The following is a 52457-nucleotide window of genomic DNA, read 5'->3' as shown; positions in this document are numbered from 1 at the left end:
GGCAGGCGTCGGATAGTTGTCAACAGCAGTCGAAGTTACAGGAGACAAAGGTATTTCACTTGCACTTCCGGTTAGCTTTAATAAACGAATTCTGCTCCTCACCTCGAAATGTGTGGGGTGGTTATAAAATACACCAAGACCTCCAATTCCAGAAGAGAAATCTTCCAGAGAATCTTGATTCACTTAGGCTGTAGATTTGTAAGTTACTCCAAAATTTCTGACATCATTATAAAGTCAAATAAGTCAATTGATTGATATAATTAATCCCTTTCGAAAGGCGAAGAGAGTTACTCGCTGTCTTTCTTCTTTCTGTTTTCAGATAACTTTGATCCACTCTTTCTAGCTACCCTGCCATGGATTTATTTATTTATTTGCCTTGGAATTATTTTCAATACTTTTTCCCGAAAGGCTCCTCTGTTGTTTATATGGCGTATTTCTACGCTATTTCTGTCAAAATCCTTTTTTTTTAGTTCGTTGACCCAGCTTGATGTGGACTTCTTACCCACAAACATTTGCAAACTTTATTAGTTAATCTACTGTCTTGAATTCTGAAATAAATGTCCAAAAAACATTAGTCTTCTTTGTCTCAATAAATTTGAAATATTTTCTAAATTTTGGTATATTCCAGCATTACTTCATATTTCCAACTTTCTGCTGTGTTTTCTGGTGTTAATATTTTCCATATAACTCACCTCTCTACTACTTCTAATTTGTCAGAATTATAGTTCAGGGCCAGGCATTCTCTTGTGGTTAGGCATTCTAGCTTTACTACTGTGATGTAGTGCCTCGTTTTTGCATAGGCAATTTGTATTGCAGAAGTCTTTGGTGATACCATATGTCCTCCCCACTTTGTGCAAACTTTTGTCTACTGCAGATTTTTCCAAAGCATTTTCTTCGTTTATCTCTCCTAGATATTTGAAGTTTGTTACCCCCCCCCCCCCCATTTGGCCAATATCACTTTAAAGAAATTTAGGAGCGCCCTTAACATTTGTTACAACATTTCTTTTTCTGCAGAAATTCTTGAGCCGTTTTTGTTCGCTATTTTTTCCAGGATATTCATTTGTGCTATAGCTCATGCGACATTTTCGGAAAGCATGGCAAAATCATCTGCAAATGCAAGACAGTTGATTTCGGTGATTCTGCTTCCTCTTCATGACCTTATAGGTTCGATGTTGAGTTCAATAAGTTTTTCATTCCAAATCTTTGTTACTTTCTCTAACTCACTATTAAAAAGAAACGGGGATAAGTCGTGAACTTGTCTTATGACAGTTTTTATTTTGAAAGGCTGTGAAATTTATCCCATAAAATTTACTTTACAGACTGTAAGTCTTTCACAGATCAGGATTGCCAGTTTGAGTTTTAGCCCATATATTTCCCTGTACTACAAAAATTTTTTGATAGTTTTCCTGACTTCTGTTAATAAACCCATAACCACTTGTAAGTGGAGCTATATGATCTTGAGGGTATCTCGAGTTCAGAACATCGAAAACATCGTTCACCAGCTCAAAGAAGCTTCCTTCGCGATCTTAATGCCCAAAATATTACACAGCTTGGGCAGTACAACGTGACAGTAGCTGTGCAGCCATTCGGACACTCTGACGATCACCTCCACTAACCTTAGTGTCCACCTTCGATACGAGTGATCGAAAGATATCCTTCGTGACATCGCAGAAGATCTTCTACCACAGTTTTGGCACTCACAGTACCATCAGGAAAAGAGATACCATCATCAGTAACATGATTTCTTAATAATTTCAGCAAATGTAGACCATAAAAAAAAATTCTCTGCTATGATCGAGAGGGTTCAATAAAATGCCTTGGATGTAGACACACCATGTTGGTAAACGTAAATGTCGTGTGACTAGGGCCTCCCGATGGGTAGACCGTTCGCCGGATTCAAGTCTTTCGATTTGGCGCCACTTCAGCGACTTGCGCGTTGATGGGGATCATATGGTGATGATTAGGACAACAAAACACACAGTCCCTGAGTAGAGATAATCTCCGACCCAGAAAGGAATCGAACCCCGCCATTAGCATTGACATTCTGTCGCACTGACCACTCAGCTACCGGGTGCGGACACCAAGTTGGTTCCGCACTGTCATATTTTTGCTCTCATTTCACACACAACAGAACTCCTTTTGTGACATTCTGCAACAAATGACTAGACATTGCAACGTCAGAGTCGTGATACACTCGCTGCTTCCGCTTTGAAAACAAGCTGCGGGGCATGACGATTTGGATTTTGTTGTGCTGTCCGAATACCACATCGTCAGATGACTCGAGACACGACCATCAATGTTCTTTTCGTCAAAGCTTAGAACAGAAGTTGCCTCTAACGACGTGAACATTTTTGATTAACCTTAATTAACTACAAAAGTGGTTTCAAAATACTTGATTGGCACTTTAACTGTTTTGTCCATTTCTGGAGTGTTGACCTGCAGGGAAAAGGACGGTTGTTCCTCCTCAGATACGTAAATTCTTTAGGAGGCAAAGCTCTCAAAGTAAAAGCATTTGCAGTGTCCTCTGAGCTCCACGTTTTATGCTTTCTGTTCTTTCAAAAACAGTGAACATGTCTTGATTTGAAAGACTGAGGAAGTATAGTTCACACATCCAAGCATACACATTTATGCCTCTTAGTGTGAGACATATTACGTTTTATAGACGCAGCCTGCTTTTTAACTTTTTTCATAGACTTAATTTTTATTTCCAGTGGAGCATTTTTAATCCTACAACTAAGCAATTCTCTCTTTAGCTCTTGAATTTCATCGTCTTTAAGTGAAATAATCATATTTGTTCAGCTTACTTTTCTTCGGAGATAGAATTTTCACCTCTTGAGAGAGCTCTTTTGTTTGCTGTTCTAGTCTCACGATGACGTTCTGTCTCTGTAACAACGCCTCCAGTAACATTGGAAATGGCAAAACCTGCAACTTCAAATTTATTTCCGTGCCTGTTTGGCAATTTTTAAAACAGGACAGCACTATCTTGCAGCAGTTTCCGTGTAGGAACACCTAACAACTCATTCTGCAACTTTTATTTGCAATCAGTTTCACAAAAATGTTCAGAAGAAATTCTTAATTTAGTCCTTCCGTTTACAACGAGAAATCTACTTAAGCTGTAGTACAAATTTTTTTTTGGAAAAGATGACAGATTACTCCTTCAATCACATGTCTGTTATTGCTACATTCAGCAGCTGCACAATACGACGTATTTGTAGTCATTATTGCAAGAAACTCACAAAGCCATGTGCTGAATAACTGAACATTCGATAGAGCAAGGAATACAAACTAACACGTAACACGAACTCACACGCACGACACAAGAAAAACACTGAGAGACATTAGTCTTAACTAAACAGCGGTAGATTCCCGGTGACGTCACAGATCGTGATTCAATATGGCGGGCAAAGGCATGGGACGTCGGTGTTACGCCCCCTGCACTGCTATGCATTGCATTTACTTTATACGTTGTTGATAATAACCCCTGATGCAGACATTGCACTATGTATTGTTCCGCGTTTGCTCCTACCTCATTGGCCTGTCGTTCGCTTGGACGTCAAGGCACGCCGTCTCGAGTACGCTCAAGTCAGATTATGATAAGATAAATCGTACTGTAATGTCGCCCATAAGACCGAATAATATCTGACAACCACACAGATATTACCGGCACATTTGCGCTGACTGGCCAGCCACACTAGTTAACTCATAGTTATGTGAACACCTGCAGAAAATTTTGTAGAAACGACGACTGACAGAGAAACAACAAAACAGCAAAGACAGTGAATTGAAATACGGTAAAACCTCGCAAATAGACAGATTACCCGTCGGATGGAAAGCATACGCCAGTCCAGAAAAAGAGCAGGTAAAGAAAGTGAAGGCGCTGAGGGAAGTAGTTATCGTCACTAACTCATCCAGTATTCCTTTAATGCCCTCGATATCTGCATTCGACCGCAAGTTGCCACTCCAGCTGTTGCTTATTACACCGATGACGAACCGATCACTAACACAATCCACTAAACCATCCGAGACCAAGATCCACATATCCGCTTCTTCTTTGATCAAATTCAGAGGGCCACTGTTTACAACACTTTATAGTGATCTATTTTTAAGGATCATTCGCTTAGTGGAATTCAGTACACAAACTGCTGAATCGCAATTCTTAATGTCGTATTATGGCTTCCCCATTACGACGTGGCCACTCGATGCCGCAGAGGGTTCTGGGATTGTGTGGAGCAAAGCCTTCGCAGACGTGGGAAGTAAAGATCGGTGCTCGGCGTGGCCTGCCATTTCGCGCGCAATTTCTGTCGTTTTTGACGATAGAAACGACGCACGGCAGCAACAATGTTCCGTAATAATACACTGTAGGAACTTCAATTCGAACGTGATCACGCACTGTATTGTCAAACACACTGATCGTAATGCTGCGCCACTCACTGTTCGTTCACAAAGATTGGCAGCCACGGCAACTCCGAATTCAATCGACAACACCCGAACGGCGGAAGGGTCCAGTCTTAGCGAACAAGCAATACGGCCTGTTCTGTTTATGTTATGTAGCTGGGAGAAATTGTGTTTTCAGCTGGTGCCTTTCGAGGTTTTGTAATCAGGTTCCAATGAGACAGAAGTCGAAAACTCTTGATTCAGCTAGGACACTATAAAACGTTTTTGAACATCGTTCATGGAGGTGTAGAGGTCCTGTGTGCTTGGGGGGATCCGGGGCACTGGTCTTCACCAGCTGTGCATCTGCTGTTCACCTATGGCGTCATTTAGACTGGTATACAATGGACAAGAGTTAGCAACTGTTGCTTGATAAAAATCTGCCTGTATCTCACAGAATATAACGGGGCGAATAGTAGTAAAACCGAAAAACCCCAGGAGAGCCTAAATATAATCGTGTAGGGCCCCTGTGAACACACAGCCCGCAACACAATGTGGCATCGACTCGACTAATGTCTAAAGTAGTGCTGGAGGGAACAGACACCACTAATCCTGTAGGGCTGTCCATAAATCCATAAGAGTGCGACGGGGTGGGGACCGCTTCTGAATAGCACATTGCAATGCAGCCCACATATTGCCAATAATGTTCATGCCTAGGGAGTACGGTGGCCAACATATGTTTCTAAGCTCAGAAGGTGTTCCTGGACCCAATCAGTAGCAATTCTGAACGTCTCGTGTCTCGCATTGTCCTGCTGGAATTGGCCAAGGCTGTCGGAATGCACAATCGACATGAACGGATGCAGGTGATCAGGCAGGGTGCTAAAGTGGGTGTCACCAGTCAGAGTCGTATCTAGATATATCAGAGGTCCCATATCAATCCAGTTTCAGACACCCTGCACCATTACAGAGCATCCACGAGCTTGAACAAAACCCTGCTGACAAGCAGGGTCCATGGGCTCATGAGGTTGTCTCCATACCCACACACATGCATCTACTCAATACAATTTGAATCGAGACTCGTCCAACCAGGCAACATGCTTCCAGTCATCAACAGTAAATCTCAGTGATCATGGGTACAGGCGGCGTGTAATGCTTTGTGTCATGGTCATCAAGGATACACTACTTGGCCTTCAGCACAGAAAGCCCATATCGATGATGTTTTCTGGAATGGTTCCTGACACTTCTTGATGACCCAGCGTTGAAATCTGCAGCAATTTGCGGACTGGCCGCACCCCTGTCACCTTGAACGATTCTCTTCAGTCGTCATTGGTCCTGTCCTCGCAGGCTCTGTATCTTCCTCCACCGACGTTGCAGATTTGATGTTTTATCGGATTCGAAATATTGAAGGTACACTCGTGAAATTGTCATACGGGAAAATTCCCACTTTATCGATACCACGGAGATTGTCTGTCCCATTAATGGTTCGCCGACTATAACAGTATTTTCAAACCCACTTAAATCTTGATAACCTGCCAGTGCAGCAACAGTAAACGATATAAAAACTGCGCCAGAAACGTGTTCTCTTACATAGATGTGGCCAATCAGAGTGTCGTATTCTGCCTGTTTACATATCTCTGTATTTGAATGGGCATGCTTATAGCCGTTTCTTTGGCGCTTCAGTGTAACATTGTTGCAACTGACATACCAATTGTTGCTTCATATAGGTCTGCTTTGGGTTAACAGAATATGCAGGGTGAACATTAATAAAACGTAAAATCTGCAGGGACGGATTCCTGACTGCAAATGGAGGAAAAAGAAGGTCCTATGAACATGTGTCTGAAAAGCATCATTGCCATGGTGTCTGACGCTGATGACTGTATATTCCTCTTCCATGTGTTCCTTATGTGTTGCAGGCTGTGTGATTGATGCAGCATACTGCAAGCAGCAGAATGATCCGTTATTCGTGTCGGGAACATGCCGAGATGGTATTTGTATACAGGCAAGCGGATGGAAACGGTTGGGAGGCAGCGTGTCTTATAGAACCTGGTCCTCCAAATCTGTTGTACGCACACTTCGCTGCCTCTCTGCATGTTCGTCAATCTGAAAGGACCTGTGAACACACAAACGCCCATATAAGGCCTAAATGTTATATTACGTTGCTGGTGTCTGTGAGGGTACCCGTTTTGATGTAGTTAAGCTGCCTCTCGACCGTTTCGATCTTCATGGCCACAAAAAACAACATATCGGCTTGTTCCTGACGTGAATACTAGACCAGTCTGCTGTTTACAGTACCCTGAGTCAATCACACAGCCTGCAACACAAGAAACACAGGGCTCATGAGCTGAATTTGTTAGCGCCATCTGTCATAGCTGCGATGAATTTCCTGACTCCTATTCACAGCAAGTTTTTTCGTCCATTTCCATCACAGCAGGTTGTCGGTTTCATTTTCTGTACCATGTAGAGAGTGCTGTGTAAGATCAAAGCTCTTCTAAGTTACTCTGTGTTTCAGAATCGTCCACAATGGAAGCAGTGCAGGAGGTGAGCTTGGGCGCCCTGCTGGACGCTGGGGACGGCGCCGTGGTGACTCTGGTGGCCGGCGACACGCGGCTGGTGGCGCACAGGGCCGTCCTGGCCGCCAGGAGCCCCGTGATGGCCGCCATGTTCCTCCACGGCACGCCGGAGGCCAGCAGCGGCCAGCTCGCACTCCCTGACGTGGAGGGCCCGGTACTGCAAGAGCTGCTGGGCTACCTCTACACCCTGCAGGCGCCCCAGCTGCCCGGCATGGCCCACCAGCTGCTGGCCGCCGCTGACAGATACGGAGTGTCCGTCCTGAAGGCAGAGTGGGAGCAGCAGGTGGCCGCACAGCTGTCCGTCGAGACTGCGGCGGCCACCGCTGTCCTCGCGTTTAGGCACTCTGCTGACAGCCTGAAGCAGGCCGCCGTCGCCTACATTAAGGCCCACTTGGTCAGTGTGATGGGGACTCAGGGCTGCGCAGATGCAATGCATAGCCAGCCTGAAGATTTGATCGAGGTTTGTCGGCTGGTATCTGATCCACCAGTGGAAGCCAGGTGAGCACAAGACAAGCCACTCATCTGTGTTGCTCACTTTTAAGTATATGTGTATGTCCGAGTCTTAAATATTTCCCACTCAGAGTGCTTAGCTGTGTCTGTGATGTCAAATATACCGTTACCAATGGCCTTTTCTGATCGTTAATTATATCCTGTTTGACTTCTCATAACAGTTTTATTGAAAGTCTAAAATGAACTATGTTAATTACCAGATAACTTAGCTAAACAAATATTGGGATATACTAATATTTCGTTCATGGTGTGGGTTCCTGTAGTCATGTCCTAGTTCATGAACCACGGGCAACGTATGAGTAGCCAAGTAAGCGGTCCCGACAGTCGGGATACCAGGTACTTTGGAATAAGGCTGGGCATCTCGGACATATTCTGAGTCGTGGTCACATTTGTGCTCATACGGCAAAGACTACCAAATCCACCGGTTAGTCCCTCAGCCATTAGGGGTAAAACCCAATGGGACTCGGGGCAAGTAAGGCTAGCAACCTGCTTCCCTGGTACTTTAAATATGATGCTGGCAACAATCAGAGCAAAATGCCTCGGACCTTTGGAGGTGACGGAGTCCCACCTCTAACTGACAAACCAGGGACTCCTAAGATACGACTTGGCAAAAAAGTGGTAATGAGATGGGGAACTATTAATATCAATGGGGGCTACTCTGGGAAGAAGGTAGAGCTGGCAGAGGCTGCAAGTAAGATGGGGCTGGACGTTTTAGCTGTTAGTGACATTCGGGTAAGGGGTGAGAAAGAAGAGGATGTGGGAGAATACAAGGTCTACCTGTCAGGAATCAAAGCAGGAATAGCACAATGGGGTGTAGCGCTTTACATCAGGAAAGAAATGGAACCCAGCGTAGTTGCAATAAGGTATGTAAACGAACGACTGATGTGGGTAGATTTGACAGTGTCTCGCAAGAAAATTACAATTGTGTCAGTATATTCGCATTGTGAAGGGACAGATCAAGATGGATAGTTTTTATGAGGCACTCAGTGATGTAGTTGTTAGAGTAAAGGACAAGGACAGTGTTCTGCTCATGGGTGATTTTAACGCCAGGATTGGAAATCGAACAGAAGGGTATGAAAAGGTTATGGGTAAATTGGGAGAGGATATGGAGGCCAACAGGAACGGGAAACAACTCTTGGATTTCTGTGCCAGTATGGGCTTAGTAATCACAAACTCCTTTTTTAAACATAAGAACATTCACCGGTATACTTGGGAAGGCAGGGGAACCAGATCTGTCATTGACTATATAATAACAGATAAGGAATTCAGGAAGGCTGTGAGGGACACACGTGTATTCAGGGGATTCTTTGATGACACTGATCATTATTTAATCTGCAGTGAAATTGGGATTGTGAGGCCGAAAATGCAGGAGGTCGGGTCCATATGTAGGAGGATAAGAGTGGAGAAACTTCAGGATAAGGAAATCAGGCACAAGTACATAACAGCGATCTCAGAAAGGTACCACTTAGTTGAACGTAGTCAATTACAGTCACTGGAAAAGGAACACAGTACTAGAAGTGGCTAAAGAATGTCTTGGAACAGTAGTGTGTAAAAGTAGGTTGAAGCAAACAGCTTGGTGGAATGATACAGTCAAGGCAGCCTGTAAAAGGAAAAAGAAGGCCTATCAAAAATGGCTACATACCAGAACCCAGGTAGACAGAGAAAGTTATGTTGAAGAAAGAAACAAAGCCAAACAAATAATTACAGCATCCAAGAAGAAATCGTGGCAAGACTTTGGAAACAGGTTGGAGACTATGGGTCAAGCTGCTAGAAAACCATTCTGGAGTGTCATTAGCAGTCTTCGAAAGGGAGGTAAGAAGGAAATGACAAGTATTTTGGACAGGTCAGGAAAACTGCCTTGGGCAGATGGAGGGAATATTTTGAAGAGTTGCTCAATGTAGGTGAAAATGCGATCAGTAATGTTTCCGATTTCGAGGTAGAATGGGATAAGAATGATAATGGAAATAGGATCACATTTGAGGAAGTGGAAAAAATGGTCAATAGATTGCAGTGAAATAAAGCGGCTGGGGTGGATGAAATTAAGTCGGAACTCATCAAATGCAGTCGAATGTCAGGTCTTAAATGGCTACACAGGATAACTGAAATGGCCTGGGAGTCGGGACAGGTTCCACCAGACTGGACAAAAGCAGTAATCACACCAATCTTTAAACATGGAAACAGAAAAGATAGTAACAACTACAGAGGTATCTCTTTAATCAGCGTTGTGGGTAAAATCTTCTCAGGTATTGTTGAAAGGAAAGTGAGAGTATTAGTTGAGGACCAATTGGATGAAAATCAGTGTGGGGTTAGGCCTCTTAGAGGTTGTCAGGACCAGATATTTAGCTTACGGCAAATAATGGAGATGTGTTATGAGTGGAACAGGGAATTGTATCTATGCTTTATAGATCTAGAAAAGGCATATGACCGGGTTCCTAGGAGGAAGTTATTGTCTGTTCTACAAGATTATGGAACAGGAGGCAAACTTTTGCAAGCAATTAAAGGTCTTCACATGGATAGTCAGGCAGCAGTTAGAGTTGATGGTCAATTGAGTTCATGGTTCAGAGTAGTTTCAGGGGTAAGACAAGGGTGCAACCTTTCTCCACTGTTGTTCATATTATTTATGGATCATATGTTGAAAACAATAGACTGGCTGGGTGAGATTAAGATATGTGAACACAAAATAAGCAGTCTTGCATATGCGGATGACTTAGTTGTGATGGCAGATTCGATTGAAAGTTTGCAAAGTAATATTTCAGAGCTAGATCAGAAATGTAAGGACTATGGTGTGAAGATTAGCATCTCCAAAACGAAAGTAATGTCAGTGGAAAAGAAATATAAACGGATTGAGTGCCAAATAGGAGGAACAAAGTTAGAACAGGTGGACGGTTTCGAGTACTTAGGATGCATAGTCTCACAGGATGGCAACATAGTGAAAGAACTAGAAGCGAGGTGTAGCAAAGCTAATGCAGTGAGCGCTCAGCTACGATCTACTCTCTTCTGCAAGAAGGAAGTCAGTACCAAGACTAAGTTATCTGTGCACCGTTCAATCTTTCGACCAACTGTGTTGTATGGGAGCGAAAGCTGGGTGGATTCAGGTTACCTTATCAACAAGGTTGAGGTTATGGATATGAAAGTAGCTAGGATGATTGCAGGTACTAGTAGATGGGAACATTGGCAGGAGGGTGTCCACAATGAGGAAATCAAAGAAAAACTGGGAATGAACTCTATAGATGTAGCAGTCAGGGCGAACAGGCTTAGATGGTGGGGTCATGTTACACGTATGGGAGAAGCAAGGTTACCCAAGAGACTCATGGATTCAGCTGTAGAGGGTAGAAGGAGTCGGGGCAGACCGAGGAGAAGGTACCTGGATTCGGTTAAGAATGATTTTGAAATAATAGGTTTAATATCAGAAGAGGCACCAATGTTAGCACTGAATAGGGGATCGTGAGGGAACTGTATAAGGGGGGCAATGCTTCAGACTGAACGCTGAAAGGCAAATTTAGTCTTAAATGGTGATGATGATGATGACGATGACTAATATTTTGTAGCTTCATACACTGTTTTTAAATTAATTGCACTCAATTTTTACGTTATTAGGATATGTACAAGGAGCAGTTATGTAGGCTCCTTACATTAATGAACATATTCTATTTTTTATTTCTGCTCGTCCAATTACAGTTAAAGGAACAATTTTCGTATTAGATGCTAACAGGTTTGAAGCACAAATTCGACCATGAAATGGAAAGAGCTGTCAAGCAGGAATAGTGTGTGCTTAAATTTCAAACTTGGTTTGTATCATCCAGAAATTTTAAAGTATGTTACTGGGAAAATTAGAAAAAAATGTTCTTGGTGCATATTTAAATCCTTTCCGAGCCGCTGACAGCTTTAAAATGGATAATGAAAATCAAATTTCCCTCTGGTGTTGTAGCTGTCAACGTCACTCTTCTTCTAAAATTATTGTGGTTTATTTATGCTGAATTTCACAAGCTACTTTATGTGCTTCAATGGTGCAGTTTAAACGCCTATGTCCGTTAAGGATAACCTACAACACGACTGTGGGTGAACACCACAAGACATACTTTCTGATCGCTTTTGTGCACCTAATACTTTCTATGTAGTTGGTGAGTTTACAGCATGCCAGCGGATTTCGTAGTGTGATAATAACATCAGGTTAATGTCTATCCAAAAATAATTCTCAACCCTGAACCACCCTTAAGAACACTACCGAAACTTGTGTGCAAGACTATATGAATGCTTACACTGGCTGCATCAGTGACAGATTGTCGGACATCTGTCGGCAGGGGGCTTTCTCAGATTAAGAGGAGAACATTTCACAATGTTGGCAGAAGCTCTCCTCTTAAATATTAGTTCCTCAGCTGTAACTGCAGATATCTGCAGGTTCCAAAAATTGCTGTTTTACCCAAGAATGATCTCGATGGCACTCTGGCCAGCATAGGGGACAATATGCTGGGCCATGTTAGCACTAGGCCAGTTCCGGTAGCTTGGCAACTCCATGTGGCACCCCCCCCCCCCATCCCTTGCGCAAACTGCCACAACATGATAGCTGCTATGTACTCTCCAACATTCTATCTCTGGCTAAATTCTACCGCATTCCCCGAAATTGACTCGTTAAGGCAGCTGTTGGATAAGACTGCGGTTCTCTCCCCATTGTGCCAGCACAGACAGAACACACAATATTAGTCAACAGAGGAAGAGGCGTGTCACCTCTGATTACCCAGTGGCGCTGGATGCCAAGGCTCTCATTATGCAGTCATGTCATCCAATCTCATTAAACATAAAAATAACAAATGTGAAAATGAGGCTACCCCTTCAGTCCTATTAAGAGTAAAATTTTATGATGGGTGTATCTTAGGTAGTGTGCCATGAGGAAGCACAGATTATAAAGTAATGTAGTATAAATGTTATTGTCAAATTGTTTCCTGTATAGCAGTGATAATTTGAAGTCTGCCTTACCAATCTGAATATGTGCACTACATATTAGATCACCTTCCAATACACAAACATTCTCATGGATACTGTCTTAGCTAGACAGTCGTATACACTGCTGCTGTCTTCTTTATGTTATAGAAATTTAATGTCACAGACTCAGTCTAGACAATCAGAACTCTCAAATGAATTGTAAGCAGAATATTAACATTCAGGCTCTTTTGCTTTTTCCATTGATGAAAGTAAAGATAGTTAAAAACAATGAAGACTCTGAAATGGAACCCCTGTACCTCTTCAACATATGGTTTCCCTGAAAAAGTGAAAAATGTGCACAAATGTTTAGTTTGCGAGGAAATCCTCACAGCCACCATTCACTAAAAGGACTAGTTTAACTGTAGCGCTTTCACTGACAGTCACTCACACTTCAGATGTGTCTGTGTGCGTCTGTGTGTGAGCTGTGTCATTTTGGATATGTCCAAAAGAACAGGCACCACATATATAAAATTACGGCAAGACAGCGAATGATCTCTTCAGTGCAGGTGCACAACAGGCTCGAACTCTTATGGGAATTTGCGAAACGTCGCCAGTAATGACAATAATGCACAAGGGGCAATATATTAGTACTGTGTGGATACGTTGAGAAATAGAGGCCGACAGGAGGCGTATTAGGATAGTCCATATGGTTGCGGATGGCTCAGTGGTCAGAGGAACTGCCCAGTCAGCAGGAGACCTGGGTCTGCATCCCAGTCTGGCACAAATTCTCAACTGTCCACATTCCTTTAAATGAATGCCTACTTGAAGCCAATGTCTGTGATGCTTTTGCGTCTTAAAAAAATGTTTGTTGCGTGATAGCTGTGACATGATATGGAAACTGCGAAAGATTGACACCAGACCAAAACAGCTGTTACATGTGTCAACAGAACAAAGGAACAAATTTAACTGTGTGACAACACAGGTAAACTATGAAATTATTAATGCTCTCCCTATTTATTCTGTTTCAAGATCAACAAGAAAATATGAAGATACTACATAAGTTGGCACCAGTGAGTCGTAAAAGCTGATATTGTTGACTGTTTGTGAACTGGAAAGATAACGGTCATCCAGAAGGTGAGTCCTGGGTACTTCCTATACAAGGCTGTGCGTTCTCTATGACGCTATGAACAGCGTCGCTATTTTCAATGCCTCTCTCCCTTGCAACATACTGTAAACCTCTGTGAAAGAGGAAAATTCTGTACGCTGTGGCGTGTCAAATACCTCCCGTCACCCTCGAATATGTTCCACCAGAACTTTAGTGTGGACCTAACTCAATGGTTCAAGGTGTGTCAAACACACGACAATGGTGTAGACACAGTCCTAACTCGAGAGAGAACATGGATCAACACACCAGAGGTCTGGCCAAACACAGCAGCAGTCAAGAACACCCCCGATGCTACCAATGAATGCAAAGACAACCAAGCCTCAGAATGATAAACCATCCAGATGTCCACAACCTAGAGTAGACACCCAACTTCCCCACATGATAGTCAGCCTGGTACAGAGAAACGTGGGGCACAGTTCTAAGTATGCATACCACAAAAGTTTTATTTCCAATACAGTTCTATAGATTTTGCACCACTCATTACTCTTATCATCGTAATAGGATAAAGGGGTAAGTACAGAGATTGCACATCACGATATGGTCCTTACAAACTGTGTGATTCCACGGATAATTAATACCAACGTCACTATTACTGGAAGGTTACCAGATATTCCTACCCTGACTGAGCCCAGATCAACTCTTTATAAAACATATTGCTTATTGTGACATACGTGATGTACCCTTATTTATTCCTTAGTGTTGACGGATTCCGCTTGCACTGCATTTAACTTCAACTCCCTCTTCTAATGTTAATTGTACAACATCTCCATAGTACAGCGCGTTGATTCAGCATCGATTCGATTCCTATCAAACATGCGTTGTGAGCCTTTCCTGTATCTACATTATGTCAGTTGCAAGAGGTGCTACTAATAAAGTGCTGTTTTGACGGTCGGTGAGTAATCTCAGTTCCACTTCATTTTCTTTCATATCGACGACTGTTGTTTCCCCCATTAAAATTTTCCCAGTTGCCTCTTTATTCTGCTTGCGATCGCACATGACGGTGCACGCCAGGTCGCCCATTCCTATCATCCACCACTCATTAGTTTCCTTCCTACTATCTCTTCTTCTCCCTCGCATTATGTGTTGCATGCACAAACTGACGGAGAACATTCTTGAAAGCTTCCACACTATCCCTACATTACCTGGCAAGTAACTGCTGAAAGTTCAGGGACAGTCGGGATAACAGAACCTGATTAATTAACTTGAGCTACCAGGGGCGCCCAGTAACTGATCTTCCTTAACTCATGTCTCGAAGTGTTTCATTGGGCTTCTCAGTCTTGCCTATTCGTAATCTTTAGACATCATTCTTTGACTCAGCGTTTCGTCTCACGTGACCAATAGCTGGTGTGGGAAGCTTCTCTGAGCTCCCTGTATGATCTGCTGACGGCAGCAATTAACCGCATTTTCCTATCTGCCGATCCTTCCACGTGTCTGCAGATAAACCCCAATTTATATTCGAAAGGCCAGGATAGTGGTACAGACCTATCAGATTCGGCGATCTAACACTACCGATACAGATTATTTCCACTATCCCACTAATTTTGGATGTTCTGCCATGACATTAAGTGTTTGTAGGCGAAAGCCATGTCTGGCTCATCCTTGTCTCCACTTCTGCTAGTCTCATTTTCTCCACATGACACATAACCTTGTGATGCAGGAGGCAGGTTCTTTTCCCTGCGCTGTCCGTCTCGTGGCACGCTGTCTGCGGCATGCTGACTTGTGTGTGACACGCATGTATTTAACAACATACTGGAAAGTCTATCGCACACACCTGTTGTGCTACGTCAGATCGAGATCCTCTCTTTCCCAATTCCCTTTCCACTTGCTTCAGATAGTTGTACTTCTCTTTGAACATTTTTCCACCTTCCACATGACATATCCTACGGCATTCCTAGTTTCTTTAAAGCCCTCATGTGCTTCTGTTTGATTTGTATGTATCTCGTCTATTCTCTTCGTAGTCTTGGATACTTCTTGCAGGAGTTTTTTCTACTATGTTTTGACCATCAGGTTGCAGTACAGCCAGAAATTACTACATCGATTCGCGACTTTCAAAGTCAGAGTTGAATGTTTCCTGGCTACTAGCATCACGTTCTTGGCTCCTGTGGCACTCATCTTTCTTAGCTTAGTTACTATTTGTTTCGACAGAGCTGACACCTTCCTCACGTCCGTCATCTCGTCCCATCTCAGTTACGTGTCGACCTCTTTCTTAAGTCTTTAATTCCCTTAGTTTTGTTTGGCTCCTTAGCTTTAATAGTCATGGGTCATTAGAATTCGGTGGTAGGAAAAGAAAGAGAAGGAAACGTAGTAGGTGAATATGGAATGGGGGTAAGGAATGAAAGAGGAAGCCGCCTGGTAGAATTTTGCACAGAGCATAACTTAACTATAGCTAACACTGGGTTCAAGGATTATGAAAGAAGGATGTATACATGGAAGAAACCAGGAGATACTCGAAGGTATCAGATAGATTATTTAATGGTAATACAGGTATTTAGGAACCACGTTTTAAATTGTAAGACATTTCCAGGGGCAGATGTGGACTCTGACCACAATCTATTGGTTATGAACTATAGATTAAAACTGAAGAAATAGCGAAAAGGTGGGAATTTAAGGAGATTCGATCTAAATAAACTGAAAGAACCAGAGATTGTAGAGATTTTCAGGAAGAGAATTAGGGAACAATTGACAGGAGGGGGGAGCGAAAGAAATACAGTAGAAGAAGAATGGGTAGCTTTGAGAGATGAAATAGTGAAGGCAACAGAGGATCAAGTAGGTAAAAAAACGAGGGCTAATAGAAATCCTCGGGTAACAGAAGAGATATGGAATTTAACTGATTAAAGGAGAAAATACAAAAATGCAGTAAATGAAGCAGGCAAAAAGAAATAAAAACGTCTCAAAAATGAGCACGACAGGAAGTGCAAAACTGCTAAGCAGGGATGGCTAGAGCACAAATGTAAGGATGTAGAGGTATATATCACTAGAAATAAGATAGATACTGACTACAGAATATAGAGGTGTATATCACTAGGAATAAGATGGATAATGACTACAGGAAAGATCAATAGACCTTTGGAGAAAATAGAACCACTTGCACGAATATCACGAGCTCAGATAGAAACCCAGTTCTAAGAAAAGAACGGAAAGCAGAAAGGTGGAAGGAGTATATAGAGGGTCTATACAAGAGCGATGTTCTTTACGACAATATTATGGAAATGGAAGAGGACGTAGATGAAGACGAAATGGGAGATATGATATTGCGTGAAGAGTTTGACAAGGTACTGAAAGACTTAAGTCCAAACAAGGCCCTGGGAGTAGACGACATTCCATTACAACTACTGATAGCCTTGGGAGAGCCTGCCCTGACAGAACTGTACCATATGGTGAGCAGGATGTATGAGACAGGCGAAATACCCTCAGACTTCAAGAAGAATATAATAATTCCAATCCCAAATAAAGCAGGTGTTGACAGCTGTGAAAATTACCAAATTATCAGTTTAATAAGCCATGGCTGCAAAATACTAACACGAATTCTTTACCGACGAATGGAAAAACTGGTAGAAGCCGACCTCAGGGAAGATCAGTTTGGATTCTGTAGAAATGTTGGAACACGTGAGGCAATACTGACCATGCGACTTATCATAGAAAACAGATTAAGGAACGGCAGACCTACGTTCCTAGAATTTGTAGACTAAGAGAAAGCTTATGACAATGATGACTGCAACGCTCTCTTCCAAATTCTGAAGGTGGCAGGGGTAAAATACAGGGAGCGAAAGGCTATTTACAATTTGTACAGAAACCAGATGGCAGCTATAAGAGTTGAGGGGCACGAAAGGGAAGCAGTGGTTGGGAAGGGAGTGCGACAGGGTAGTAACCTATCCCCGATGTTATACAATCTGTATTTTGAGTAATCAGTAAAGAAAACAAAAGAAAAATACGGAATAGGAATTGAAATCCATGGAGAAGAAATAAAAGCTTTGAGGTTCGCCGATGACATTGTAATTCTGTCAGAGACAGCACAGCACCTGGAAGAGCAACTGATCGGAATGGACAGTGTCTTGAAAGGAGGATATAAGATGAACATCAACAAAAGCAAAACGAGAATAATTTAATGTAGTCGAATTAAATCGGGTGATGCTGAGGAAATTAGATTAGGGAAGGAGACGCTTAAAGTAATTTTTCTATTTGGGGAGTAAAATAACTGATGACGGTCAGAGTAGAGTGGATATAAAATGTACACTGACAATGGCAAGGAAACCATTTCTGAAGAGGAGAAATATCTACATCTACATCTACATAAATACTCCGCAAGCCACCTGACGTTGTGTGGCGGATGGTACCCTGAGTACCTCTATCGGTTCTCCCTTCTATTCCAGTCTCGTATTGTTCGTGGAAAGGATTGTCGGTATGCCTCTGTGTGGGCTCTAATCTCTCTGATTTTATCCTCATGGTCTCTTCGCGAGATATACGTAGGAGGGAGCAATATACTGCTTGATTCTTCTGTGAAGGTATGTTCTCGAAACTTTAACAAAAGCCCGTACCGAGTTACTGAGCGTCTCTCCTACAGAGCCTTCCACTGGAGTTTATCATCTCCGTAACACTTTCGCGATTACTAAATGATCGTGTAACGAAGCGCGCTGCTCTCCGATGGATCTTCTCTATCTCTTCTATCAAGCCTATCTGGTACGGATCCCACATTGCTGAGCAGTATTCAAGCTGTGGGCGAACAAGCGTACTGTAACCTACTTCCTTGGTTTTCGGACTGCATTTCCTTTGGATTCTTCCAAAGAATCTCAGTCTGGCATCTGATTTACCGACGATCAACTTTATATGATCATTCCATTTTAAATCACTCCTAATGCGTACTCCCAGATAATTTATGGAATTAACTGCTTCAAGTTGCTGACCTGCTATTTTGTAGCTAAATGATAAGGGATCTATCTTTCTATGTATTCGCAGCACATTACACTTGTCTACATTGAGATTGAATTGCCATTGCCTGCACCATGCGTCAATTCGCTGCAGATCCTCCTGCATTTCAGTACAATTTTCCATTGTTACAACCTCTCGATACACCACAGCATCATCTGCAAAAAGCCTCAGTGAACTTCCGATGTCATCCAACAGGTCATTTATGTATATTGTGAATAGCAACGGTCCTATGACACTCCCCTGCGGCACACCTGAAATCACTCTTACTTCGGAAGACTTCTCTCCATTGAGAATGACATGCTGCGTTCTGTTATGTAGGAACTCTTCAATCCAATCACACAATTGGTCTGATAGTCCATATGCTCTTACTTTGTTCATTAATCGACTGTGGGGAACTGTATCGAACGCCTTGCGGAAGTCAAGAAGCACGGCATCTACCTGTGAACCCGTGTCTATGGCCCTCTGAGTCTCGTGGACGAATAGCGCGAGCTGTGTTTCACAGGACCGTCTTTTTCGAAACCCATGCTGATTCCTACAGAGAAGATTTCTAGTCTCTAGAAAAGTCATACTCGAACATAATACGTGTTCCAAAATTCTACAACTGATCGACGTTAGAGATATAGGTCTATAGTTCTGCACATCTGTTCGAAGTCCCTTCCTGAAAACGGGGATGACCTGTGCCCTTTTCCAATCCTTTGGAACCCTACGCTCTTCTAGAGACCTACAGTATACCGCTGCAAGAAGGGGGGGAATTTCCTTCGCGTACTCTGTGTAAAATTGAACTGGTATCCAATCAGATCCAGCGGCCTTTCCTCTTTTGAGCGATCTTAATTGTTTCTCTATCCCTCTGTCGTCTATTTCGATATCTACCATTTTGTCATCTGTGCGACAATCTAGAGAAGGAACTACAGTGCAGTCTACCTCTGTGAACAGCTTTGGAAAAAGACATTTAGTATTTCGGCCTTTAGTCTGTCATCCTCTTTTTCAGTACCATTTTGGTCACAGAGTGTCTGGACATTTGGTTTTGATCCATCTACCGCTTTGACATAAGACCAAAATTTCTTAGGATTTTCTGCCAAGTCAGTACATAGAACATTACTTTCGAATTCATTGAACGCCTCTCGCATGGCCCTCCTCACACTACATTTCGCTTCGCGTAATTTTTGTTTGTCTGCAAGGCTTTGGCTATGTTTATGTTTGCTGTGAAGTTCTCTTTGCTTCCGCAGCAGTTTTCTAACTCGGTTGTTGTACCACGGTGGCTCTTTTCCATCTCTTACGACGTTGCTTGGCACATACTCATCTAACGCATTTTGTACGATGGTTTTGAATTTTGCCCACTGATCCTCAACACTGTCTGTACTTGAGACAAAACTTTTGTGTTGAGCCATCAGGTACTCTGTAATCTGCTTTTTGTCCCTTTTGCTGAACAGAGAATTCTTCCTACCTTTTTTAATATTTCTATTTACGGCTGAAATCATCAATGCAGTAACCGCTTTATGATCGCTGATTCCCTGTTTTGCGTTATTTGTTTCAAATAGTTCAGGTCTGTTTGTCACCAGATTAAGCACTTAAAAAAATTTCACTGGGTTCTTTGTCCCTGCCACCTGTTATGAACGTTTGAGTCTCCCAGTCTATATCTGGCAAATTAAAATCTCCACCCAGAACTATAACATGGTGGGGGAATCTACTCGAAATAATTTCCAAATTACCCTTCAGGTATCAGCCTCAAGAGCTGCTGAGCCAGGGGGCCTATAGAGACATCCAATTACCATGACTGAGCCTGCTTTAACCGTGACCTTCACCCAAATTATTTCACATTTCGGATCTCCTTCAATTTCCTTCGATACTATTGTAACTCTTATCGCTATAAACACGCCCCCCCCCCCTTTGCTGTCCAGCCTGTCTCTGCGGTATACATTCCAATCTGAGTTTAGGATTTCATTACCGTTTACGTCTGGTTTCTTGTACTATATGGGCGTTGTGACCGTTTACTAATGAGAACAGATCTGGGACCTTTCTATAGACGCCCCTGCAGTTTACTATTAGCACATTAATTTTGTTATTCCCTGTTGCATTTTGCCTATTCCTACCTAGCCGCGTCTCAGGAGGCGTCTTGTCGGGTCTAGGGATGGAATTCTCTAACCTAAAAAACCCTCATGTGCACTCCACACGTACTCCGCTATCCTTGTAGCCGCTTCCGGCGTGTAGTGCACGCATGACCTATTCAGGGGGACGCTACATATCTCCACCCGATAGCGGAGGTCGAAAAATTTGCACCCCAGATCTCCGCAGAATCGTCTGAGCCTCTGGTTTAAGCCTTCCACTCGGTTCTGGGAACGATACTACAAACAGTTAGCTCTGATTCCACCCCGCGAGCGAGGCTTTCCGCCTCCACCAATTCCGCCAACCGCCTGTACGAACTGAGGGTGACCCCTGAACCCAGACGGCAGGAGTCATTGGTGCCGACATGAGCAACAATTTGTAGTCGGGTGCACCCAGTGCTCTCTATCGCCGCCGGTAGGGCCTCCTCCACATCTCGGATGAGACCCCCCGGCAAGCAGATAGAGTGAACACTGGCCTTCTTCCCCGCCCTTTCCGCTATTTCCCTAAGGGGCTCCATCACCCGCCTAACGTTGGAGCTCCCAATAACTAATAAACCCCTCCCCCCGTGTGCCTGCTCGTACCTTGCTGAAGGAGCGGCCACATGTCCACTCACAGGCAGAGCGGGCGTTGCCACACGGCCAGCCTCCACATTTACCCTCCGCCTCGTGCGCCGCGAACGCCGCTGAACCCGCCACTCCCCTTGGGGAGAGGATGGCCCAACAGCGCCCGGTACCCGCGAAGAAGTCTTGACAGCAGGGACAGTGGGTGAAGCATGTAACACCTGGGGTGTACCATGCGACGCACCGGACTCCCGACTGCCGCTACACTCCGAGGCAGCAGCCTGAAGACGGCTGACCGAGGCCATCAACACGTTCAGCTGTTTGCGAACAGTGGCTAGCTCCTCCTGCGTCCGTACACAGCAGTCACACATCCCATCCATCCTAAGAAATCAATTCAGTGTAGAGAGTTAATCAACTTTTAACTAGACTGCTAATTCACTAAAGGCGGCTGATTGTTGACTTACCTGTGGTTGCTAGCCACTTCTTCTAGAAAACATTGCAAATAGCACTACCTGTCTCTGGACTGTATTGAAAACAAACACTAGCACTACTGGCACTATGGTTGACTAAAGGGACTCTCTCTGACTATATTCAAAACAAACACGAAATCTATGGAACACTATTACTAGCACTCGACAATTAAAGCTTCCTAAAAGCAAAAACACACGGAAGAAGATGTGACAAGTAACAAAAATACAGTTAATACTTAAATTAAGGTAGCTCGCTGCACAGCAGACGTGAAGCAGACGGCAGTTACGACGACACTGACACTACTGGCACTATGGCTGACTAAAGGGACTCTCTCTGACTGTATTCAAAACATACACGAAATGTATGGAACGCTATTACTAGCACTCGACCATTAAAGCTTCCTAAAGGCAAAAACACTAGATGAAAATGTGACAGGTAAGAAAAATACAGTTAATACTTAAATGAATAGTTAACATTGACCATAGATTTAAATGTCACTAAGTCGTTTCTGAAATGATTTGTATGGATTGTAGCCATGTATGGAAGTGAAAAGTGGACGATAAATAGTTTTGACAAAAAGAGAATAGAATCTTTCGAAATGTGATGCTACAGAAGAATGCTGAAGATTACATGGGTAGATCACATAGCTGATGAGGAGGAATTCAATAGAACTGGGGATAAGAGAAATTTGTGGCACAACTTGATTAGAAGAAGGGATCGGTTGGTAGGACATGTACTGAGGCATCAAGGGATCACCAATTTACTATTGGAGCGCAGCGTGGAGGGTAAAGATCGTACAGGGAGACCAAGAGATGAATACACTAAGCAGATTGAGAAGGATGTAGGTTGCAGGATGTAGGTACTGAGAGATGAAGAAGCTTGCACAGGATATAGTAGCATGGAGAGCTGCATCAAACCAGTCTCTGGACTGAAGACCACAACAACAACAGCCTCCACCCACTCTCTCTTCACTGAGTCCTTTGTTTCTTTCGGCCTTCTCTCTTCTGACTACTTTTGGGATCTTAGGGTGGTGTCAATCTGAGTGTTTTTCTTTTTTTTTTTCATCGTGGATTCTGGTGTGGAGCCACACGAATTTTCGTGGAAGAGCAGTTTGTTGCCATGACTGACCTACCATAAATTAATACTGGAACGCATTAAGTTCTCAAAAACAGACTAAATCTTCATCTCCAACTATTTAGCTGACTTTATCTAATTTCCTCTCTCCATGTCGTCCACAGTTGCCCCTGACGGTTCTGTGGGAAATTTGATCACCTCCTCACTGGAAGTGACTTCATCTCTATTCTGGCTATGTTCCACGCCGTTAAAATGTTCACTCTTATTCTTTCCCGGTATTAACCTCGTTTTTTGGTAGTTTCCTTTCACGTGGCACTCTAACAGAACAACGCCGAAATCACAACAATTTGCAAACTCTGTTTAACGTTTTGAGGGAAACCCATACTTAGCAATGTGAAGAATCTGCAAGTCTGTGAACAGGATGCCCATCCTGAGACTGGAACATAACACTTTACCTCGATCGCCACCCATGGAATAAACCCTCTGATGTGTACACAAAGCTGTCTCCAAACAAACTACTCCCCTGGTAGATTAGCAATGGATCCCAATGCGTACACAACTTTGTCCTTGAACGAACTCCTCACCTGTTCTTTACGTCCCGAAAGAAAATCTGTCGGTCTCTTTCTAAAATGGCCCCTTCCAATAAATTTTACTTCACATGGACTGCCTCTGAAAGTCAGCCCAGAAACTGCATGCGACACAGTTCCTCTACGCCAATCGTAAAATCAAAAATACACACACTCTCCCCTTCCAGGAGATGGGAAAAAGACACTCCCCCAATAGAGAGGCTTGCCACCGATGCCACTATTTACGGCTCTGATTCCAATACGGAGCTTATTTTTTAGTGGATGTGGCAAATGCCTTGGCGCTGAAACCAATTTTTGGAAAAAATTCACTATCTGGATCGGTGACAGACTGTCAGACATCCAGCTGTGCAGGGCTCTGTTTTACTATGTTAGTGGATATACGCCTCTCAAAAGAAAGATCCTTGCCCAGCCATTCTGCAGACACTTACAGATTCCAAGAAAACCACTCTTTCGTCCAGGAAAAGTCTCGAAGACGTTGCCCTACCGTGGCAGAGGGTACTGAAAGTCGTGGGAGCACTCCCATCAGCATTGGGGACAATACTCCAGGCTGTCTTAGAGGTAGGCCACTTCTGGTCATTTGGCGACACCCTGTGGTATCTGCCTCCAGACCCTGCACAATCTCTCGCGACGTGAAAGCAGCCATGAGCCCCCACGTACTCCCCAGGGTTACACCTGCTGATATCGATGTCCGCCTGCCCGATATTCGGCTCTTATTATGGCAGTTCTCGGGTGGACCCCAAGCAGCTCTTTTCTGAAACATAACAGCAGCACAGACAGAACACACAGCCTCAGTCAGCAGAAGGCAGCACTCATCAGCTCTGACTACACAGTGCAATTAGGCGCCAAGTCATGCAGTATGCAGTCAGTGTCACCCAATCTCATTGAGCGTCATAACAATAATATAGCACTTGTCGTATTTCAAGTATGCCAGAAAATTATTCCACAAGACATTATTGAGTGTAAATATGCAAAGTATCTCAGGAGGACGATACGTTTGTTTCCAAGACAGCCAATTATTCGAAGAGAAGCAGTAGGTGAACTCAACTGTTCGAAAATCTCAGCTATATGCTTCTTCCATTTCACGTTACCAGCAATATCTACACCCAAAAATTTTTAGCGTCTTTCCTATATACTGACTCCTGTTCTTGAGCTACATAAATTGTAGTTACGACCCAATTCGTTGTATATGACGTAATATACTGTCTTTACTTAAAATTTTCAGAGTCTATTTTCAGGAAACAGCTTATTAATTATTTTAAAAAACTGTGTTAAGGATGTCTTCTGTGTCTTTCTACCTAATGCAATTTATTATAGCGCCAATATTGTCCTCAAAAAGTAACAGTTTTGATTACTGAATGTTAAGTAGATGGTAACTTATACATATGAGGGGTGGAAATGGTCTCAAAACTGACACCTGTGGGTCTCCCTTTGTGATTTCTTCCCAGTCACCAAAATTTTCTGCTGTTCCAATATTGTTCGAATTATTTGGCACAATGATTTGCATTGTGACTCAAACGAATTGTGTATAGTTTGTCAACTCCTTAAAACCTGAGTAGTTCTGAGATTGTAGCATGATTTACACAGTGGGATAGCTAGGAAACAACACGAAAAGTAGTAACTGGTGATAATATTCTTAGGGCTTGTAATGTTTGACGAGTGAGTGTATAAATAGAGCATTCAGTCGCGCAGACCTCCTGGAATCCAAACAGAGATATGCAGTTAACCGTTTGTGCTCATGTGTGAGACTACTCTTCAGAACATAATTCTTAGAATTTCCAAAAAATATGTCAGTAAGGACTGTAAGTATATAAACCCTTCTTGTCACCCTTCTTAGGAAAAAGTTTTACTACTGCATGTTTTTAAAAAATGGGCAAACATGCTGACTCAGTGACATCACCATTGTCATTATTTAATAAATTACAACCATTTTTCAGATACCTTTTTGAAATTCCAAGAACTCTAGTCGAGTATTAGTTATTTTGGAAGTTCTATAATTATTTTAATTTCAGACAAGCATATTGGTGCTGCTGATAATTGCTTAACCCTTTCAAACCCACTGGCTACAATTGTGGCCATTAAATTTTGCTGTCTCTTAGTTGTAACAGAGATATTTTTCTCCAGTGGAAATCTCATGTACCCATTTGTGGGTGTTCAGTCTTTTTATCATGTACAAATGTTTCACTATAAAAATTTCGATTAGTCAGTGTAGTAGTGTGCACCAGCTTGTGACCACCAGAATATATGGAAGTGGTTGATTAGTTATATTTCACTGTATAAATGAGTATTATTGTTATTGTTTTTTGATCTTGCATCTAAAATCATCAAAAACGTCACCTAAGAGCATGTACAAATAAAAAATTTTCTTGCTCCTGAAAAAATTCAGGTCTGAAATCGTTAAAGTTTTTTGAAATGACATTTTCAATATACACGCTCTTGCTTCTTCATCTGAAACATTTAATCCAACAGTTAGAAAGTACTTGTTGAAAGTATCACAGCTTATGAATTATCAATCACAACATACTCATCTACTTCAATTGCTGTGGTATTTTTTTATACTTAATTGCTGTCCTGTCTCCCATACACTTTTAATATATTATCTGCACTTGTAATTTCTGTCAGGATACACATACCTCTTGACATTTTAATAACTTTATATTAAATATTGTCACATTTTTTGTTGTAACCATGCAACGTTCGATCTTGACTTACTCTGGCCTTTACACAAATATCCCTCTGCCCCTCACATGAGATTTTAATTCCCTTATGTCTCGAAAACTTACTGGCTTTTTGATGGAGTTCCTGTATAACGATTTAGGAAAGCTAGTTTCTAATAGTGGCACAAAATTACTATGTAGTAAACAGAATTTGACAATACCTTCTCTTGCTGTATATACCTACATTAAACAATATTTTTAACGTACTTTTAGATTATTGTATCCTGTGTTTGTTAATAACTGTTGCTGTTGTGTATTAACAAGCTTCACATTTTTATAGTGCTGTATTATTTATTTCCATTAATTGTGTAGCATGATCAGATAAATGCTCTGATCGCCTTGACTTAAATTCTGGGAAGTGATTACTTACATTTTTAACACCAGAGTTCCTGTCGCCTATCAAACGACACGAACTATAGTCCTCCTTTACGTTACTCTCTACTTCATAATGTCACTCGTTTAGTATCCTTGTTACTGACTCACTTTGATCATTACTCCTTGAACTTCCCATACTCCCATTACTTGGAGTGGATGCAGATTACCATCCATTCCTAACTGTGATCTACTTTCTCCTTAACATTCTTGCATTGAAAACTTACTTCAGGCAACTTAACGACTTCTTCTGTCAAATTTCTTGTCACCCAGTCTTACTTTTATCTTAGTTTATCTGACATCAAATCATTCGCCCTTTGTAACTTGTTGTCCACCACTGCAGTCGTGCTTCAAAATTTCTCAGTGATCTCCTCTGAATGTTTCTCCAATTTATCTTTAAAATCTTTAACCAAGATGTCATACCTTGTTGGCGTTCCTCTTGAGCCTTTTAGGATTCTATAGTATATATATAGCCAAATCATCAAAAGCTTCCCCTACTACTCCCACTCTATTATGTAGCTCCCATGTCTATGGCTTAACATATTAACCCCAGTTTTTAACTTTTAATCAACCTCTTTAACATTCTTTTTTTAAATTTATTTAACCTTTTCCAATTCTAACCATAATTTATCCTGACCCTCTTTCATTTTTTTTTTTTAAATTATCCTGCCCCTCTCTCATTTCTTGCTTCAAACTATCCTGATCTTCTTTCATTTTCGTTAAACCATCTTCATTTCCTTTTTACTATCTTTCACTTTCAACATTACCTCAGCTAATAGCCTCTTCATGTTCTTGGACATGATTGTGAATTAATTTCTTAAAATCCACTAATGAGAAATTTATTGTTTTTGTGATGGTTACTCTACCTTCCCATTTACTAATCGGATACACTTTGAAATATCAACTCACCCCACTTCACGTGATATTCAATTTTCATGAATGTACAGGCATCTACCCTTGCTATTCTACAACAACTGAGCAATAACCGACTAAACAAGGACAGAATGCAAAATTCTTACTTTACTTAAGGCTTTCCTTCAGTGCCCCCTCCTTAGTCTCAACTATGTCGTAAATGCTGAAGCTAGTGATGTAGTTTGCAGCCAAAGCCAATCATTTAGTTCCATCTGAAGCCAACATCCCAAATCCACATGAAGTTACTCTTGAAAGTAGCCTCACTAACAAATTTACAACATGTTTCTCAAAGTTATTGTAATATAAAGTAGGAAATGTACTAAAACTCAGGTCATTCCAATCAAAGCCGGAAATTTAATGAAAATGACTGCTAAGTAAGTGAAATTTATGTTTCAACTTAGAAGGGGATCCACATATATTCCAAAACTTCTCAGCAACTCGATAAAGACCTGGTTACTACAGTTATTGGCGTAAAACCAAGTTGTTTAAAATGAACGCCACTAGAAGAGAAAAAGAAAGGTTTTAGAAAACTTGGGCTCTAACACGCATAATTAACAGCTCTGAGCACACGTTCAGTAGAAGACATGTAATTCGCAACAGTGAAGATCAAGAAGTGACCACAGCTATAAAGATATATGTTTTGGAGTGCATGTACAGTGATACTATTTTGTTTGCAGTATTGTGTACTGCCAACTGTATGCATTTACGCAATTACTTATGAATTACGCTGTATCAAACAACTCTTAATATTCAAAGCTGCAGGCTTTACATAGTATCTCTAAAAATTCTGTCAAAAAGTTACGAGGTCACTCAACCATATTCCATGGCCTACAACAGAGAGATCCGTATTATTACAGCTGTACACTAAACAGCGAGAGGTAGACTCGTGTTAGTAGATGACATATTACAATCGGCGACTTTCGATATTAACGTCACAAAACATACCGTGACAAACAGTCATAAATGCGAGCCCCAGTGTCTTAACTAGTTACATGAGTAACGATCAGTGTCAAAGAGGAGGTGCCGCCTGTGAGCTATGAACCAATAACCTGCTTCATCAAAACATAGTGTAAGGAAACAACATTCTGACAGTAGCTACTCATTTAATAAACTGGGAGAGAACAGCACTCGAGTACAGTTTAGATCACTTTAGAGCACAGAAGAAACATGCCGTGAGTATTTAATAATCCTTGCACTCCCGTGGCTCCGTAACAAAACAGCCCCCTCTCTGGGAAGACTAACTGTGGACGTGTAACTCGGCACAGTGTCGTGGATAATTTCAGTTCCAAACAGCACTGGTCAGCAGTGTGGGCACCTCAGCCACCCGCCTCAGTAGCTGTGGGCAGGGGTAAAGGCCAGCCATGGCACGCTCCATGCAGTGGCACCTGCTGACTCAGCCAGTCGTTTACGACTCTCTGCAGTACCGCGCTGCACCCCTGCTCACGACTCACTGCCTTTCCCCACAGCTCCTTACCATCCTCGACGCAATGGCCTACAGGTGGTGGCAACGCCTCAAGCTCGTGGCAACTCGAATATGGCGGCGTTAGGCACATACGTTAAAGACGAACTTTTCGTTAGCCACAATAGTGTGATACAGCAACACGAAATGCGAGGCTAAAATTTAATAATTACTTTCTAGAGTTCGAGAAAGTGTGCCTACAAAGTGTGTATAATTTAATTCAATAGGTTTCCTACTAGTTTCAATGTGTAGAATCCTATTTTCGTGTTCTGTGCTGGCTTTCTTTTGCCACACACTTTACGAATAGCATTCACATTCTTCATTTTGACGTCCCTGTTTTTATTTTATTTCTTCCTTTGAAGACGCCAAAATGTCCGCAGACTGGTGACTCACGATAATAGATAAAGATTGATGGAACCATCACCTGAGGTACTACGGCTTTAGATTTCTTATCATACCATGCATTGAACAAAGAACATCTTATTTCAAGGAATATGGTTTGCCCACTTCATCTTTCTTGACCTGCTCTTTGGTAGCTCGATATCCGTACCATTGTCTTGATATTGCTTTATTCCTGTGAACAATGGCGATGAAACCTTAAGTATCAAATTGACATGGTGTGGGTGCTAATCTAGGGCTCCAATTTCCAGTTCAAACTTTCAACTCAGGGTATCTGCCACTATATTATCATTTCTCCAGATAAATCATCAACCTGCTTCCCAAAGTCGTATAAATACTTGACGAATAAAAGGAAATTTTCTTACTGTAGATGATCAAATTGTCTGAGTACTTGTATAGATAAGTAAATTTAATGTCAGAACATATCTGATTCATTAAATGCGATGGAACTGTTGGTCCTGTAAATAATCCAAGGGGAATTCTGTTAAATTCGGCGGTAAAGGCAGTAAGAGGCCTAAACATCTCATCTATTGGTATCTAATTGGTAGTCTGATTAAGATCCATGGATCTGAATATCTTTGTCTCTCTAAACCATCTAAGGCTCGACTGCAAATTGGCTAAGGGAACTGATAATACAGCAGTTTTGTTATATAGTTCTCTGCACTCTACATTAGACCTACTTTCACTATTCGGTTTGGGAACTATAAATGTAACTGTGACATATGACGATTCATATCGTCAAATAACATCTTTATGTAGACTATCATGAGACAGTTGGTTTCATTCTTTCATTGTCAGTGGACGTAGCTAATACGGGGTTTCCACAGTGGAATATTGTCCATCACCTAAGAGGAATAAGCACTCAATTAAGGAGGTAGCTCCAAGCACTGTAGTTATCACTTTAGGAACTTCTTGGCAGATTATTACAATGTTTTGTTTAATCTCGCGTTGTAGGTCACTAAGTGGCTCATTTTGATTATACGTCAAATTGTCTACTTGGGCTATGACTACCTCTGACTGTGTGCTTTCGTGTTGTTGACAATAAGTGGTCTTATATTCTGCTTCAGGTTTGAAACAGAAGTTATTACTTGCGCAATCAGAAATCAGCCCTACTTTGCCAAAGGAACTGGACCGCAAGGCCCGGTATTATTCTGGTATTAGTTTTTCAAGTACATGAATCTATCCAAATATTTACCAAAACTTGACCTTTCACCCCCATATTCGTATTATTTGATGTTGTGCAGCTTTCTAGCCCCTTGGTTATCAGTGGCCATTTACAAAACATTTTATGTCAAACCTGTATTCATCCAAGGCCATCATAGTATAAAACTTACAGAATACAGAGTGGCATATACAGGTTCTCCATTTATCGAACAGCATACGAATGGTGGCTCAATTCTATGAGTAATTTCTTTAATTATAGTTATTGGGATGACACTTTTATTTTTTATTGTGAACAGACCCTCACTTACACCACCACTGTTTTTTATATGGAATCCCACTTTTTCTGCAATTCCTTCCGAAGTGTCGATCCATGCTGCAGTGCCAACAACACAATGTCCAGTCTGGGCCCTCTATAAGCCCAAAATGTAGTTATCAGCTTCTTATGATAATAGTTTGGTACTGTGGGTATTTCTGATGCTGAAGCAATAAATACAACTCCTTGCGCAAATTTTCCTGTTTTTTATCCTTTACTCCCCTCTCACCCATAAATTTCGTCCCCTTTACCTGCCGGTACGAAAGTAATTCCTTAAAGGTTGCCGCTGTGGGAAACTTCTTTCACAGTGGTAAGAAGAGAAGGGCCACGGAGTGGTGCAGCAACTGTCGTCATAGGAAAGCTGGACAGGAGCAGAAATCATTAACCCAGGAGTAAAAACAGTAAACAAAGGATTTACTTAACTAGCATTTCTCCAAGTGTATGAATACTCATTACAAATAATGCACAAAGAAATAAAATCCAGCTCTCACTGTCCAGAAGGATAAGGCTCTCTGAACTAGAGGACGAACAATGCTGCTAGAACTCCGACTAGGTGGTGTCAGCGTTGAGTCCTGTGGCGAAGAGGCTCCAAACGCGACTGGGCTATCTGGCTGCCGCCCTGTATCGTGGCGGCAGAGGGCGATCATAGTCCGGGGCAGCTGGAAGCGTGGCTCAGGGGGTGAGCAGCACAGCGTCGAGGGGGCCCACGGGACCGCTACCAGTGTCTGAAGGAAACTTGCTATTCCGTTGCCAACTTTGACGCCTGAATGATGGTATCGATTCAGGGTATCACACTTTCTGGTGCCTTAGTAAAGACCATCCTCCTTCTATCTTCAGGTTCTAGGCCCTACAATAAATACTGTATAATATTTGTCTCAGTACATGATAAATATATACTCTTACCGTTTTACTTATTCTGCTCACTTAACTAGCAACATTTTCTTCATAATTTTGCTGCCAACTGTGCCATGTCTTGCAGTGTTTTAGGTGCTGACATATTTATGCTACTAGTTGACAGCAGATCATCAGTTCCTTCCTTTCGTTCAAGGTCTTTCATGACGATTTCAACAAGTTTCCTCTTATTTCAACAAACAAAATTTGTAGTTTGTCATTCTCCTTAATGCTTTTTGGTCTCGTAGATCAGTTAATTACATATACAGATCTGAGTACATCATCCATTGGATTGCATGACAAATTTCCCGATTTTGATTAACACCAATGCTGAGAACTACATAACTTAGCATGCAGTTTGGATAAACCAAGCACATTATGTCAGGAAATAAGCTGCCATTAGTAATTAATAATTCTGCACTGTCCTCGCTCCATAGGGAAGGAAGACTCCTGCTGGCAAGTGTAACATACCACATTATCGTGATTCATTCCAATTTCAAACAGAACTATTCAGTAATATGGAGAGGAACGCAAAAGCATCTGAGCGACCCAGTCCAGATACCATGAGAAACGACGGAGCACAACCACGGCACACTTATTGCAGCTGCGCCAGCTAACTCAGTCACTTATTGTCAAGATCTCGCGTCACTGTATTACTGTTCCACGCCTCCAGCAGACCGCCTTTTCTTTTCTCGCCACTATGGACCTGCCTCCGCCAACGCCTTGCAGGTGACCTTACCAACCCGAGTCAAAGTTGCTCACAGTTACTCGAACGTGCAGAGACACTGTACAGCTCGCACCTCAGATGGTTACTACCGTAAAATCTGATGTAGTATATGGTCCATGCAGGTTTGTTACATCTGTTTTCTCTATTATTCACTACTTCTTCTTGATGATTTTCTCCATTCATAAACTCCATCTCTAATTACAATATCAATGCCTTTCACAATTGTTTGCTTCTACCAACACACTGTGTAAAAATTTCTTTACAGTGTCTTTGTTAACGTAAGTCTTTTCTTCCAAAGTGCCTGATATGTTTCTGCACTCCACTGAGAAAATAAATGAGAGTCACATATCTCATATCGTTTCGCTCCAGAGAGAACAGTAATTTTACTCTATAGCCACTGATATAATACATACACATCTTGCAAACACAGACAGACATGTACTTCAGTGATCATGTTTCATCTGTCAGTGATCAGACTACACCTTTTACACACTGCCTAAAGTGACAGCTGCATTCAACCACTTTCTATGTACTATTATGATTTAGTGATACTTTTCAGAATTACACTTGATGCACTGCCTTATGGCCTGTTTCTCGTTGTTTTCACAACACTGACTCCTTGATACCCCAGGTAATCCGTTTGATTTAACGTGATTAGAATAAATAAAATAATGAAACGAATTTTTGATCCCACTGGAGTGACAACGTTGTCAACAAAATGTATATAAATAGGATGAACCCGAGTTCCAATGACAGACTCCGAAAAGCCCTTCTGGAGGGTATCTGAAGATTTTGGTACAAGGGAACTTCGTCTCAGGCACAGATTACTGAGTGAAAATATAATTACGATTTGTTGGGTTAGTTACCTGAATCATCTATGTTTCTGTGAAAATACATAGACAACAGGGGAGAAGCCTGTTATACATGGCAAACAGATGTACAACGCAAACCACAAAGTAATGCAGCAGTCCTCAGACAACTCACATACAGTTGTATCACTGGGTGTTTAATCTGTTCTCTCAGTATGCAGCACCATGTTTAACACATTCAGAGCTATTCCCTTGTAAGAGTTAGTCGAAGTTCAGAGCACTGTGAACGTAACAGAGAGTCAACAATGACATGGAGTTTTTTACACTCTCAAGAATTCCAGGAGTTTCTGGCACTAGTTATACGCTTGCGACAATTCTAGGAACCTAGCCCATGTCAGTATCGACCAGAGTAACATAACCTACAGTTTTCACATTCTCCCGGAAGAGAAATTAACTTGGTGTCATGCCCTGTGACTGAGCCGGCCATGGAGCAGGGCCACCACGACGAACACATTGCCGTCCAAAGAGTATTTCAGTGTAGTTCCTAAAAGCGTTTTGGCACCCCATCACATTTAAACCACGTCATCTGGCAAATTATAAGCGGCAAAACTTCTAAGGAATGCGGACGAACAGACTAAGTGAAAATTTTGTAAATGAATTTCTTCGTTGTATCATTTAGTATGAGGAGGTATTGAACAGAATTGGGGCGGAGTTTGTGGCACAACTTGACAAGAAGAAGGGACCGCTTGGTAGGACATGTTCTGAGGCATCAAGGGATCACAAGTTTAGCATTGGAGGGCAGCGAGGAGGGTAAAAATCGTAGAGGGGGACCAAGAGATCAATACACAAAGCAGATTCAGAAGGATGTAGGTTGCAGTAAGTACTGGGAGATGAAGAAGCTTGCACAGGACAGCGTAGCATGCAGAGCTGCATCAAGCCAGTCTCAGGACTGAAGACAACAACAAAACAATCATTTAGTAGGTATGGTCGAGTAACTAAATGTTTTACTGTACGAGCCTACATATTCACATCAGGTGTGTGTTGACAGGATGCAGCAGTGTTTATGGATTTCGTCATCGCGTACTCGGCTACTGTTACTGCTGAACGTACCCACTGTTATAAACATACCCTTTTAAACACACCATCAGTCAAACGCAACCAGGAAAACTGGGGTTATCTGTACATTGCTGCAGCAGACAATCAGTAAAACTCAATCGAATTGGGAAGTCTAATGGCTGCAACAATTGCACATTTTATGGATGCACTTGTTAATTTACGTTTGTTCAGAGATTGCGCAATGTGCTGACTACAGTATTACTGCGAAACGCATCTACCACAGTTTCTTCTCTATTTAGCTAACTTACGACACAAAGTCATTACGTTCCATTCCAGCAGAGAAGCATCCTGTCTCTCATATGCGTCTACATACAGAAGTATGTGTTGTGACGCAGTTGCCATCAGTGTGCAAGTAAATCAGTATAGTGGCGCCCTGCCACTCTCGCATCACATTCAGTGAACTCAAACACAGAAAAATCCTCACCAGCAAACGTATCCATAGGTATCACAGGTGAAGCACAACTGACACTGCTGGAGAACAAAGCCCTACACACAATTGAGCAGTGCTGAATGCAAACGTAATGGCAATGAGGGAAGGGGGTCATAACCGTTGTGCTCGGCCGGTACCATGAGCGAATGGGAACGGGTCACACTCTGCATACTTTGGACACTTGCAGTGATGTGAACTATAGTCAGTGTAGTTCAGATACAAAGGTAACTGGGACAAGAAACCAAGCGAAATGCAATAACTCCAATAAGGTGTTGTAGATCAAATGTACCTCATTCAAAATTCTCATAAGATATACCAGAACACCATCTGAATGCTTAACAGTGGAGCTGCGGTTTACTCTCATACATTACACCTGCTTTCTGTACTCCTCTTCCTAACACAATTTTATCTTCGCAGACAGAAGATATTTAGTATTCATCTACTCTGTGTGATAGCTCATTGGCAAATGTGAAGGAAATCTGTTAACTGGGATATATTCAAATCTGTATGTTAGTATTTTAATAGTAATTTATGAGTTCCATTCTGTCTCAAATTTTGTGCCATTTCCTTTTCTAAATTTCGTATCCCATTTATTTCCAAAACTACAGTCACCCTATTAGTCATCTGTGTTTCCTTTCATGCAGTCCCTAAAACATGAGCTACTGACACTATCTGATGATCATAGTACCACATTAAACACATTTGATTGTTATTGGCACTCTGAATTATGCGTGATTCTTGTTCTTATGTATTTAGAGCATTCTGTCCAACAATTCTTGTTTCATTCCAGATACTAGTATATCTACCTTTCTTTTGTGCTTTGTTTTGTAAAATTTGTTGTTTGATTTGCTAAGCTACTATGAGGGGAAACTCAGCAAATATGTATATAAACACATTAGCTCAGTGGTAATTTTATTTTGTAGTAATTATTTGTGAAAAGTTAATTGAATATAATTTTGGTCTTGTGAAATAGTTTCAATTTATAGTAAAGAATTATTGTTTAGTTACATTGTTTTCTTTGCATACATTGGAATAGCTACTTATTGCACTCATATTCACGTTTCAGGCAGAGGCAAACTGCCATTGAGCCTGGTAATGCGTTACTAGAAGAAACATGCCTACAAGAAGTGACTGCTGAATATCTGGAGATCACTGCAGAGAAATCGTCGTACTTCGTTGGAAATGGTGTTCAAACACAAGTATTTTGTACCCAGGAGAGCACATCATACACTATAAATAACACGAACTTAAAGGAAAAGGAGTTTCAAGACTTTGGCTGCAGTTCAAGCACGCCGAATTTTTCATCAGACAAGAAGTTTAGCATCGACAGTGTTCAGTCAACTGCACGTAACAGTACATCGTCTGATGAAGTATCTCTCAGCCATAGCAGCTTCACCACACATTCTGTGACGATGCCAGAATTGCCGAACAGGAATATCAATGTGGCACAATCACTGTTAAATTTCGTAGGACTCAGTCCCATGAAATAATGTGTGCTGATGAGAGACCACACAAATTCGATTTTTCTAAGGAAACCTTCCCTACAACTGAAAATTTCAGTCCACAAAAATCTGTCGTTATCGAGAAATCCCTAACTCAATTAAATGTTTTCAAAAAACAAGCTACAGTACACGATAGTGAGGGAATTCAGAAACGTGAAGTTCATGGGAAATCCATTAGTCAGTCTAATGATCTCAAAACACATACATTAACACACACTAGCAAGAAATCACACAAATGTGATGTTTGTGGGAAATCTTTTAGTAAGTCATCCCATCTGAAAACGCATACATTATGGCCAGAGACATCACAAATGTTTGTGGAAAATGCTTTATTAGGTCTGATACTCTGAAAAGCCATTTACTAACACATACTGGATACAGAGCACACAAATGTGAAGTCTGTGGAAAATTATTTACCAGGTCTAGCAGTCTGAGGAGGCACACCCTAGTCTGTAAGGACCTAAGATTACACACAAGTGCCATTTGTGGGACATCTTAAACTACATCTGGAGATCTGAAGTAGGGTATCCTTATGCACATCAGTAAGAAACCAGCCAAAATCATGGAAATAGGATACCATTGTGCCATAGATAAAATGGGAGACAGACCCTACATGACCTGCCAGTGTCCTTAATTAGGTCAGTAGAAATTGTAAGAGCGAGGTGTCAGAAATAAGAATGTTAGTTGCAGTGGTAGAGTTCATATTGATATCCATAGCACATAGATTAGTGCTTATTTTAGGGAAACCAAACTTAATTTTCTATGTAAACCCTATATTGCTACTTTAAATTTTTGCGGCAGCCCATTCTATACACTGCAGTAGGCTCAGATATCTGGTGATGTTGAAATAAATTTTATTGGTTGTGTTCTAAATGTGACAGATGTGTATGTAGTGAACAATGGTCACACTACTGCATCTGTACCATATTAAATGTGGTGAAACAGAACTCATTTGTAAAGCTAATTCAACCTTTAGGCATAAACTTGTATACATCATAGTGTTTTGGAAATCTTTATTATATACTTCCTCAGTTGTATGAATTTCTCTATTAGTAAATTAATATAATTACGTCTGCATAAGGTATACGAACTCTGAAATTTACCGACATGCACAAACTTCTCAATGTCAGATAGCTACTGTTGTTTAACAAACTCTATTAAAGTATGAAAGTTACTCAGTATTCACATATATCTACCTTTTTTCAAAAGCTGCAGTGGAATAATGTGAAGAAGATTGACAGTAATATAAAAGAAGGCCAGATCTAATAAAAGAGGATACTTTTCTTCTTGTGGCACAGAATCGCCAGTTGGATAATGTATCACATTTTAATTTTTACTTTTGAATATATTTATATGTCATTTTGTGAGTTCAGTGATCTACCACTGTATATCTTAATACTAGAGTTCTAGGGGTTTTTCTATCTTTTAACATTTGATTTCTATAAATTTGTATTCACAGTTTCACCGATTTGTTCGTAAGCGCTGCTTTGACAATGAGCTATCTGGAAATATTCTCGCAACAATTTGAGTGACAGCTATTAACAGTAGCAAAAGGGTCCAATATTCTTGCCAATTTGCTGTAAACGATTGATGTACTGTTCTTTTAATCATGGCGGTAAGAAGCATAAGCAATTATTCCCTTTGTATGTAAAGAAAACAAAGCCTAATTTCGTTCAAATTACTTTTTACTAAAATTTGAATTATTGGTACATTTTAACACATGAGTTTGTAGCTTTGAATTTCCTGTAGTTTCTCATCGGCAATACAATTGTTTTTCCGTGCCAAGTTTAAATTGTCAGCTGATTGCTTACTGCTAGACCTATGTCATCTAAACTGGAAAATGGAAAGACAAATGACATTTTGCTTGTAACGATTTTTTCGTTATCTATGAATAATTCATTGCTGTTTGTCGGTTATTTGCATTAATCATCAACAACAGGCTCCTACTGTCTTCCTGCAAAGTCTTCACCATTCTTACCTGTCATGTTATCTTTGCATGTATTGTAACATGCAACAGTATATACATAAAAAAGAATTGTAGACAGCCAGAAAAACTATTGAAAGTACCAAACGATGTTGGTACCAAACTGGAGTTTATATTTTATTTCTTCTCCAAAGACTTGTGCTGCCAAGGCATTTTCAAACTTGACTACGAGAAAAAATACAATCTTTTATATAAATGGCATAGCCCCGCTTTAGCAAGAAAAAAAGAAGAAGGTACTGTAAGAAAATGGCGTTAAGCACAAATGAAGCCATGCATACAAATTTCCCTGCAGGAAACTACCATGGTCAGAATTTAAAAACATAATGCAATGGTCTATAAGTTAATAGCTAATTATACCAGAATATGGCCGGCAAAATGTTCAGAGGCCAGTAAACAGTATAGTGCACTAAAAGACCAAAGCACACCAACACAACATTTTAAAAAAGTACATAAAAGAACTTACTTAATAGAAGTTGTTAAATGTAGAGGAAACCGCATGTAAACTACATGAAAGCTCCGGCAGGTTGTGGCTCTTGTTAAGGTACTACTTCGCTGAAACTGCCGGCCGTAGCTGCCGGCAGTGACTGCGGGCAGTTGACTACTGCTCTTAGGCAAAGCAACGGAACACATGTCGTCGTAGCTGCTCGGCAGTCAGCGGTCGTGACGTCATTGCGGCTGCCGCGTCTCGGCCGCTGCAGAAGCAGTCAAGCAGCTGGGCCGCGACTGCCAGGTGTGTGACGACTGCAGAAATCAACGACGCGCTATGTCGAAGAAAGGTTTTCACGATGACGACGACGAACAGTTAGTGGAGTATGTGAGCAGATACTCTATACAGTATGATAATACGCATACAGATTTCAGAAATGTGATGGCAAAGGATAAGCTGTGGACGAAGATTGGAGAAGTAATGGAAAAAGATGGTAAGTGTTTTGCATATACACATTCATTTATTTATATTTTTTTCCTACTGTGACAAATTGTACAATATGAAGGCTACAACAATGCATCCATTCTTTCTGTCACGAAACGATTACAATAGTCGTTACGTGTAGTAACAATAATTTTTCCTTTATTTGAGCCTTAGTTCTTTTCCAGGTTGTAATCATTGATTTGTAGGTTCACAGAAGTAATTCTTAAATGTATCTCGTACCCGAAACCCTTCAGCTTGGAAGAATCCCCCTGTTCGGGGCAGGGGAATAATGTTCTGTGGTAAATTCACGTCATGGTCAAGTTCATAAAAAGGTCGTCCTCCTTTTTCTAAATAGGTGTCCCTGATGAGATTGTGTAGACAGCAACAAGCTGTAACGGGTTTATGACATGTGTTAGGTTGCAAAATCAGATTTGTGTAGAACACTCGAAATACCTGACACAAAAGTCCAAAAGCATTTTCTGAAACTCGGCGCGCTCGTGACAAATTATAGTTGAAGGTCGCTTTTGATTTATCTTGCTGGGGAGACGAGCGAGTGTAAGGCTTGATAATATGCTTTCGCTAGCGGTATGTCTCGTTGCCTACTATAACAAATGGCATCTTGATGTCAGTTAATGGAAGCTCTTCAACTGCTGGAAGCACGTCTCCTTTCATGATCACTTTCCCCACTGCCGACTTATTAAATATGCCACTGTCTCCTTCCTTCCCATATGAACCTACGTCTATCGCAACGAATTTACAGTTCGCATCAACCAACGCCAAAAGTACCATAGAGAAGTACCCTTTGTAATTCCAGAAAAGGGAACCACTTTTTTCCAGGACACCGTATCCTTATATGTTTCCCATCAATCGCAGCACAGCAGTTAGGGAAACCCCAAAGAGTGTAGAATCCTTTCGCACCTTTCCTGAAAGATTCTCGAGATGGAGGAGGCAGAAAGATAGGTGCCAAGTGTTGGCACATAGCTTCTACTCTTTCACGAACTATGATGCTCACGTAGATTGGTGATATCGAAAAACCATATCCAAGGGACACAAAACTCTCCCGTGTAGCTACAAACCTGTAACACAAACCATAATTATTAGTAATACATGAAACATAAATATCTTGTCCTAACTACGCAGCTAAAAAAATATCGTTCCGTTTTAGGTAACCAGTGTAACAAGAGATGGAAAGACGTAGGAGGTAACTACTGGAAAACAGTTAGAAAAGAACAACTGAAAACAGGTTCTACAGCACCAAGTTCAGCAACGAAATGGGCGTTGTTCAACAGACTAGGCTTTTTGAGAGCTGTAGCAAGGGAGCGGTCGTCTTTTTGCAGTGTTCCGCCAAAGGAGCCAGCAAGTGTTGGAGGACTGCTATCTGATGAAGACGGACAAAATGCCAATGAAACAGGGCCTGACACTCCGCAAGCCATTGCTTCCTTGTCCTCTGGTGACGGACTTGCTGCCAACTCTTCCATCTCAGCTCGCAGATCGAGGAAAACACACTGGGAATCAATCAACCAAAGGGGCCAATAACGATTGGAATTGCTGCAGCGCTTGGCTAATAATCGGGACCCGGAAGATCATGTGGGGCTGTTCATGAGAAGCATCGAAGCTCCATTAGGAAACTACCACGTCACCTCATTAATAAAGCGAAAATTGACATTTTAAGCTATGTTACGGGACTTGACAGTTCTTCAGAATCATCTCTTGTGCCACTACCTGTCAGCATCAGTCCTTCCGGCTCGTCTTCCCTTTCATCCCCATTCGAACGACGCGCAGTCCGGAACCGCGCGACTGCTACGGTCGCAGGTTCGAATCCTGCCTCGGGCATGGATGTGTGTGATGTCCTTAGGTTAGTTAGGTTTAAGTAGTTCTAAGTTCTAGGGGACTGATGACCACAGCTGTTAAGTCCCATAGTGCTCAGAGCCATTTGAACCATTTGAACCCATTCGAACGAACTTCATCGGTTGGAGACGGTACGTACACTTTCACCCCATTAATAAACGTCGAACCACAAGCAGGTGATACTACTTTTGAAAATAATTACTCATCATAATGTAAACACAGTGTAAAGATAATGTAAACATAAACAACAAACTGTACAGGCCCTGAGTCGTTTCCAGATAAACTTATTATTTTAACAGAAATTTATGTTATTTCATAGAGATACAAAATTATCCATTTTAAACCATTGTTGATGAATACGTATGCTTTTATACAGCTACTTACCGTTAAGTCACTGCCATTTTTTCGTCGGCTTCTATTGGGGTTTCCACTGCACTGTTAGCTGTTCCTACTATATCTTCTCTCACCAGACTTAAAACAAAATCGAACTGAGACGGGTTAAGTCTAAAAAAATTTCTGAACCTCTCTTCATCGTTTCGCAAGTGACCGGTTACTAAGTTAGCAGAAATTCCTTCATTTTTCCGTGTTTGGAAAATGCTGTGGTGACAAGATCTTGTATGCATTGCAATAATTTCCTCTTCTTCTTTCTCGTCCACCAAAAAACCTAGCATGGTATTAGCATCCATGTTGCGAACTCGCGTGCGTGTTCCTTTCACAGAGTTAACTCACTGAGCGGCGTGGCCGCTGCGGTCAGCAGTCTCAACGAAATACACAGGCAGTGACGGTCGGCAGTTACGGCTGGCAGTTACTGCCCGCCGCTACGGTGGGCAGTCGCAGCGAAATAGTACCTTTAGATACTTAAAATAGCTCACATGGTGTCCTATGAGACTCTTCACCTCGAAAATTGTCAAGAAGTATTCCAAAGCAAATAACCGGATTCGTCTTGCAACAAGTATGTATATTTGTATAAATAGGGAACAGATTGCCTTGCCTTTTCAGTTATGTGGCGCCATCCACATCCACTAAAACGGGATCAAGCCCACATAGATACATCATCCAGTACAGGAGTGGCAAATGCTGTGCACACAGTACTAGGCATAGAAATGTACAAAAATATATGGTTAGTACACGCAGGACACAGCATATGGTTTGTGATAGTGTATTCACAAAGAGAAACATAATAAACAGTAGAGCCATACGAGAGAACTTCCTTGAAATTGGAGGAAAAGTATTTATGAAAATGGATCGTAGTAAACAAGAGTAAATAAAGTTTCAAAAATCAAAAAGTATTAAATTATATAATGATGTGGCACAAACGAGTAACACTTAGCTGGGGGAGCATAAAGAATTAATTTCTCAGTGACCAGACAGCATTATGTCTAAAAACCATTTCATACACTTTCATCCTCTTCAGTCTGCTGTTGTCTGCTTATACTAGACGTTAATTCTTCAATGTTGTTACCACTGATAACTCTACGATACCGACCTGAAGCGGAAAAAGAAATACTGCTCCAAAAAACTATAGTGATTTATTGGTAAAACTAGTTGACAGTTTAATACTTAGCTCAGTCAACAGGAAATTTTTATTGTTGGTGTATCAGTTATTACACACCCACTGTGTGCAATCTGATACCATATTTGTTACTGTTATGGTATGTCCTCAGCTTCACGACCTCTCTAGACCCTGCTGCGTCAAAACTATCTACAAACATGTGACCGTACAGATTGTCCTGCCAGTTTAACCTGACATTCCGTGATTCACGTAAACTGTCAGTCTATACTTTATCACAGCTTTAGTAAACGCGTTACAGCGATGCAAGTTTTCCCTCTGAGAAGCCAAGATGGTTTCAAAGAATTGTTAAAAAAGCAAGTGTGGGGAATGAAGAACAGTTGAAGAACAGGCGAAGTCACTCACACTAATCGTCATGAGAATTCACTTAACTTTGGCTGCATCTGTTCCAGTTCCCGGTGTCCTTATCAACACAGTACATCTGAACATGAGTCCCAGTAAACATCTTGATCATTCAGGATACTTGACCATGCAGTAACATAGCTATGGCTCACTCATTTCAAGAGAAGCACATTACCATATCATGGATAACTTTGCATTCTTTAGACCTTCCAGTTACTTTGTATACTGGTGTTTATTTTGAAAATTATTGTCTATTTTCTGCAAGTTCCAGTGTTCAATCAGAATACAACACCCGCTTCAACTCAGGACCATTATTTTTCTGATTAAATTATCACTGTCGAGGGCCAGTGTGAACGGTTTCAATAAATTCATTCATATGTTCTTTTAGCTTCATAATACTTTTCTGCAATACACTTGTACACACTTCTATTTACGTGAACACTCCAGACTGTACACGTAACTGTAAGATTGTACTATTGAAATCTGTGCTGGTGTGTTGACAGTTTCATTTATCTGTACCTTCCAGTAAGCACCTTTCTACATTTACATCATCCATAATGAGGTAAGGCCACAAAAACTCAATTGCTCAGATAAATATGGCTAGGCTATTACAAGCTGTGAAACGGTCTTAATGCTTTGTTGAATTCATGATAATACACATGCAGCATTTCTTCATTTCCTTATTATTATCTATTTCTGCAGATTTAACAGTCTTATTGCTTTCTGCAGTTTCTGTAAAATCTGTTGTTTCTTCTTCTCCATTTCATTTGCCAAATGATATTTCAGTATAATCAGTCTGTGAATACATTGAATTTTGGTCATCTGCAATCATTTTTCTCACAAAAGCTACACAGCTCACGTCGCACACGTCAAGTGTGACCAAGTACTTTACTTATAGACCTGCTGTAACCTGACTGAAAAGAGTTTTCATCGCTTACGACTTAGTTGAAGAACCAATATACTCAACATTTTCTGGGATGGTATTACCTTCTGAAGTCGACATACCTTTTTAAAAGTGTTGCTCATCTTTGTGTATCCCGCAAACGCAAAATAAATGCTGTTATGCAGGACAGTAATTGTGATGTATTTTGGTTGCAGCAATATTTAAAAGCAACCTGAGAAAACTTTTGATTTTCATTCACTGGATTGCTTTCTGTGTAAGGAATATTTTTTTTTTACATACTGATTGTAATGAGGATTTGAAATGCTGCGAAAATTGTTTGAGAGTCCAATTTGCCAAGTTAGCTGATTTATTGTAGATACTTCCAGACTGTCACTAGAGTTTATGTATAACGCAGATGTATCCTGAGGTGTATTTAAGGTCTAGTGCTCCATGTTATCTAAATAGCTTAATGTGTGTTCCAATGTGCACTGAAGAGCACTAATGACAACAACTGATGAAAATCAAATTTAAGCGTACATTGTCGATGACAACAGGCTCTCTTAACTTTGACCTCTGTTGGTGCTTGTGTCAGCATTGCTCCTCATTACACCTTGGAACATGCAATAAACAATTTAGTCAACTTGGGACATTAAAACCTCAAATACGTCTGAAGATATATCTGCACGGTTCGAAACCGGTTTCTGAGCGACTGCAACATAGAAGCTAATGTGGCAGATTGGACTCTCAGTCAATTTTAGCAGCATTTGAACAACTCGGCATATTCTAATTTGTTTTTCTTTTCAGTATTTATAATAATTTTATCTGTTGATAACCTACTCAGAAGAAGAAGACTCATTGTTTGAAATAATTATTTGCACTGCAAGGTAATTGTCACCACATGGTCCATCTTTCTTCATTACCATGCTTTATGTTCATCACCGCTTCCTGCATTGCGTTTATTACACAAATTACGATTTTAAGAATCACCATGTAACCCCACTGTTAAATCCTCAACCTTCCCTATCACTTATTTCACTGCCACCTGCATTGTGAATTTTCTTAGTATCACTAAATACAAAACGAATGTATTTCAACGAAAACGCGACTGCCGCCCCCTCATGCCCAGTAAGGATGACTCATGAGTTGTTTTCATATGACAGAGAAATAAATGTATTACTGCAGAAATATTTGTGAAACTGTGTTGCAATGATTCATAAGATGCCATCAAAACATTATATAGTTCACATCTGATAAGAAAGGATTCAGCCATGCAACTACTGTGGAAGGAAAAGATATCTGTGTGAGTGTAACTGGAAAATCAGGGTGGAACAATGCCTCACACTTGGTAATCATGGTAAAAAAAAGTAACTCTCACCGAAAGTAAACTAAGTGTAACACGTTTTTAAGATTTTGATGTATTGTAGAACAGTATTTGATCTGAGCAGGAGTAATATCCTCAGTAAATAGCAGTTTTGATTTCAGAAGAGTTGTTTTAGACGACCGATAAATCACGCAGAGCTAACTGGTAATTACGATTGTGGAAAGGGCCAAGGGAATTGCAGTCGGATTCACTTCACAATTGTAATTTCTTATCATTTAATTCACAAACACACTTTTGAAAAAATTAAATTTGCTTCGTGGCTGGAGGCCTCCAAACAGATGCTTTAGAACAACTTCAATTTTGAAAAGGCATGACACACAGTTAAATTTACGAATAAGGTAATTCGTATAGTATATGAGATCAGCATGCAGAGCGGCTGAAGGCCGCCGGATTAAATCTTCAAGATTACAAATATACTATGAAGATTACTGGAGGCAGAAGGCCACAATGTTTTAAGATGCTAACTGGGCTGATAGCCCACAAGGAGCACAGAAAGAGAGAAATGCAATAATATGGCTGCAAATTAAGGAAATATACATTCAAACTATCGGTAAAACAGTACAATAAGTTTAAAAATTTCCTTTTTGCAACACCAACGGTGGAAAGTCCACAATAACTTGTAAAATCTTTCAGGGGAAGTTACAATAACCTTTCAAGGGCAGAAGGCGATATTGTTTGGACTTGATAAATTAAAAATATAAAAAACAGTTAAATTACAACAACACTAACACTAACACTGCCAAAAGGATAATTAAGGGAGCGGCACTCAGGAGTCTCCAGTGGATCGGTCTGCCCTCGTTCACTTAGGCGAGACAGTTTGTGAGTCAAACTACACTTAATTCGTGCGAACCCAACCAAGGGACAGTCAGGGTCCGACTGACCAACTGCTCGCTTGCCACGACGGAGTACGAGAGAATTCAAGGCCCCCACCCAAAAAAAAAAATTATTACAAGTACCACTATCCCCAAACAAACATGTATGTGAACTGATCTGCCAAAACTACACACCATGTTTGGCAGCAACAACAGATGAGGAATAGACATTGCCAAAGAACTACGTTAGCGGCCACGGCAGGTAACCTGAACACTAAAGGCCACAAGGCAGAAAATTCACTCGAATTGTAGTCAGTCAAAATAGTTCATTGCACCGCATGGCGGCTAAATTTCTGCAGTAGAAACACAGTGTTGCTCATAGGAAAACCTCCCCAACAGCAACGCCGGAACGAACAATGTAAAGCACAAAACCACTGACCTTCACGTCCTCGTACCGATCGGACAGCTCCGGACAGACTCTGTCACTGCGCAGAGACCGCCAGCGGCCCAGTCAACTACGCCGCACGGAGATGTCCTCGGACCAACCTACCAACCAAGTCAACTAAAAGTCAGGCCCGGGTTATGTGATTCGTGGTGGCAACGGTCGGGTGGACGATGTCCACGCAGGGCTCACTGCTGCTGCAAGGTGGCGACTGGCTGCCACAGGCTGCGCTCCAGACACGATGCAACTCCGTGGCAGGGCCCAACTCACAACCCTGACGGCCGCCGTGAACTCCGCTCCCCGCACATTCCGACTCTCTCAGAATGCTGACAACATCTAAAATAGTCGTCAGTAGAAATAAGACCAACTACACACACAACCTGACATAACACTTGCCAGAAGATCTGAACGATACCCAACAGTAACTAAACACACACGAAGACAAATCGTGAGTTGCTGCCCACACACACACACAGCCGACTCATGAACGATCGGTGAGCCAAAACATGTCATCTGGTAGGCCGACCGACCGACGATCCACCAAGACCGTGGCCCGGCTCAAGTGCTGCGTGGCGGCAATGGTCGGGCGACCTATGTCGACACAAACCTCACTGCTCCAACCCGACTGCGCTAGTGCCGCGTAGCAACTCCCCGACTGGCAAGTCTGGACTGTGCTCCAGACGCGTTCCAACTGGCTGGCACCCCGAACTGCCCGACTAACCGGTCTACGACAGAGCACGACCGGGAAGTAACAGCAGTCAAGCAAAGATATTACGAGAGGGCATATATCTTTATGCGCTGCTAGCGCCGCTCACAGTCAGGCAAAGGAGTAACTCAGTGACAGTAGTAATTTAAACTAACATAGTGAGGTGGAAGTACATTAAAACCATGGTGTAAAATACATGATGCCGGGAACGCGAGCCACACATAGCTCATTGTTCTAATGAGAATGCCATTTACATATTCATGCACCAAATTTTAGAAGTAAAAAAAAATAGCATTGGCTGGTTTATTTCTGTGTCCTAATCTAAGGAATTTGACGCTGAAAAACAGCATTCTCCAAAATAAATTGAAATTTTCCAGTACAGATGTTATAGCCAACAATGGATAATGTCATATCTAACCAAACCTGCGAACTTGTACTTAGTGATTCAACCAGTGCAGTTTGGCAACATTGTTCGGATTGTGAGAATTCACGTGGCCTCAGTTTTAGGTCCACTATAGTTGCTCATAAATTTAAACTATGTAAACAAGAAGGATTATTCTTTTGGCACAGAAGAACTATTTCACTCAATCATTTTTCTATTCATTTTTGTATTTCCTTCTTTCATCAATCAAATGGAACATTTTTCTTCTGTTACCCATGAATTTTTCGCAGTTACCTTCTTTCTAACTACGTTTTTCTCTCCGCTTTCGGCGATTTGTTATTTCAGAGATGTCAACTCCTCTTCAACTGAACTGCATACTGAGTTGTTCCTCACCACAGTATTGGAAGTCTTCGAGAACTTCAAGAGTTTCTCTTCATTCTTTAGTGCTTCTGTATTCCACTTCCTTGTGCATCGATTCTTTGCGATTAGTCTCTTGAACTTCAATTTACTCTTCATCTCTACTAAATTGTGATCTAATTCTATATCTGCTCCTGGGTACACCTTACAATCTAGTGTCTGGTCTCAGATTCTCTGCCTGACCATGATATAAGTGAAATCTTTCTATAGCTCCTGGCTTTTTCTTTGTATACCTCTTAATGTGATTCTTGAATGGAGTATTCCCTATTACTGGCTTAAATTTGTTGGGGAATTCAATTATTCTTTCCCCTCTCTCATTTCTACTACCACGCCCATATATTCCCTTAACCATTTCTTCTACTACCTAGGCGAAGATTTGATCATAAAAGTCGTTCGTCTTTTGTTTACTGCAATGTCAAATGTAGCAGCTTGGAGGCTGGCGTCGCTAGAGCTATTGGACGTCTCTGTAGAGTGTCTGTAAACATGCATTCAGAGTTGGTGTGTTTCTTCGAATTTTTCTTTTAATAACCATGCGTCAACTAGGGTGAGGGCTGAGCAAGGGGCACAGTGCATGCTATTAATTGTGTGTTGATGGGCTGGTGGCATATGCTGAAGGCGACTTCATGTCCACAAACACAGCTACAGCCATCCACCTCTACATCTGGAAACATCAAGGCAGCTTTCCAGCAAGCCAGAACAGAGGATGTTGTCACACTCTAAAATGAAAACTTCTTTCTTAGATATCCCTTCTACTTTATCTATTTTTGAACTCTGGATGCCTCCAGCTATAAAACTCTTAATCTCACATTTTTGTTAATTTTGGAGTTGTTCGAATTCCGTTAATTAAATTATTGGAAAATAAAAATAGTTTTTATGCCCATATAGTGTACTAAACATTTATTTACCTTCACATATTCCCACTCCAGCGCTTTATAAATCGCTCCACACATTTCTTTCATTATCTAGTTTAATGTGCAATGTGGTATTTGAGTGTTGTATTGTAAACAAGAGTAGCTCACTCCTGTATCAAGAAATCGCTGTGTCACGATGAGCCCGTCTTCTACACACATAACATTTCTCAAGAGAGTCTTCTTCGTATTTTAATGTGTGGAGCCACTGTACTGAGCAAATACTGAAATACACTCTCATCCATTCGTAAGTATGACTTGACGTCCTCCACTTCCAGCTCTATGGCTTCATCCAAGTATGTTTCCTACTTTTCTACCGCTTTTCTTCCGAATAAACACACAGTGCAATTTTGGTACAAGCTTCAGCAGTGCATACTAACAAGTTGTTATTGTCCGCCATTTGGAGAAAAATATGAGGGCAGTGTAATAACACCTCTGTAGCGCCACGTCAAAGATCTTTGTCAAAGAAATTTGACGAATATTTGCTCATGTTTCTTTGTCAAAGAAATATGGCAGTGTAATATCGACCTTACGCGGTGTGAGAACAACTACAGAACGATACCCAAGAGCGTAATTTATATACTGTGTGGCGCACGCTCTTAATTAAGTTATAGTGCATTCGTTCAAGGCACCTACCATACGGAACTCTGTCGGAATTACAAAACGCGTACTAAACTTATTACGACAACCTCCACTTCAAGGGAACCTTTTGAAGAAAACTGCAGAACAAACTAACTGTTCTCATTCGACGCTTATCTCCATTTGTGAGACGAGGTGGATTTAAAAGCATGTGGCTGTCAAAAGATTTTGCCGAAATGCTTCCTACAGACTCAGCGAGTATGGATGTCACCACTTAAGTAAAGTGTATGTTTAATGTAGTAAATTTTATAAAGCGTTAAAACCCCAATATTCCTTTATAAACACGCTGTATAAACCTAAGTATAAACAAAGAACGCTCTAATAATACTGTAATATTTTACTGTATAATACATTTAATTATATAATTTAATAATGCATAAATACCAACAATTTTTGACTTCTTTCCTTTGTCATTAATAAGTACCTCACTACATGAATTAATATTATTTATTTCGAGGTGCCTTGATTAATTGCAGCTTACCTGCAGCTTTACTTGCATGTGACGTGGATTCTAATGTACTTATGGGATTTTTAATTTTCAACTAACTGATTTTATTGGGGTAAACAACCGTGTCTTTCTATGCCATGAACGAAGTTATGGACAAAATATAGTCTACCGTCCTCATGAGCCGTGGTGGACAATCCCATATAAAAGCTATAATATCGTCACTGGATAAGACATGTGTCACCATTTTCTCATAATTAATGTACAATATTTTCATATCCCTAGACCCGTTTTAGCAGAGACTTATCTAGGTAATCCAGTGTTCCTTGTCTACGGTTCCTGACTACTGCCAGCTCATCTGCAAATGGCAAGCGTTTTATGACTGTCCTGTCAGCACGTGTTCTTGCTATCTGAGTCCCTTTTACGTTTTCTTCCCATTTATAATTTTGTCGAAGATCACGCGGAATAAAAACGGTGGGAGACCATCTCTGTAAACAATTCCTGCAACTATCTGGAATGGTTGAGAGATTTCTTCCATAAATTTTATTTTGGACGTGGTGTCTGAGTGCGTCTCTTGTGTGAGTGTCCTAGTTTTCCTGTCGATTTCACATTCTTCGAGTGTGTCGTAGGGAGTCTGCCTACCTAAGGAGTAATAGGCATTCTCGAAGTCCAAGAATATGAGTATAGTATTGCCCGCTTGTCTGTCTTCCAGGAACTTTCGCAGGGTCCAGATCTGTACTATACAATGTCTTCCTTTTCTGAAGCCTGCTCGATATTCACCTATATTTGTATGAGCTTCTGATTCTAGTCTGTTGAAATGCCTTGGAGAGAATTTAGTAAGTGACCGATAATAATGATATAACTCTGTAATTATTAGAATCTTTCTTGTCGCCCTTTTTGTGGGGTGGATGAATCTATGCACAGTTCCATTCCTCTGGAATAGTCTCTGTAGCCCATATTTCTGTGAGAATTTTGTGAATTTCCTTTTTTAGGTCTTTGAGATTCGAGATCTCGGAGATAATGCCACCTTATTTTGACGTTTTCTTGTTCATCACGTTTTTGTAATCTTGTCTACCTCTGTTGTTACAGGAGGTTCCTAATTTGGATTTGGTATTGCGTTCAAAAATTTTAAATTATTTTTCGCTTCTCACAGTATTTTTTTTTTTAGAATTTCACAATTTTCTTTAGTATTTGTTTTCTGAGTTAAGTCTGCTCTTCTGAAGATTATTTTTTTTAGGGTGAAAACCGTTTATATTTTCGCTTAATCTTCTGTAGAAACTTCTAGTATTAGTTTTCTTGAAGTCTTCCCCAATTTTATTTAGTCAACATTTGTTTTATGTCCTTTACATTCTTCTAATATATTTCGAGGACTGTTTCTGGACTAGTGACACAACTTGTCTATAGAATGCCATGTTTATCTTGTCCTATTACTGCTATGCTTCTTCCATACCTTGATTTGACGTTCAATCGCCTGATCAGAAGTTGTGTTCCTCTATATGTCTCTGTGTTTCCTAGGAGGTTCACTCCAAAACATTGCATGCTGTATTGTCTTTGCAAGCTCTGTTCCATTTTCTGTTGTATTTCGATTAATTCTTCAAGATTTTTGCCTTTATTTATTTCGATTACTCTGGGTCCATTCTTACAGTTTTGTTCTCTGTCGTCTTTTACTTTCTAGTGAGTGGCCTAATCTTTTCTTGTACAGTGATGGCCGGACTCGATTCATCCTTTGCTTGTTACCACGTTCGGAATTTCCCTTGTATTTTTCTTTGTTACATTTTGAATGCTTCACATATGTTTTCAGAATTTTCCACGTTTTGAGCTTCCCTCTTGGCTCTTGAAATTGCCTTGACTTAATTTTAAGTTAAAATTTTTACAGTAACCTTCTGCACATTAGCTTGTGAGTTTGTGTTAGCGCAGGGGCCCTTGATTTGCTGTTCTTCTTCACTTTGCCTAGTTATGCACAGAAATATCATAATACAATTTTAACATATCTTTCTTGAATTTTGTTTGTGATTTCTTCCACGTCTTCCTACAATTAATGGACATCTAGCGGTTCCAATTGTGCTTTTGTTTATAGTAAAACAATTTACCCGTGTTTTGAAGCGCCTACACTAGTTAAACAACTCTCAGTTTCATGAAGTAAATTGATTACTTCCGTTAGGAAATAGCAATATAAAACTACTTTCTCAGAAATATTAATGTTTACCTAAGATTTCTTTTCATCTGTAACGAATAGTCTATGCAGACGATGATTAAGACGTGTCTTACATCCACAACCTTCGTCTATTAGGACGCACCAGTGGTTCATGAGCCCAGCAAGGACGGCTATGAACGGACGTGTTTCGCTACTGCCATACGCTATGTCCACTGTGCGGGCTCCCCAGTGTTTGTCCACCCCCACCCTCCCCTCCCAGCTACTTCCAAACAAGACAACAAGTACTTGCCATCTCGGCTTAATCACAGCGAAAGGGGCCACCTGATCGGAGAGGTTGGAAAGCGAAACTTTTTTACAGGTTTTTATTAACATCAGTTTATTTCCTTGAATGGTTTCAAATACTTGTCGAGCGCTGAGCCCTGTAGATACCAAATACACGTGGTCCACGACTTCAGCATACGTTGCTGAGTTGTCATCGCTCCCGTGGTAGCATTGCTGAAGTCTTCTTATGGTGAACTTCGTTTACGACTCTTCGCCAGGTGGGATGCATAAAAGAATCAGTACCTGT

The 52457-nt window shown here is 41.1% G+C and overlaps 1 protein-coding gene across 1 annotated transcript; it reads left to right on the top strand.

Moving 5' to 3' along the window:
• Nucleotides 1–6891: 6891 nt before the first annotated feature.
• Nucleotides 6892–36938, top strand: LOC126108330 (protein roadkill-like). The gene is made up of 2 exons (XM_049913547.1): nt 6892–7439; nt 35630–36938. Exons 1-2 carry the CDS (start codon nt 6892–6894, stop codon nt 36051–36053), a joined length of 972 nt encoding a protein of 323 aa, XP_049769504.1. The 3' UTR covers nt 36054–36938.
• The last annotated feature ends 15519 nt before the right edge of the window (nt 36939–52457 follow it).

Source organism: Schistocerca cancellata, chromosome 11, assembly GCF_023864275.1.
Source record: "Schistocerca cancellata isolate TAMUIC-IGC-003103 chromosome 11, iqSchCanc2.1, whole genome shotgun sequence".
Lineage (NCBI taxonomy): Eukaryota > Metazoa > Arthropoda > Insecta > Orthoptera > Acrididae > Schistocerca > Schistocerca cancellata.
This window is presented reverse-complemented; position numbering and strand designations above follow the sequence as displayed.

Coding starts and splice junctions, on each gene's coding strand:
- LOC126108330 (XM_049913547.1), top strand. CDS start 6,892: ATGGAAGCAGTGCAGGAGGTGAGCTTGGGCGCCCTGCTGGACGCTGGG. Junction 7,440..35,629: donor GATCCACCAGTGGAAGCCAG/GTGAGCACAAGA, acceptor TTCACGTTTCAG/GCAGAGGCAAACTGCCATTG.